At 29.9% G+C, this 70,124-nt stretch overlaps 2 protein-coding genes and 1 pseudogene across 2 annotated transcripts; 2 read left to right on the top strand and 1 right to left on the bottom strand.

Moving 5' to 3' along the window:
- The first annotated feature begins 19,730 nt into the window (after positions 1-19,730).
- Positions 19,731-21,699, top strand: LOC149888965 (uncharacterized; annotated as a pseudogene).
- A 756-nt stretch (positions 21,700-22,455) lies between these two features.
- LOC145189411 (uncharacterized) lies at positions 22,456-48,926 on the top strand. The gene is made up of 36 exons (XM_090089293.1): positions 22,456-22,939; positions 24,371-24,510; positions 26,469-26,589; positions 27,712-27,779; positions 28,043-28,099; positions 31,397-31,609; positions 31,799-31,860; positions 32,261-32,393; positions 32,485-32,561; positions 32,917-33,030; positions 33,181-33,229; positions 33,383-33,496; positions 35,838-35,984; positions 36,567-36,722; positions 36,849-36,980; positions 37,219-37,368; positions 37,504-37,587; positions 38,592-38,710; positions 38,806-38,901; positions 38,986-39,189; positions 39,274-39,423; positions 39,619-39,672; positions 39,744-39,936; positions 40,140-40,208; positions 40,312-40,389; positions 40,490-40,702; positions 40,847-40,928; positions 41,048-41,121; positions 41,281-41,353; positions 42,836-42,919; positions 43,023-43,104; positions 43,394-43,609; positions 43,781-43,875; positions 45,675-45,804; positions 46,483-46,535; positions 48,549-48,926. Exons 1-35 carry the CDS (start codon positions 22,543-22,545, stop codon positions 46,523-46,525), a joined length of 4,269 nt encoding a protein of 1,422 aa, XP_089945419.1. The 5' UTR covers positions 22,456-22,542; the 3' UTR covers positions 46,526-46,535; positions 48,549-48,926.
- Positions 48,927-52,836: 3,910 nt separating this feature from the next.
- LOC145189112 (serine/threonine-protein kinase RIO3-like) lies at positions 52,837-57,840 on the bottom strand. The gene is made up of 11 exons (XM_090088062.1): positions 57,624-57,840; positions 57,236-57,466; positions 57,014-57,142; positions 56,592-56,690; positions 56,056-56,138; positions 54,477-54,620; positions 54,241-54,368; positions 53,967-54,149; positions 53,688-53,847; positions 53,182-53,451; positions 52,837-53,062 (listed from the first exon to the last, which is right to left on the bottom strand). Exons 2-11 carry the CDS (start codon positions 57,405-57,407, stop codon positions 52,904-52,906), a joined length of 1,527 nt encoding a protein of 508 aa, XP_089944188.1. The 5' UTR covers positions 57,408-57,466; positions 57,624-57,840; the 3' UTR covers positions 52,837-52,903.
- Between the last annotated feature and the right edge of the window lie 12,284 nt (positions 57,841-70,124).

The following is a 70,124-nucleotide window of genomic DNA, read 5'->3' as shown; positions in this document are numbered from 1 at the left end:
CTTTAGCAGGAGGTCAATATAGTTTGTCGCACTCAGTTTGATTGTCACTATCTGTGCTTGAAAAGTCACTTTCCAAATAGCTAATCTCCTTTTTCTTATCTTTATCTCTATGTCTTTGGATTTTTCAGACATCTTAATTTTTTTTTTTTGTGCCCTGTGAGCATTTTCACAAAATTTATTGTCCATGTTCCCGAATTTGACCATATCCCCTCTCAGACAAAGCCTCAAGAATTTTATGTCTTCCTTCTTAGCCTCATCATCCCTATTTTTATCATTTTTTATTAAATCAAATATGTTTGTTTTACTAATAGAGAAGAGAGCACTGCTCTCTTTCAAAAAAGTGTTCACCTTCTTTTTGTAGCTACCCTCTGGTAGTCCGAGTGTTTTTAGCATTTTTAAAGTGTGGTATTCCTTGACTTTTTTGGTGATTCTGGTCTTGATAGTTTGCTCCGTCACAATGAAAACATCATTAAACCCAGCCTGCTCCCATAAATTGACAAACTCTCTCAGAATACAGACACCAGTAACTATCTGCTTAGTATTCTCTCTGCACACTCCATCAGCAAGCCTGGAGCATCTTAAACACGTCTTCCCGGAAGCAACTGGACAACCAATTTTGATGTTGATCTGTGTGGTGCTAAAAAGTTTAAAAAAATAAAAAAAACATTAAAAAATTACCATTAAACGTGTAAAAAATGTAATGCTTTTGTTAATTGCTATCAGGGGCAAAACTCTGTAAAGGAAACCCTAGCAAATAAAATTGTCTCCTCTTCCTTGTAGCTTTTGATGCATCACCAATATCTGTTCTCAGTGAATTAACGTGATAACTTATGTTTAGAGATATTTTCTAAAATTTATTTTATTTAAAAAATCCTCATTAGACGCATTTAGTTGTAGTTGATTGAATCAGGATTGTAGTATACAACTATAGATTATAGTATATTCTATAATATATACAAAAAATAATGAAAAAAATAGTGAAACTGGTAAATAAGTTTTATATACAATTTCGAGCCAATGTTTTAGACGAATTTCTTGGTTGAAAACAACTTTTTAACTTGATCACACGTAATTCGATTAAAAAATTTGTGTGTTTTTTGGATGCAAGACTAAAACATGTGTGTGTTCTTTGTTGGAAAATAATGCCTTTGAGTTATTAAATGCGTTATTTAGTAAATTTTCTACATAAATTTACATAACGCTGCAAATATCAAAATAACAATTTTGACGCCATCTGCTGCTTGTTACGATAAATGACGATATTTTAATGTAAAAACCCGATAATTACGATATTTTTACATAAAGTGCTGAATTTTGATGATATCTTACTTAAATAATACCAAAATACCTATTAATACATTGCCAAGCAAAATATAATACTACAAGACACTTGCAAAACAAAACCTCTTTTAATTTACTTTAAAAACACAACTCTTGGGCAAACTTTTTTAAGCAAAAACAATGATTAAAGTTAAATTGTAAAAACACAAGAAAACAATTTTATTTTTCTTAAAAATATCATAAAAAGCCAAGTACTGAAAATTTTACTTTACTCTTAAGTTTGAATTTAAAGTTTCAAGAAATTAAATCTTTATAAAGAAATGAGTCTAATCCAGATGAATTTATAGTACAATTTCTAAAATTTTTATGTTTTTAGGGTTTAGAGCTCATTTAAATTTTATATTGTGAAACTATTTATTATCTTTAAACTTTTTTATTTTTATAATGAATGATGAATTTGGAGCGAGGCAATTCTTGAACAGTTTATTTTCAAACTTGATAACAGGATTTGGACCATAGGCATACAAGAAGTTTATTGAATATCTTTAAATAAGAGAGAGTGCCAATCCTTTCAAACACCCAATCAATGCTGTCAACCTCCAAGAGGAGATCATTTAGGATTTAACACTTAGCATTCCAAATTAATTTGTGTAATATTCCTGTAGCTCCAGCGTACATTTTCCTCTAAAAATTATAGATTTTGAATTAAATTTATAAAAAATTGCAAAAAGATATTTTCCGAAGGGATATTTAAATAATTTAATTTAATTAGGAAAATAACAAACTTTGTCATAAATGCATCTTAGGTTTTCAAGGAAAAGTGTCACAATAATTATTTTTCATTTCTTTGTCCTTTTTTGTTCCTCTGTGAGCACACCACACAGTTTCTCCTCGATCCTATCTGCAAAACACACAGCTTACTACCAAGTCGCTGTGGTAGTATACTTGAGGTAATATACTTCGGACGAAATATATTACCTCAAAGTATATGATCTACTTCAAGATATGTTCAGCTAATTGTTCTATCAGGGGAATTTCAAGCTTCAAATGGTTTATAGGCTTTTCATTATTTTTTAATTTTATAGTTTTGTATAAGATGTATGCGTTGATAAAACCCAGTTCCATTTCCTAGGAAAACATTTTTTCATTTACTACAAAGACTTTCCAAGGAAGCAGTATGTGGATGCATATTGGTCTGCATAGTCCACCCGCCAACATATTTTGTGTAGCTCAGTGCCAAAGTTAGTTTCTCTGTTACCAGTTGGACGCCAACTTTTTCTGCTGGAAAACAGTGACATCATAGCGTCAGTGGAGTTACTAAGAATAGTTTTAGCCGTTTATCCTTCCAGGTTAAAAGCATCGTTCCTCTTACAGAAAAACTTTTATTTTTTGAAAATTCAGTTTTTTTGATGCTAATTGAATAGTTCCAGCTACATTATTGGATTACGTTTGAAATATTTTTATAAACTTGAATTGCTTTTAAAGATAGTCGTTACCACCAAAAATATTTTGATTTTGGTCGTAAACAATAGATAAAATCGTAAAAACCTGGCACTTCACGAGATTGATTAAGTATAGTTGAGTTTTTTTTAACAATCTTGACACTGAAAAACGAACTTACCATTCGTTTCGAATAATCGTAAGAAACCGAAATTGATTGTCAATTGATTTCGATTTATCAAAGTCACTGCTCCCAGATAGGGGGTTTAGGTTGAAGGTGAAGGTACCTGGATTTTTTCTTCACAGAACTATCAGGTGGATATAGTAGATAAACGCTAAACAAAAATTAAAATCGTAGCCGCTCCTAAATTAAGAAATGGATGGTTTTTTTATTTTTAATAGTGATAATATTTTTACCGTCATAACCTTGTTGTCTATGGTGCTACAGATAGCTTAAATAGACCCTATGGAGCAGAAGTAATCTTACAATTTAAAATTATAATGATAATGTATAAATATAGGTCTGGCGGAACAGGCGCAGTTTAGGGATCTTCAGTCTTCCTCACTTTTAAAAATCTTGGGGCCTTTGGTATTTAAAGTCCCCCCTCCCCCACCCTTTAAATTTTAAGTTTTTTTTTTCAAAATGTTTAATCTTGATAGTAGCAAATGACGCCAAATGTAAAAAAAGATAATAAATCAACAAGAAACCACTGCAAAATTAATATTATTTTTAAATAATTACAGTTTTATGTTAACAGTTGTGTTACCATTTAACAACATTTTAACCTAAAGGGTTAAGATTACATTTAAGCGAATAAAATTATTTTAATAAAAGTTTAATAAAAATATTTTTATCACCATTCCCCCCCCCCCTCCCCTCCCCCCCCCATATTATTTCTTTCCGCCACTCCTGTATAAATGTATTATTTTTGTAAAATTTTGGAATCAAATTTTGATATTAAATTTAAAATGCTAAGAAAAAAAATATTTTTAATGAATTTAAATACAAACAAAAGCTGCAAATATTTTTAATAGTTTAAAGATATATCATTATAGTTGTTTCATCAAAAATTCTCATATCTTTAACATAAATTTAAAAAATGAGAAAAAAAAAAGAGATTAAAAAACGTTTATAACGATATTATAGTAGGTTGATAGTCTTATTAATGTTCTTGTGAACAGCTTCTAAGATTTGTTCTGACATCAGACCGAGAGACATCAGATGGCGCTCCAAATAATCATTCAAGTGATATTTAATGATTTGGTACTTCCATCCGAGTGTTCAACATAATTGTTCATTTAGTTCATGGAGTCTATGAAAATTCTAATTTTGTAACCATAAGACGGATCTAATGTCATTCCAAAACAACTCTCAGTCACTAAAAATAAATTTATACATCTGATTAAGATCCTTAATTATGTTAATAACATTGTATTTACTAATATTTACCTGCTTTAAATTTTCTAAGTGTGTTAATACACTCATGATACTTCAGCGGCGCTACAGTTATCATCTCATCTAATGACATTAGAAATTTTTGACAATTAGGTCCATCTAGTCCTCCACCATTGTAGCGATGCTGAGTAACAGTTTTTTTTTCTATGAACTTAGTTAAGGTCTTCTCTGAAAAAGTAGTACTCTGGACACCTGTGTGATAGTATGCTCAAATGCAGCTCTGGTGGAGGTATAACATCCAATACCAGGTTATCGGGACGCTCATCAAAAAGACATGGGTTGATGACATTAAAGAAGCTCTGCATCAACTTGTGTGGTTTCCCTGCATCAAAAAATCATTGATACTAATGGGATAAAGTACCAAAAGTTCTAAGTTCTCCTAATTTGTCCTTTGCACCAATTAAATAAGCACAGGCATATTTCCCACCATGGGCAGATAATCCTAGCATGATACTGATCATCTTAAGATCTAGCGATGCTGAGTAACAGTTTTTTTTCCAAGTACTTAGTTAAGGTCTTCTCTGAAAAAATAGTACTCTGGACACCTGTGTGATAGTATGCTCATATACATATGTATAACATAATAATTCTAAAAAATAAATGTATTCTCATTATATTTTGAAATTTATTAGGCTATCTGCAGTGCCATAGACAACAAAGTTTCAGTACATAACTACTTACTGTTAAAACAAAAAACAAAAAAAAAACGTAAAATATCAATTTAGGAGCGGATACAATTTTAATTTTTGGCTAGGATTATTTGAGTATGTCTTTCTAATATTTCTGCCAAATAAGATCCCAGGTACCTTAACCTTTAACCTAAGCCCTCTATCTGGGAGCAGTGAAGTGCAAACATTTATTAGGTAATTCAGTGAAATATAATTTGTCTGAAAGAACTCTTTGATTAAAGGTATGCGTTTGGTTCAAACAACCCTAAATTTAACGAGAATAGCAAACGAGCAATTACGATAAAATCGTTTGAAATGCGTCTTCTTGTTAAATTTGTTATAATATGAGTTTTAGCAAACAAGCATTTTTAACAAACTGAACAAACTTATTTAATTTTTCCAAAGTTTTAGAGAGGTTTAGCAAGCAATAGTGGAATTTTCTGAAATTTTTACGAACTTTTTTTGCTTTTACTCTTGTGAATCTTTCATAACTTGTTTTTATTTTTTTCTCAAACCTTCTGATTTCAATAAAACCATGACAACCATTACAGAACCATGCGTGTTTATCACTTATTACTAAGACTCCAAGTACCTTTTATCATGATTGTATACCTTTAATAATGACTGATGACTGCTAAACATGGCACGAGCTAGAAATCCGATCTTGTGGAGCTTTTTTATTATGAAGTTAGATAACATTCTTGCTGAATGCATCAACTGCAATCATCAACTAAAAACAACTGGACTTCATCGTCATTTTATAAATGCGCACCCGAAGAACTGTGTTGTCTTCTAAGAAGAACAACTACCAAAGAAAAAAACAGAATGAAGGCCTACTTTAGCTTGAAAAAACTAATAATGAAGATGATGAAGTTAAAGGTGCTGGGGTTGGCCAAACTCGTGTTCATAAAATATCTATTAAAAAACGAAAATTTACTGGCAAAAAAATCTCAAACTACATAAAATGGAAGCCATCAAACATAGGCTAGCTTCGATTTGATTAGAAAGTGATGAAATGGTACGCACGTTATAGCTTGCCATTTACTGCAGCTACCTCAGATGCATTCAAAGATTTTATGGGATACTGTGCCAAAGGCAAAGTATTTGAAATAACTTGATATAAATGTTGTGTTTTGAGAAAAAACTGGAATTACAGATTATAAAAAATCTAAATACCATTTCTTTTCGTAATTAATTGCTCTTGATTTCTCCTTATGAAGGGTCTCACACTAGAGAAGCAATTTCTGGAAAAACGGACCGGAAACAATTTCTGGAAAAATAAATTTAATTTGGCTTACTTAAAGTTTATCAACATTTGGAAACATTTATGTTAAATTAACGAACTTTGATAAATTTACTTAGTTACTTCTAGTCAAATTTACGGTGTCCGAGGCATTAATCCGCTAGCAATGGTGACAAAGGTTCTCGATAACGCCAAGAACTTGAAGAATGCTTCGAAAAATACATAAGTGATTGACGTCCAATATCGTGTTTTGACTATAGCCTTCAGTTGGCAATCAATGGTGCTATTGATGATGTTCCAGAAATGAAAAAGGTCGTTGCTTCATTTAAAAGGCTGGACAAAAAGTACACTAATCAGTCTTATAAGGAGCTAGAATCAAAGCGAAGTAAAGAATTACAACGAGCGTGAAGACCAATCTGATGGCGAAACTCCAATTGTTTATCGAAAATTATTCAATCTATTGTTACACGGTGGAACAGTACTTGTATGTTGATTGAATCCATTTTGAATCTTCGTGATGCACTTGAAAGAATCAGAGAATTTCTAGGTAAAATTTATTTTAAACGTTTTTTTAAAAAGTCAATTAAGTTTTATTAAACCTTAAAAAGAATAATGCATTTAATTTGATTTTAATAAACGTAAAAAGTTGTTAATTTAGCTTAACAAACTTTTACGGACTTTAACAAATGTTAAAAAACAATTTTGCTATCAATTTTTTTTTTTTTTTTTTTATTTGTTTACAGAACAAAGTATGCTGATGAAATTTTTAAAGAGGAAGACATTGACACATTGGATGAAGTACTACCAACATTAATCTCCTGGAAAAGCACTTAGGAGTTCCTTTCTTCTGATGAAGTCCCTACAATTCAGTATCTTGTCATCTCATTTTGAAAATTACCAAAACTGAAGATGCAATGACTCTTCTTGGTGCCGGTCCAGCCAAAAATTTTCTCACAAAACTCATTGACAACTTGAACAAAAGATTTCTAAAGTGTGGAGTCAAGAACTTTGGTTATGCTGATGCTCACATGCTTCATCCTTACTTTAAAGGTAAATTAAACTTTCCGAATCATAACAAATGTTTATAAATCATAACAAAAGTAAATGTTTTTTTAATATTTAGGCGGGATTTTAAAACTGGATCATATGAATACATTCCAAGAAGTTGAGCAAAAGTTGATATACGAGCATCCAAACCACCATGAATAGCTTGCAAATATCCAATTACTACAACCAGAGGCAGTTCAGGATGACGAATCATCTTTGGAGAATCACGTGATGATAACTATTTTCCAAATAATGAAAAATCAAAAATTGAGACAGAGTGGGAGACGTTTTCTAAAATGCTCAAGAACAAGAAAAATAAGGCTAGAAAACCTCTTTTTTTTTTTTTCTTCTGGCGTGAGAATTAACAGACACTGTCAATTCTGGCTAGAAAATGGCTTTGTATTCTGCTGTCTTCGGCCAGTAGTTTTTAGTTGCGGTGGCAACATTGTGATTGCTAAATGAACCAAACTAATGCCAGAAAACGTGGACATACTGGTGTATATCCAGCAAACTTTCGATAAAGTTAAAATTACAAACTGGAAGCTTCGTTCTAAACATCAACTTGATCAAAAACTGGCAACGTCAAGTCAAATTTCAAATCAGTGACAGTCCGGTGCAGAGGATGACGATATCTTGGGAGTTGAGTTCTTACCTATCACACCATCACCAAGAGATGCAGCTGCAATTCAACCGCTAGCAACAGGTCTAGCTACAAATCCTTGTCCGGGTTGTTCTGTAATTCAATCAAGACTAACTGGCCCAACTGGCTCAGCTGATGCCAATCTTTGTTGAAGTTCAAAAACACTTCACGTCGTTACCATTCAAGTAAATTCTTACGAGAAACTTAAAACGTTCTACTAACTGAAATCTTCTTCATGATATCAAGCTTTTTAATTTAAATTTATGAATACTAATTTGACTTAAAATAAGTAAATTTCATTTGGAAGATTTATTTCAGTTAAATAAATTTTAGATCGTTACTCACATTAAAGTTCGAAATAAACATAAAGCTTGTTAAGTTCGACTAAGTTCATTTAGTTTTTAAAAAGTTTGTTAAAAATCCGTTAAAGTTTCGTTTGTGATTGAAAGCGTTTGAAAAAAATTTTGACGTTTGCGAATAATTTTCGTTTGGAATAAAATTTCTGAAATGAAAAATACGATCGGGATCGTTCGAAATAAAAAACGTAGCAAACGCAGATTCCTTTCTTTGATGCTATAATTTTTTTTGGCTTTGTTACCGACTGGCATTCTGGAAAAACTCATTTATGTTTGCAAAGCGTAGCTCATTAAAAATATTTAAAGGTTCAGGGAGATTGGAGAGTTTTTTTTGGGGCCCTTTATTTTATAATAAAAAAGGATGGGAAAAAATTGTGTCTTTCGAATTTGAAAACAAGTTGGCATTTTGAGCATTTATTAGTTTTTTCACATTGAGCTTTTATTATTTTCATGGAATAAATTTCGTTACATACCAGTGTATTCTTTCTTGGAACACCCTTCCGTTCACCCTAAAAACAGATTTTATCCTTGTGTCCAAGAATCTCTTCTTAAAGTCCTCTCCATCATTTTTACCTAAAATGCTACGCCTAACTTCGTTCTTTACCTCTACAACATTTTTTCTTTATGTACATTTTATAGTTTTTTATATGCGTATATTTGTATATGTGAATACATGTGTTAGCTATTTGACCTATATTTTACCTCTTTTAAAATTCTGCTTATGAGCGATACTTAAAAACATTTGTAAAGTTCAACTTTTATTACGTGATGAGCGTATTTTTAATGCTTTTCTTTTGTCTTTTCTGTATCTTATTTAGGTCATAGCGTTTTATTATTAAACTACTATTTGCAATAACCAGTGTTTTTTGCAACATTGTTCTTAACACGAAATATATTGATACTGATATTGATTATAGGGTAAACAGACTAATATAAAAATGTTTTACAAAATCAAATTTGATATATGTTTAGAACCATCAATTTTTCAAATGTTAACTAAAAGACCTATTTCTGGCCACACAAACTTTATTCTGACCGCTTCTTACTTAATTCTGGCCACCGGTTAGATTTAGGCAAAATTTCATTTTTAATTATGTGCTTTAATCAGAAAAAAATATGTACTGAAAGAAAAACTACATTATATAAGCAAGAAACTAAATCATCAATATTCATATTGAAATAAAAACAAAAAAATAAAAACAAATAAAAGAATTGTAAACTGTTCACATTTTTTGTTATTTTTTTGCAGTTTTGGAGCTGTTTTTTGTATTATTTATTCCTCCTGTTTTTTTCTTTTCTTTAATTTATTGCTTTTTCCTGTTGTTTTTTTTTTTGTTTTTATTAATTTTTTTTAAACTTCTCCTTTAGAAATAATAATACCTCTTTATTCAAAAAGTTTATCTTTTAGAAAACGCAGATTAATTACGATAGAAAATTAAATGGTATTTAATGACGCAATAATTATAATATTTCAAAAGAGAGGTGTAAAGTGAGAACTAGTTATAACTTATAATACTCTTCTAATCAATAAAATAAATTGTCCTCAAATCCCTGACGTTCTCCGGTTAAAATTGTATTTCTGGATGAGTTTCCATTTTAGATTCTTGATCAAGCAAGTTTTCTTTGTCTGTAATTTGTGGTTTGTTAAGTTGTGGGAGAAGCTCTGCATGAATGATATTCTTTTTGTCAGTATTTTTAGTTTTTGGATGATGGGGTTTACTATCTCCTCCTAACTGTGTTAAATCCCTGATTGATACAGTAGATTCTTGTCCTTTTGGAAATTTGATGCGGGCGTACTTTGGTTCTGCTTCTATTTGATCGGCTACATCAACTAGGGGATAGTATTTGTTAAATTAAAAGTGTTTCTTTACAAATACTTTCCCTTGTTCTAGTAGCCATGTTGGGATAGATTGTCCGTTTGTAGACCTCTTCGGAAAATTGAAGAACCTTTTGTGTAGCGTTGCATTTATTGCAGTACTGAGTAAAAAACGTATTGAATGTAAGGCATCTTGTAACACGATTTCCCAGTTTTCGACTAGTAGATTTTTCGAATAAACAAAGTTTTGAATAACTTGTCTGTTTTCTTTGGGATTATAAAGCGTCCTTCTGCTCGTTGCAACGCCTCAAGTATGAAGGAAAGTATGTTGTTCCTTTGATGTTTGGGAGCTGCCTCTGTGAGAATAAACATAAGCAGGCATGCCAAACATTGAGAACAGGTTCTTGAAACACATTTTTACCGAAGAAGTATCAGGACAAAAAAAAGCAAATGAGAATCGTGAGTACTCATCGATAATTGTAAAAATGTAAAGATTTTTAGTTGATTTTTAGTAGCGCTCTTTAAAAAACACCTAACGGTAGTGTTTAGATTACAGTAAGAGGAATAAGAATTTACTTCGAATAACCAATATTTCGAAAAATTGAAAATCTTCTTTAAATGCCCTATTTCAAGTTATTATCAAATTTTAGCAGAAGTAGAGAGTAAATATGAAGAGGACCTTTTGGACAAGATGCTACTTAAGTCATTTCCTTGTAAAATAACAAAATCTTTAAAAACTTTTGAAAAAATTTCCATTTTCCAATGCTTTTTTGTTTTTAAAATAAAAAAATCTTTAATATATATAGAAAAAAACGTCCATTTTTGATTGCTATTTTGTTTCTAAAGAGTGTTTGTTAAACATCTTCGATACGAGGCTAAGTGATTGTCGGATTTGACGACATTATTGTCAAAAAAAGACCTCTAGTAATTTTGGCCTTTCGGGAGGCAAATCGTTTGACTCTTCAACTATCGCCTCTTCTACCTCAGCACAATCATAATTAAAGTGGAATTCAGATTTTCTCGATCTGTGATAGCAATTGTGTCACTTGTATAAACCTTAAAATCTATATTTATGCAATCGTCAGCAGCAAAGTCTACTAAATCACCTAAATTTACTAAACCACGTAATCTAAGCTTGTTGACGTTCTCTTCAAGCAATTTTTATGGATCATGTTTAGCAGTTATAGTTGCAACCTGTATTTCCTACAAGATGCTTGTCTTTCTATAACAATTCTTTACAGTGTTTATCAATACAGCGTCCCATGAACTGACCATCATGCTCATAGCTTCAAGAATAATGATTTTTGGGGTCACTTTACCAGAATCGATGTATTTGCTCTGACACTCCACGATATTCGTGTAATAAAAAGCCTTCAATACTATTCAATGCCCTTATGACTCCCTCGTCAATTGATTGAGTTTTGGAGTTTGTTTTGGGGTGGTAAAATAACCTCAGCATTGAACTTTACGTCAAACCTTCTTACATAATCAGTAAAGATTTTAGAGCCAACCCAGGATTTATTTTGGGACTTGTACTAGCAAGGAGGGCTTTTGACATCTTTGAAACATCGTGGTTTTTCTGCCTTTCCAATTATGAGCATAGGCAGCCTTTCATCAATCCCATTTCCTGCTATTAGGCTTGTTAAACAAACTTTGCTAATTTTTCCTCCTGCATAACATTTTCCTTTTAGATGAATGGTTTTCGCCGGGTGTTGTTGATAAAATAAACCTAACGTCAGCGTCGTAAATATCCCTCAGTTCATACCTGGACAGGATCGTGGGCAAATGGGTCTGCTCTAAACCTGCTGTCATTTCTTCAGTGCACGACTTTTCCTCGCCAGAAATTGTTTGAAAAACAACATGATGTCTATTTTTCCACCGATCTAGCCACCCTTCAGAAGCCTTAAAATCTGTTATGTTGAGTTCTTTTGCATATTCTAAAGCTTTGAGAGCAAGATGTTATTCTTTGATTGTTAAGATTTCGTGTAGATGCCATGTTAAAATTTCTACTGCACAACATTCAAATGTGTTCGATTTTTGTTACAATTTGATTAAGTTATTTTTTTTTTAGTATTTTGATAACGTTCAATAATGTTTTATTTTGAAATGCAAACCAATGGCATCTTCAATCGAGAAAACTTTGAATAACATACGGGGTTTTCGTCAAATGGAACAAAAAAATCACTTCAAATAAACAAAGTTTGTTTATTCAAAATGAGTTTTGTTCCCTCTGTCACTGCTTTAATGTTGCAATCTTTTGCAAGAGTTCGGGCATTCATAGCAGTTGGTAATACGAAGTTTGTTAATATTCTCAGCTTTTTTTCAGATTTCAGATTCTGAAGATAAAAAAAAAATTTTCTAGAGTATTAAACCAGTGAGTCCTTTCTTTGCTTGACGTTGAAGAGTTTTGAATTTGCGTCGAATCTTTCAGGAGGCAGACATTTTCCCATAAGAATTACTTTTACTTTTTAACTTTTTTTTTTTTTTTTATTGTAATATTATAGATAAATTAAAATATAACATCTCTTAACTCCAAAGGTTTTATCTATTAAAATATGCAGATTAATGCAATAGAAAATGAAATAGCAGTTAACAATTATAATATTTCTCAAGAGAGATATAAAGTGATAACTAGTTATAATTTATAATAGCATGTTTGTTATCCAGTGCTTTTTGAGATGTAAGCAAAAAATACTTTTATTTCAATCCAGTTTTCCTTATTTTTAATTATATGATTGGTATAAATTTTGATTATATAATTGGTATAAGATTTGAGTGGGGTATGTTAAAACACCAGAATCTGGATCTCCTGGAAATGATTGATTTGTAAATAGAAAGTTTGATAGACACTTGAACTTGTTGCTTTTAATTTGTTAAAAAATCAGTTGCAAAGTCAATCATTTTGTTTTCTTCTGTCAAACCCGTAGAAAACATCATGGAGCATCAAAACATTTTCTTTATTTAACTTTCTTAATAATATAAAAAATACTGTGTGCTAGTAAAATTGTGTTGTCTGTTATCATTAGTATTATATACTACAAGTTTCAGCTTTCCAATTACTTTTTTTCTTGTTTTATTGACAAAACAGTATAAGTTTGTAAAAATATCACATGCAAAATTTATTAACCCAGAGGAAAGGAAAGAGAAGAATTCTCCTGAAAAGTTTCAAATCTTTCGTGACTTTTTTAGAATGTTACAGAAATGTGTTTATTTTACATCTAGAACCAATAATCATTGTCTAAATACTCGTGGATTTCGTGACCAGATGACTGTAAAATAAAATGGGACCTAAAAAGAAAGAATATAGTAATGATCTTCGAACTTAATTAATTCAGCACCATCAGAACGATGAATGCCAACGGGAATTGTTGCTGAAATATTACTTTCTCGAGGTACAGTACGTTACATAATTATGAAATACAAACAGACAATATGTGTTGATAATTTATTCGGACGTGGTCGAAAAAGAAAAACCAAAGCAAAGTTAAGTCTAACAGATGTACATTTGCCAATGCTGTAAAGATCGAGGTCGAGACTTGAAATAGACTTCATGAAGCTGAGTTTTTTGGTCGTGCAGCATAAAAGAAACCATTAGTCAACATGGTCAATTACGCCAAAACAATGAAGTACGCCAAAACAATGTTGAACAAGCCGATTATGTTTCGGGAAACTGTCATTTGGTCCGATGAAGCGTAATTCAATCTTTTTGGGTCGAATGGGTGATGATATGGAGAACATTTATAGAAGAGTTTGATCCACATTGTTCTGTGGCTACGGTCAAGCATAGTGGGGTTGTTTCACGCGAAATAGAACTGTTAAGTTACTTATTTTGGAATATACAATGGATTGATTTTGTTATTGTGATATCATAGAGACGTACTTGTTAATCGATCCAAAAACTTAATTTTGGAAAAGAATTATTCTTTGCCCATGAAAATGATCCTTAGCATACATAAGGTTTAGTCAAGGATTAGCTCAAGCGAAACAATAATCAAACATTAGCTTGGTCTTCATCCTCGCTATATCTCTTTCCTATATAACATCTCTAAGGTGAGATCGAAAGAAGGATAAAGAGATATAATCTTTGAGCTTGGGGACTTATTGAAGAACAAATGGAAAAACATGGAGTTTTCTGTTCTTGAGAAACTTGTCAATTCAGTACCAAATAGATTACAAGAATGCATTAAAATCAAACGTTACCCAACAAGATACTAGATTTGATGAAATTCCTGTTTCGCGACGGCCGATAATTTTTTTCTTTCCTCCAGGTCAGTAATTTTTGTATATGGTATTTGAACAAACTTGTATTGCTTTTTCAATAAAACAAGAACAAAAGCAATTGAAAAGCTGAAACCTGTAACATACATACTAATGATAACAGATCACACAATGATACTAACACTCAGTAATTTTCTCTTATAACTCATGTATGAGAGAAAATAAAAACTAGTTAGGGAAGGGTGGGCCAATAATTTTAGGGCTCACTGTTTTTAGATGCAAAATCAGAACATTATTATGCGATAATACATTTAATCAAAGAGATAATCATATGTTAATGCCTAACTAAAAAACTGTTATAAATACAAGATAAATCTTCATAATGTAGATTATGATGTGGCTTGAGATTTTGCTCCAGTCGAACATCGTGGCAAATAGTAAATTCTGCCTATCTTATTTTTGGCCAAAACCCCTTAAAGCGCTTGAATAGCAGCACCTCCGGTCCAGTTGTACTTCCCTCAAATGTCTTTGAAGATTTCTACACATATCTCCTAAAGTATATGATGTCCTCAAGTATATGATATCTCAAGTATATGATGTCTGCACGCTAACCAAAGCAGCTTTTTTCTCTTTTTTTTTTCAAGAATAGTGCATGCTCTATTGATGTGGGCTGTTTTTGCTGTAGCCATGTCGAATGACATGGCAGAGATCTTTTCTGTGAATCACCAATCCTTTAAAATATTTGCAACCACCTCTGAAACAAGCTTCCCTGTTCCTTGTTTAACTTTTGGCGAACCCAAAAGCTTCTTAACACCTACCCAGAAACAATGATAGCGACACGGTCTTTCTTCTCTGGACTACCATCTGTTACAGGAAGTAGTTTCCCATCAAAATGGACTACCAGTGGATCATCAACTTGGAAAGCTTTCTTTGATATCAGCTGCTTTTTTGGATCTTTGCACGCTACTCCTTGACAAAGCAATATCCTTTGCTTCTCCATCACCAAATCTTGTCACAGCAAGGATATGGACTGTCTGTCAGTGACTTTTTTCAGTGCAATAAAGAGCAGAGGCTATAAATGTTGAATCAACATTAATAGCTTTCAAGCGACGTCGTTTAGGCAGAATTGATGTCGATTTCATTGGCACTGGAAAGAATTGGTTGTCATCTTCCTTCTCTGAACAATCACTACTGCTTGGTACTGAAAGGTCAGCATGGTTATGGATTACAGCAACATCTTTTCCCTTTTCTTAAGCAAGTCTTTCAGAAACTTATTCTTCAGTTTATGAGCTCACTGTTTCTTCTTTGCTAATTTTTTGTCTTCAGTTCCCATTACCATTTTGCGTTCAGTTCACTGGTCATGTAAGAAAAGCGTTAGACCGTTAGAACGTTAAATAATAAACCGTTCAATCCCAAAGGCTAAAAAACAGTCTATTTTTTAGCCTTTGGGATATGCCCTTTATCTGGGATATGCCCTATATCTAGGATATGCCCTTTATCTGGGATAAAAGGGCATATCCCAACGGCTAAAAAGTAGACCTTTTTTAGCCGTTGGGATATGCCCTTTAAAAGTAGACCTTTTTAGCCCTTGGGATTTGCCCTTTATCCCAGATTCTCAACAGTCTTTGCACAACATCAGAAGTAGCATCATTCTTGGGCACTTTATTAATTTTGTGTAAATGAAAGTGAACATTAAAACCATATGTCGCTTTTTGAAGAACTCATTCTGAAAAACTTCAGATTCTTTCACCAATTAAATGAACAATAGTTTTCGACCAAGTTGTCAAAACTAAATGAATGATATGTACACACACAAAATTACACACGCACACTTATATACAATATATATAAAAGTCATTAACAATTTCCACGGCCAAAAATTTCTTTAGCAACTTATTCTAGTATGACTTTCAATTAATTCAATTTACAAATGCATTAATGTGTGAATGGAATTATGAAAACTTTTTAAATATCAAACGTCGAGTTTGCAGAATCAAGAAATTAACGGGTGGTTATTAAAAATCCGGACTAACTTTTAAATGCCACAAGCTAGACGATTTTTTTTCATACTTACATCCATTTTAAAGCTCATTTAATTTTCTTTAAGTTAATTTACTTGTTTTTAAGTAGTTATTAAATATAAAGAAAAAATGGTCTCCAAGCAAGAAGAGGTAAGAAAACGGATTTACGAGTTTTACTTGAATAGTAAATCGCAAGGTAAAAAGTTCACCGTAGATCACTTCAATGCGGAACTAATTCCAAAAAGCACTATCAATGATATAATCAAATGGTCTGAGGACAATACTAAACATGGTACACCTGACCGACAAGAGGACCAGAAAAAGCGAATAAAGACCGGCATTGATCGTTTCTGACAGATATTTCCGAGCCATTTTTCGTCCCCAGCAGCCTTGCAGTCAACAAAGCCATCTACGAAGAGGATTGTATCAAGAGGTGATCAGTAACGTTTTTCAACGCTCATCATACCGATGCACAGTGAATCGTCTAATACAAGTTCGCTGGACAAAAACATTTTTTTCACCAATTCAATTGTTCTAGTCAAGAATTGTTGAAATAAATAATACTTTATTGTTTTATTGAATAATTACATAGGGTTTAATATCTTAAGTCTTTTTTTTGGGGGGGGGGGGGGGGGAGGGATGGGGCAAACCTCCACGGTCACAACCCTCTCCCCCCCTCTTCTTCCTCATCGCAGCGACAACTGTAATGATAAAAATTGAAGTACAAAATAAAAATATACTTAAAAAACAAGGACACATAGAATTATACAACAAAAGTTTCATTCAGTTATCAGAAAACTCATCGTTTGACTCCTCCGAACACTCAACACTTAATCAAACATTTAATGATTCTTCGGAAAAATTACAATTTGCTTTTTTTGGAAGCGGGACAATCAAATTCAAAAGCTTCTCTGGCAATTTTTTGCTTCTTTTTGCTGGTAGTTTTCTAAGTGAGTAGATAACAGAGTCAGATGTTATTAAGAGCATATTCAGCAAATATATATTTTGCTAGTATGATGCTATCGAAATCTTCTGCAATCTTTGTTTCATGCTTCTTGAGATTTTTCCGAGAGCTGGCCAATTGGAAGAATACACAACTTTATAGCTTCAATACTATGCATTAAAAATTTGTGCACTGTAACAGGCATGCAATACCACGAATACAAATCTACATATAAAGTTCTAGTTTCAGAACAAAATTTTTCAAATTTAATGCAATCAATTTCGTGGCCAGAAGATAGCGTTCTTAATAAAACACTAAACTTTTTAATTAGTTCAGCGTCTAATCCTGTAATCTCTCCGCTCTTTTCTGGATTTAGAAAAAACCTGCGAGTTTTGGTTTGTCTACAATAAGTCCCATTTGTTTTTTTAACTTTTGTTTGATTTTTTCCGAACGTTGTTTTATACGACACTTTTCCTCATTGCTTCTAGCTTGCCACTTTTTTATGTTTAAGCGGTAGCTAATGTGTAGCAAGCATTCAAAGGTATGGATTCAACCATGCATATTAGACAAACCAAAATTGTAATTTTCTTTTTTATCAACCATGTTTTTTACTTCAACATTCATCATTTTAGGAGTAACACCACAGATATAACATTTTTGTGTTGAACGCGTGTTAGCTAAAGCATTGCATACTTTTGCGTCTGACATCGTAAGTAACAGATTGTGTTTCACAATAAATTTAAATTCACTAACAGTACACAGTGTTTGAACAAGTTCATATACTTTTTACAAAACTTTGTTAGTTTCTATTATAGTAAATTCATGCGTTTCTTTTAAAAAGATGAATTTAATTGGTTGGCAATAAAGTGTTGCCTAAAATTGACTTTGTGTTGTTATTAACCGTTCAGTTGTTTTATTCAATATGGCTTGAAGTTTAATTTCAGCCCGCGTTTCTTAGACAGAAGTCAAGCTTTCTGGTGGGTAACACAACTTTACATAAATTATTGTAAGACAGAAATACTTTCATGTCCCGCTTCCAGAGACCACTTTCATGTTTGTTTGTAAAAGTGACTAGTGCACTTGAAATCTACATAATGAGCTAATGCCTCATCTCCACTCAGTTGTCTGCCGCCACAAATCACATCAATAGATTTTCTTCGTTTTAGTGTTTCTTTACTTTTTCTAATAGAAGTAGCTACGCCCATTTAACCCGATAAACGATGTGCTATTTTAGCAGCTGTAGTTAGTTCACTGGCACTCCGCAATTGCACTAAATCTACAACTCTACGTCTTTTGGTTTTTATAGACGAATCTTCAAAGATTTTTTTGGGCCGACTTTGAGGCCGACTTCTTTCAGATGTTGTGGAAGCACTGGACCGATCCAAACTTATCTTAAACTCTAAAATATTGCCCTCTAACCAACTTTTATTTTTGTTTAAAAAGTTATCCATAGCCCAAATATCTTGGATTGGGCGACACTCCAGCACGGCTGGCGGGTTGTCAACTTTTTTAACAATATTAATGCCACGGGCCTTATAGCAGTCGGTCATGGTTTTAGCGTAATGTGATAACGCTAGATCCGGCCAAAATACATAATTGCCATCGCACAGTGAATCATCTAATACAAGCTAGGTGGACCAAAGTCATTTCAAGGAATCAATCAGTAGATAATCCCATGAACACTCCCTAGAGAAAAGTTCAGAGTATAAATTCGTGCACTTGTTTTTAAGTATTGAATTGTTGGCGCTTCAGGGACACTTAAAGAAAAATATATTTTTGTTGTCAAATTTGTTGCAATTTTGCATTGTAGGAATAATTTATAGAAAACTTATTGTAAATAAAAATTACGACTGTTGCGGTGAATTTTACTTTAGAGTGTATGTACTTTGTATTTTATCAAAAAACACTACATAAAAATTGTAATTTATTTTTCGTTTTTTAGTTTTCAAAGCACGTAACTAAGTTTTTCCACATATATCCAGGCTAATTTTTTTACATAGAGTAACCACAACCCTAAGGTGTTTAGATATAAAAATTTAGCTGCTCAAGACTGCTTGTTTAAATTTTGTAGAATTTTTTCAGACCAGTGTATTCTATTACAAAATTGGAATTATTTGAAGAATGACGAAAACATAAAAAGGTGACAATTGATTTGCACAAAAAAAAAGTACAATTAAAAATTCACGGTTTGTAGATTTGGGGTCCTAATATCAATGAAATACCCTATGAAAATCCTTTTAAGGGGTGATAGTGCATGCCTATGGGAGCCCAAAATAAAGGGTTTTGAAATTCCTCATTAACATCCAAAGCATAATTTTGGTCAAGAAGTTTACAAGCTTTTGCATACCATAATGCGATCTATTTAAGTGCTTAAAATGCTACAAGACATGCTTTGTTTAAACAATATATATAATATAAAATGTAGTGCATAAAAACAAAACTTTTTTATTTTAAAAGCTTTTATCCAAATATGCATCTTATTGCTGTTCCGATGTATCATGAGAAATTCTCAAGTTCGAACTTTGCACCTCGGTTAAAAAATACCGGCCAATAATTTTTTCGGGAAATGGCAGTAATTATTCAAAGAAGAAAGCAAAATGTAAACACAGTGAGCACTTTTTAAATAAATTTAAAGATGCCTACATTTGCAAAAACTCATGAAGATTGCAGAAAATCTGTTTGTGTTATATGCATGAAAAAGGGTGATCAAGAGTTGACTGAAAACTATAAGTTGAAAATTCTTCAACTGATTCAAACAGACATAGATTTCAGTGATGAAAGAGTTCCTTTGGCTACTTGTGTTTCATGCAGATCTCAAATTGGAAAACTTTGTGCTGGAAAAATCAATCATGTGCCTAAACTTTTGACTTCAAGTCAATTTCTATCAAACCTACAACCAGAGTTTCGTCAGTTTGTGAGTGCCTTTTATGACAAGTTGCCAAGATCAAAGGAAAGGAGAAGCATCCGTTTGACAAAGTCAAAGAATCCGAGGAAAAAATTCTAAAGCAAACTTCTCAGAGTTCTGAAAAGCGCTGCACAAAGTGCTTGTCAATTGTTGGCCGAGGACTTCCTCACACCTGCACCATTGGAACTCGCCATCAAAACCTGAGAAGAATGGCCACAGATGATCCCGTAGGTGCAGAGCAAGTGGCTGCAGCAGTCTTAGCATCCAAAAGCGCATCTCCAAACAGTACTATTAGCCTCAGTCAGCCTTGTGGAAAACTTTTGCCATTGAGGAGAGGTAATTACTTTTATGTCTAGTTAATTATCATAGTATCATTATGCTAAATTAAAGGCACTCAAAATGTTGATTCACAAACATTTAATTTATGACCTGTAATAATTAATTATGAGAAAAAGAAACCAGAATGCTTTTATATTAAAATGCTAATTGCAACTGCTTTTATTGAAAATACATCTCTTAATTACCCTGCTTCAATTTTATTTCATCAACTTTACTTTAAATCATTCTCATTGCAAGAATAAATATTTTTTTTCGTAATGGATGTTATTTTATTGTTTTTAAAGGTCCGTCATCGGCTTAGCAGCTATTCAAAGAACCACTCACAACAGAAAATATGGTTCAAATTCAGCAAAATACAGGACTTTCAAACAATGGCATGCGAAAACTAGGTTCAGCACTAAATTAAATCAGCCCAATTAGATTGGTGGAGCCAAGTTTTCCTTTGAAGTTTTCTCAAGCCGGCCAGAAACTTAATGATCAGTTCATGGTCAGCAACATCAGATTGGCAGAGAATGGTCAAACTTGTCAAGTTTTGCACTGCCAGAGCCTCAGCAATCTCAGTGATGTTTTCAGATCATCACGAAAACTATCAGAATCTTCCATTTTAAAACTCGGGATTGATGGTGGTGGATCATTTCTGAAAGTGAGCTTCACTCAAATTGTGTTGGAAGAAGATGAGACTCCTCCACACAGCCCAGTACAGAAGACAATCAAGCTGATGGCACCAGCATCAAACAAAAACTTGACAAGTTTGTCCTTGAGACTATTCCACCAATGGAGCTCCACTTATTACTTGGAGTTGTGAACCACATCTTTAAAAATCTTTGCGACGTGTGGCCAAGGGCCAAGGAATGGCCTCCATCACTTCATATCCCTATCCAGCCTTACCATGGGGGGCATTTCAATGGGAACGATTGCATGAAGCTTCTGAGAGGTCTGGAAAAGCTTCAACAGCTTTCAGGAAAAGAAGGTTTCAGTCCAGCTCTTGGCTTCATTCAAACACTCACACTATTCAAGACAGTGGTCACTTCCTGCTTTGGAAAAAGCCAAGACCCTGACTATGAATCTAAGATTGAACAGTTCAAACTTAGCTACACCAACCTTCCTATTTCTGTGACTCCCAAAGTGCATGCAGTGTTTTACCACGTCCCACAGTTCATCAAGGTGAAAAAAATTGGACTCGGCCTCTTCAGTGAGCAGGCAACAGAAGCTCTACATTCCAACTTCAAATCTCACTGGGAGAGATTTAAGAGAGATCCATTGCACCCAGATTATTCCAGTCACCTTTTAAAATGTGTCATTGACTACAACAACAAGAGAATTTAATTTTTTTTAGAAAAGAAAATTTTCTTCAGAACATGCCTTTTCTCTGTAATCCATTAATGTAAATCCAAGGTTGTAATAGAACTTGAAAACAAACACACTTAGAAAATAAATTAGTTAAAGAATATTGGTTTGAATTTTACAGGCTAATATGTTGTGTTTTGTAAAAAAAATGCAAAAAAAATTTTTTTCAACAAACTTTTTGGGCTATTCATAGCCTAAATGTATGGGTATTTCGTAGTAAAACATTCAAAGCTAAATAAGTCTGTTGGATTTTAATCCAGGATTTTCAAATCACTCATTTTGTGTTCCCTATGACATGCACTATCACCCTTTAAAAGGGTTTCCATAGGGTATTTCATTGATATTAGGACTCCAAATCTACAAACCGTGAATTACAAGCATATCCGCTAAATTTGCAGAAAAGTGGAATGCAGCTAATAGAACTATTTTGAAAGTCAAAGTGTATGAGGGTCAATTTTCCCTTGTATACATCGCTAACCGTTAAAGTTACTGCCGAACGAATTTAAAAAAATTTCTTCGGTTAATTCGATAAATATCATTGGTTGTGCTTCCTTTTTTTTTACCTTTTATCGATGATTAGTTTTTATATTCAGAATTTATATTTAGTTTATTTGAAAATAAATATTAAACTAGTAATTTTTACTTATGAAATGAACTTATATCTTTCTTATGTATCATTTGTTTATTTTAGGCATACTGTCTGAGTTAGAATGTGTTCCTAATAATATCCTTAACAAAGCCCGGTTACCAACTTATAACATAGCTTAACAGAATTTTTTTTAATTTTTAGCTCCCTTTACTATTTTTATTACACTTTGTCCAATGTCAAATCCATTTTTTCAAGCATCTATTCCAGACATTTTTGGTAAAACGAGTATCCAAAACGCAATTAAAAGTGATAGTTTATTGTCAAAGTTTGAGAAAGAAAATGGAAGTGCTTCAAACCCTTTTCTTGTTAATGACCAAAGTATTGGTTATGGTGATTTATCAAATCTGAATTACAGCAACTCAAATGAAAAAAAATTTTTGAACCCATTTTTGGAAAAGAATGATGGTAGTGACACTGTTCAAAATGCTGAAAGTTTTGAAAAAAAGATTAACAATAAGCAACAATCTAACCCTTTTTTGGCGAACTCATTAATAGATATTCAATCAAAGAAAATATCAAATCCTTCTTCTATTCATGTTTCTCTTAGTCTTACTGCAATACCAGCCAAAGGTTAGTGTAAATTACATATACTTAAATTTTTGAAAAGTCTGTTCATTTATTTTAGTCTGCAAATTTCAAGTAAATGTATCTTATATAATTATTTAAAATGCTGTATTAAATGCATAGTACAAAAAAAAAAAAAAAAAAAAAAAAAAAGAAATTTAAAGCTAGATATTTCTTAATCTTACTGGTCTAATAGCTTAAAAGCTCTCGTAAAGCAAATTATATTAATTGTTTGGGCTATATCAGAACTTATGAATTTGAATTTTTATAACCAAATATCAATGCAAAAACATATAGTTTGGAATTATTAAGCAATTCCTGTGCTGCAATTATAAAAGCCAACATTTAAAGTTGTTTATGATGGTATAGCAGTTAGGCAAGCTTGTTAACCATTTGTAATTTAGGCAGGAAGTGGCAGATTAGAATTTGCATTCATAATTTTTAGTACTTATGTCTGGACCATTCTAAATGTTTTGAGTATTATTTTGGTTGTTGAGTATCTTCCCTGCTCTTAAAATGAATTTGTTGAAATTTATCAAAACCTCTATTCAAATCATGAAATTGAAAAATATACAAAAATAACTTTTATGTAAAAGGTATAATTATGTTGTTCAACTTCATCTTGCTTTCTCTTCTGGGATATTGATCCTTGTTTAATTTCAGTTTAATATTATTAAAACAACTGAAAGAAATAAATTTTATCCATATGAAGCCCATAAGTTAAGAATTTAAAAAGAAGAAATAAATTTGGAAATTTTAATATGAAAGAAATTTTGATGCTGTTTTTCAAAAAGTTACAGATCTTCTTTTTTTAATTTTGTTGGATTTGATTGAGTTTGAACAATTTTTGTTATTTCTGCCACTATCATTCTTTTCCACCATTATTATTCTTTATTTATTATTCTTTATATCATTAATATATATCATTATTATTCTTTATATATCATTCTTTTCCACCATTATTATTCTTTACTTATTATTTTTTTTATATAGTTTGTAAATAATCCATATCCCAATTTTGTTTTTTATTTTGAATTTTTCATACTTTTATCAGATTGTTTATGACAGTTTCTTCTTTGCAGCATCTGAAAAATATAAATCAATATAAATGTATCAGCTAAACTAGATCAGATTATTCTAAAATCTCTTTAAAATAAACCTGCCAGTTGTTAAAATATTTAGTATTTGTGAAAAAGTAGTTCTACTACCAAAATAAGTCCAAAACATCCCATAATGCACACGTGATTTATCAAGATTTGTTTGTTAAAAGTAAAGTTCTTTTTTTGCAAACATTTTATTTCATGTATGCTTTTAGTTTTGGTATTAATTCTTAAATAATACTTCTTAAATGTAACTAGTTTGACATGTATAAATAAAAATTCAACAATTGAAGTTTTTCTATATGTTAGTGTTTCTTTATTTTTTTAAATTTGACAGTTGATCCATTAAGTAGTGGTCCTGTTGCACCTCTTCAAAACAAGTCTTCTATGGAACCAGCATTAACTGATGGTACTGTTGGTTCAGAGAAAGTATATGTGGCAAAAAGATCTGTCAAAACTCTCATTAACAACACAGCAGTATGTTTATCATATATTGTTACTGTTATTATTATTATTATTATTATTATTTTTGTTATTATTTTTATTATTATTATTTTTTTTATTATTGTTATTATTATTATTTTTATTATTATTTTTATCATTATTATTATTATTTTTATTATTATTATTATTATTATTATTATTATTATTATTATTATTATTATTATTATTATTTTTATTATTATTATTTTTATTATTATTATTTTTAATATTATTATTATTATTATTATTATTATTATTATTTTATTATTATTGTTATTATTATTATTATTATCATCATCATCATCATCATTATTATTACTATTATCATTATTATTATTAGAATAGTTAATCAGGAATTTTTGTCAATAGTTTTTAGTTCTGTATGATGATTTAATGCCTTCTAAAATATCTTCAAAGAGCATTAAATGTAATATTAAAAATCCAAACCTACTTTAAAAGCTTGTTTTTATACACATAGCATGGTTCTCATTATTTCCAACCAGACAGGTTTTGTTCATATAGTATTATACATGTAATCCTTGCCTTTAATTCTAAATATATAGAAATCTAACAAACACAAATCAAACCACAATCCTCCAATAATAGTGATTCATTATATTTTTTTAACAGAGTATGTAATTAGGATGTCCATATTTACATGAAGAAAAAAAAACATCCAATTTCAGCACACTAATTTAGTTAAGTCTCAAAAAAGTTGCTTAATCAAATAATATTTAGGGGTTGCTTAATGGCACCACAATTTGTACAATATTTGGTATTTAATTAAGGTATAATTATAGTTTTATAGCTTTTTGAGTTTGAATTTTTTAAGTTGATAAAGATTTTAAAATAAAAGATCTGCTGTTACCAAAACAAGAAGCAGTAGACTGCTTTTTCCTTGTTAATTTATGAGATTTATCACATGCTTCTTTTTGTGTACCTTTTGACTTGTCTTTCTTTTCTATCTGTTTAGAAATTTTGCATTAAATCATTAAATTAACTTTCCCAGTTAATATTCCTTTTACTATAAGGTACAAGTTTGAAGTTGACTCAACCACATAGAAATAATAATGATCATAGCTGAACATGGCTGAGATATTTTGAAATGTAAATGTAACACACATCTTTAAGTAAAGATACTGATAGTTAACCACCATCTGCTTTACTATCAACCTCAATGCTATCGCCATATTGCTTTGTAGGAAAAAAGCTTGTTATTCTACTCTCCTCTTTTTTATATATTTTGTACTTCAATGCTAGAATTCTAAAGTTTTTCTTAGGAAAAAAAAGTTATATGATTGACTGATATATATTTTTTAGATATTCATTAAATGGTTGATAAGTTTATATCACATAGATATATTAATGCTTTATCAAAAGACTCATGTTATTTAATGCTCTATCAAGAGACATAGTTTTTAATAGGGTCAATTATTTGCTGCTAAACTATAGTGAAAGGATGCTGACCATATGATTAATTTTCAACAATAATGTATCACATATAAATACATATTATCTCAATCATATTTATCATCCTATCACATGGTGTGGAATAATAAGAAAAAATTGATTATTGGACTTTGTAGTTGCTACTATCATAAATGCCTTTTAGCTATCATCAAAAACCATTTCAAAAAGCTTTTCAATAAATGTGTTTTTTTTTTGTTTTTTTTTTTTCGGGGTTTTAAAATATTTTATATATTTTAATTAAGTTCATCAATTGTCTTGACATTAAATGATCATCAGAAAAACTTGGTAATGTATTAAAATGCAAGTTTATGAGGCTTTAATCCAAAAAATGCTCTAACTTTTATTGAGGGGGGCACATGCAGCGTCTACTTAAATTTTATTAAGTTAGATTTTCTAAACAAAATGAATATTTGGCCTTAATGTTTTCATTGAGTTTGATCAGTGAAATTATGTTTTAAAAAGTTTTAACTTTTTTTTTATAGCAAATGCAGAACTTTCAATTGTCATTACAAAAGCTTGTTGAGAAGTTACGTTTAGTGAAGTGTGTTAGTTCTGCTTCAAAATTTGAAGTTCTTGATGCCATTGATAAAGCTATAAGAAAAGGTATTACATTATTTTTCATATGTATGTTTGTATTTTATTCTATTAAGACACAAATACATCAGTTGACTATTGGTGAAAAGTTAGTTCAAAGTTAAGTCTCTCAACCGTTACTTTTCTTTTACATTTTCTTTTACGTGTTTTCATTACAAACATTACTTTATTATAAATGAAGTTCAAATATGGTATTTTGATCATTTACAAATTATCTTGATATTTTACAAACTAAATATTTTTTGATTCAGATTTAACAAACTTTGTTAATTCAATTAAAGCAGATGATACATTTTACCTGGATTTTACCACCAATGTTCATCATTAAAGCTTACATATGTTTTTTTATCATGACATAACAGAAACTGTTTATTTTAAATAAAGTTAATTTTTGTTTTACAAAAATGCCAGCATTTCAATTTAATTTGATGTACTTTATAGTATTTTAGTTATCTCAGTTATTTGGCAAAATAAACAAGCATTAAGTGTTTAAAGTTTAATAGAGTATGTTAGTCCTTCTCAATCATATAAATACTGAATTAATTGATTTTAATGATAATTGATGTTACTTAATATTTAGAGTATCAGTCAGACAGTCAGTTAATTAACTTTCCTGGCATATTTAGTATTTTTAACAATAAAGTGTTTTGTCTCATGAGTCATTTTAGAAAATTTTAAGTTCAGATCTCTAGTGAAAATATTAACATGAGCTGCATTACTTTTTTAATTGCTCTTGTTCCATTATTTATAAAGATATATTGCATCATTAATAAAAAGTTACAGTAAAATGGTAATAAATTAGGTTTTGTAGAGACTGTTCAAATATTTAATACATGTGATTGCATATGAATAAATAATTTTTAGATCAAGCAAAACTTTTCATAGTTTAACTACCTCATCAATTTTGACTTTTAAAACATTTACCATTAGCCATTCATATAATGTCTGGTTTGTTCCAACTGAAATAAATGAAATCATTATTTTGTGTTACACTGTTTTGTTTTGTGTTTTATTATTTTAAGTATTTTTCATAACTTTTCATGTTCTTTTTCTAAAAACTTGATTAGGTATTTAACAAGTATGGTATGTTTTAGAAAGTTCATATATTAAGTTGTTTTTTTTTATATAAAGGTCTTCAAGATGTAAATAAGCGTTGCAAGGCCTTTAAAGGTTGCTGTCGTGATATGTGCCCTGAGAAGGTTAGTTGCTAATATTCATTATTATTGTTGCTTTTTTGGTCTTTAACTCATGTTAAAAATACGAACAATTTTTAAAAATACGAACACTTTTGGTCTTTAACTCATGTTAAAAATACGAACACTTTTTAAAAATACGAACAAAAAAAACATGCAAAAACATGTAAACGTTTTTACATGTTTTTTTTTGTTCGTATTTTTAAAAAGTTGTTGTTGTTGTTCTTTCGAATACTTCCAAAATGTTTACAATTAGTTTTTCATAATAGGAGCGCTACTTACGAGAAGAAAGAAGGCAAGGAAGTCCATTTGAGACTGAATTCTTAGTTAGTATAATTTTTATGATAGTAATAAACTGGTTATTAAGTCTGAATGAAGTCTTAACAACTATGGCTAATTATAATAAGCACAACTGATTGTGATAACAAAATGATTTTTTTAGGAAAAAGTATTTGGGGCTCACTAGAATATCTTCTGATGAGCCCCACATTTTTAATTCACTGTGCCTGCAGTTGGTTATGATAATAAAAAAGAATGCACTTCAATTAAAGCAATTGTTGTTATAATTAATTTATAATTAATATTAAGATATAACTACAAATAATAATATCTAAAAACTAAAAAAAAGAACATTTCTTTAACACTTTGTCACAAGAAATTCGTAAAGATTACCATTACAGTAGTTTTTATCTTCTATAGCTAGAGTGTTTCTTCCCTAAACAACAAGAGCAAGTTTGAAACTTTTTAAGTTAGAATAATATAAAGAAAGAAAGAAGAAGAATAACAACCAAAAAAAATTTAATTTTTACCTTATTCGAAGGGTAAACTTTTTCAAGCATCAAAAAAGTATTCATGAATGAAGACATGCTTTAGGTTTAAGGAAAAAAAAAAAAGAATGAAAAGGTACTTCATATACAGCTAATAAATGGAAATTAATTAGTATTATCATTTTCTTGTTTCCCTAACAAAGAAGGAAATTATATTAACTCTAGTAAAGAAAATCTTAGGTGTGCTATTTCTGTGATCACCACTTTATAAATAGATTTGTAGTAAAAGAAGTGGTAAATTTGTGAGCACTAAATTATTATGAAGTAAAGTTGTAACTCAAACAACTTTTATTGATTAGCTATGAATCTGTTTTCTATACACCCTTCTATGGTTTTCTATACACCCTTGATGGTTGAATGGTTATGAAAATGTATCTGGTGAAATCTGATCATGTGCTTATTTGAACCACATTCTTCACATAACTTTGAAGATTGTGCATGGATAATTCAGTATATATGATGGAAGTGGAGATTAACTTATAATACTTTTTCTATAGTTCCACTGTGCTATATTTTCTCCTATATGGTTGATGGTTGAATGGTTTTGAAAATGTATCTGGTGAAATCTGATCATGTGCTTATTTGAACCACATTCTTTGCATAATTTTGAAGATTGTGCATGGATAATTCAGTAAATGTGATGGAAGTGGAGATAAACTTATAATACCTTTTCTATAGTTCCACTGTGCTATATTCTCTCCAATATACATATATATACAGCACCACAAAGTCAAAGAACAGAAGGGTTTCAAGGTTCAGAATTGCACATAGCCATTATTTTATAATTTAAAAATTTAATAGTTCCTTAGTCAATAAATTAAAACTAATTTAAATTTAATTAGTCTATTATTGATGTAATAATTTGATTGTAATTTTTTTGCTATATATCTATAGGACAGTCTTAGTATTGTGTGAAATGTAGCTTTTTTATATATAACTCCTACACAAAAGTAATCTTGTGTGACTAAGCAAGTTCTTACAATGACTATATAATCAGTTGAAATGACAGCTCATAAAATCATCATTTTACAAACCAAAATTTTCATAGCATTAAATGTAAGTGCTCATTAATATCTTCAAGGTCTGCCAAAATTGTGTGTTGGTTGCATCATTTACCAGTCCAAAAATATGAAAATAGTCTGTGATTGTGAACTCTTAAGGATAGCCACCAGTTCTAAATGCAAGAAATAATCATAATTTGGTGTCAATAATAAGATAATAAAGAACCATCAAACTTTACTGCAAAGGTGGAAGCATTAAAGTTATGCTTTACCAAGCCAGTTGAAAGGTATCATTCAAAAAACCACAAAGAAATGACAGAAAAAGCATACTTTTTTGGGAAGTCAAATTTGGATAGTTTAAAATGGTGAAGAGTAATCATCAGAGACAAGATAAACATTGAAGTTGTTAGCCATTAACCAAACCTGTCTGGATATAATATCTGCTGAAAATTATCATTCTGTTACTTAGCTTGTAGGCTTACATAAGTGACAATAGAATTGATTATTAAAATACTTTTGATAGCTGTCTCAAACAAGATTGCTTCATTGACATGTTTACAAGCAATCTTTAGCCCTATAATTGACTTTCTACAAGAATTAGGTCTTCCTAGCAATTCTCGATTTAATGCACCTTGTTACATGAAAAAATGTAACAATTCTTAGTTTTAAGCTTAAAGCATTTTTAAGTAATTTTTATAATTATTATTATTTTTAAATTCTTTTACATTTTTATTTTTTTATTTTTTTCATTTGTTTAATTTGAGTTTGAATTTTTAGGTTTGTAACTTATTTAAAATAAATGTTTTTACTTTATGAAATTTTTCAATGAATTAATTGTTAACTTATAATTCTTGCTTTCATATTCCTACTTTAACTTGACTTTGTGTTAATACTATATTATATACTTCTACACTTACATATATTTAAATGCCTCTATCCATACTTTTCCATATTTATTTATATGTTTATACAGAGTTGTATACTTATGAATATTTTATTACTGCTATACTTGTATATAATTCTACATCAAGCAAGAAAGTAAATAGTACACATTGTTATTTTATTACACTTCATATTTAAGATCGCAGCTCAATAATTTATCTTAAATTCAAATATTCAGATAGTATAAGTTTGGTGTAAACCATATTGTTGGTTAGAAACCACAACTCAGTTCCATGACATAGCTCACCTCCTAACAGTTTACACCATTGTGTTGTTCTTTATACTACATAGAAGTCAATTTAAAGCAATTTTTTCTTTTTCAAAATTTCTTGGTCATTATAGTTGGAGATCTTTTGGTTACCCCTATCTGATTTTTACTCTTTCTTAATCTTTTGAATGGCTGTGGCCAGAAAACCTAAGTTTTAATATTTTTTTGGTATGATTTTCCAGAGTTTACCAAGTTCACAACCTTTTTATCTTTAATTTTCATTAAAATATAATATTGTTTTGAGATTACTGTTTGATTTCTATTCATAGCTATTTGATTATTTATAGCTTCAATTCTTAACCAAACTTAACAAAACTTAACTTAAAAAAAAAATTTATTATTGATGTTATTAATTTAAAAAATAATTTCTTGTGATAAAAAAATCATTTTTGAACTTAACTCAGAAAAATTCTATTATATATATATATATATATATATATATATATATATATATATATATATATATATATATATATATATATATATATATATATATATATATATATTTGTACTCACTTTATAATCAGTCTATAAAGTAAAACTCAGATATAACCAACTTTAAATAGGTTTGTAATTACTTTATAGGTTGATTGTGTTGCAATTGATCATCAGAAAGCTGTAAAAGAATACAGCCGCTCTTCTGCAGATCAAGAAGAACCATTACCACATGAACTGCGACCAGCATCTGTACTGAGAATGACAATGAATTATTTAGTCCGCAATATTATGGATGAAAAATATGTTGTAAGATATGATTGGTTTGACTTTATATGGAACAGACTTAGAGCCATTCGGAAGGTAATATTTTTGTAAAAAAAATTTTTTAATTCCGAAAAAGTGTTGGCTAAGTTTCGAAAGATCAGGTTTAATTTTTTTTTTTAATTTTTGTGAAGAAATTGTCTGACTTCTTAATGTTATTTCTTATTTAGAAAGTTTAGTAGAGAGAATATTTTACAGAGAAGTAATTTAGTTAAACACCCTTTACAGGACATTACTCAGCAAAATCTTAAAAATTTGGCAAGTATCGAGTTAATGGAAAAATGTGCAAGGTAAAACAATAGTTCTTCACTTTAATGTGATGATGATGGCTTGACTTAACTTCTTGAATATCTGTTTCTACTGAGCTCAAGTATTCTAACTGAGATCAATAAATTAAACAAATCTTGAGTTTCATGATTTTTTAGTTTTGAAAAAAAGTTTTACTTTTTCAAGTGATTACTGAGATGATAAAAATCTTATTTATAAGTGCCATTGCAGATAAACCAACTCAATTCAAATATTCTTAAAAATTTTTTCAAGTAGTCTTTTTCAAGTAGAAAGTACCCTTGTTTTTTTCTCCACAAAGGGTATTTGGTGACATATTATTTTGTAATATGTAATATTGTATTTTTATCTTTTCTAATTTCATAAATTTTTTTATTTTTGAAATAATATTGTATAGTTTTTTAGATTTCATATATTTTGTTCTCATCATCTATGTGAAGAAGATCTGCAGATATTTGATCCAAAAATTAATTTGGAAAACTTAACTAAATGCTTACAAACTTTAAAACATATGTATGAAGATCTATGGAATGAAAAGGTAATTTTAACATTAACATACTTAACAAGATACCACTGCACTCTATTACTGCCATGTGACATGTAGTAAATGCACTTTATTTATTTAAAAGGGGATTTGTTCACCAAATGAAGTTGAATTTCGCTGCTACCAGATTTTGTTGAATCTCAACAATGCTGATACATTGAGGTGATTTTAAATTTGTCTCATTTCAATTTTCAACAAAGTGAATATACAAAAATAAATTATTACCTATAAATAAATTGGAAAAGATGTGAAGTGTTAGGCTCTCTATCCGATTCAAGAAATCATTTTCTGATAAAAGAAATCTTTACCTTATACTACAAATCATCATTATACAACTTAATTTTTTGTGCTGTATTGCAATGTAAAAAGTATTAATATATTAAATTTTAAAGAAATCAAATATTTAAAGTTAAAGTTGTATTCAAGTAGCATGATTTTTAGTATAGAGTGTAACTGAAATTTAAGACCAAAATTAATTTGTTAAATTCATATAAATTGTCCTGCTCTTCTTATATAGAGAAGCTGTTTGTTTCCGTGAAGATGTTCGAAGATCTCATCAAGTAAAGTTTGCTTTGCAGGTCTTCTTATCTGTTCAAGAGAAAAATTATGTTAGATTTTTCAAGCTTTTAAAGTAAGTCCCTTAACTATTTTTATTGTGAGTTTTTTAAGTTCAATAGTGAAAAACTTTTAAATTCTCTTTCTTATTTTAAGTTTTTATTTGAATGAAGGTTATAGTTATTAAAATTTTTGAAAATTTTTGATGATAAATTCAAATTTTAAGGTTATCATCGTTTCTAAATGCCTCCCTCCTCCATTCATATTTCAATCAGGTTTGTGTAATCTTTATCTGAATGTAGAGTAGTGTTTAAAATTCAAATTAATACTGTGTGATCTATTCTGTGGCTGCACTAAACTAATTGGTCAACTTATTTTTTACAACTATCAAAGATTTTTTTATAAACTTAAGAGTTAATTTGTTATAGATGAGAGAAGTGGCATTGAACACAATGACACATGCATTTTGTCGTGGTAAGAAAGATACTCCATACTTATTGGCTCGATTGCAGCATTTGTTATGCTTCAATGATATCAATGAAGTAAGTGAGATAACACGTGTTATAGAATTGTTTTTTCTTTTATCTTTATCTGGATTTTTGTTATAATAGGTAGTTTTTATTTGGTAAGCTATATGTTTAAAGTTTTGTTGAAATTTTAGCTAGCCAGGTAATAGTTTTTATTTACATCTAAATAATTTACTTTCAAAAAGTCCTGCGTGTGGTGGTGGTAGGTCAAAGAATTGATAGAATTATCCTAATGTTATGATAATACAGTTATATAAACTCATAAGCCTATTATGCTCAGACACTTCTCATAAATAAATAAAAAAATTAATAATCCATCGTTGTTGTTGTAGAAGAGGACTATTGATTAAATCCTCAATTTCCTGATCATCCAAATAGAATTTTTTTCTTTGTTCTAATTCTGGTTCTACAGACTTCTTTCTGAAAAAAGAATGTTTCTTAACTATTTACTTTCTACACTCATTGTTTTTTCCAAATGAACTTCCTAACACTTGTCATCCCTCTTTAGAATGTGATTTCAAGAATATGTTGGCAACCTCATTTTCATGCAACCTCATTCTCATAATTAACAGAAAAAGCATTTGAGCTAACCATGTTGTTTAATTGTTTAATAAATATTTTTCGCTGATTCTTATTGGCTAGTTTCAAATCCAAAAGTTATTTCAAATCCAAAAATAACTATTAGAAATTATTTTGAAAGTAAAACCATAAATATAACAAATGAAATATTTTAATAAATTCAATAATTAAGAAGATGAGAATTTAAAAAATAAATTTAGAATTAAAAAAACAAAACAACAACAACAAATAAACCATTAATATGACAGATATGAGAAAAGAGTATTCACCAAATACCTCTAGTGTGTTTTGATACTCATCAACAACATCCTTGTATTAGTTCTTGGATAACTTTTTTCAGCTTTTTAGTATACAAACCTTATTGAAAAAAAAATACTGAAATTTAAGTAAAATGTGCTAGATAAAAAAAAGCTTAATTTCAACAATAATTGCAGGTGAAGGTTCATGAAACATTCACCTTTATAGAATTAAGTATGATAAATGGTGGACTAAAATTGGATGTTTAGTGCAAGCTTTGAAAAATCCTCCACTGAGCTGCTTATGCTGTTATTAAAATGCTTTTTATTTTCTAACATTTTGAATTTTTAAAAAGTGGTATAGTTCTAGCAAACCAGAGGGTACACCTGTTGTCTACAGTTATTCAATTAATGTCTTTTTACAAAATCAACATAAATTCTTGCCTTGTTCACTTCATGAATTTTTTTTTTCCTGTAATGAAATTTATAGATATATGTGGAAATGAAGGCCATAGCCAAACAATCTACATGATATTTCTGTTTTGTTACGTTCCTTTCAAGATATGCCTGCATGTATAATTGAACTTAATAATATTTAAAGGTAGTATAACACAAGGGATGCTGAAAGTATATATTTTATTTCAGAAAACAAAGTCAATTCTATAAAAAACCATTTTACCTACAAGAGTATAAAACAGAGTTGAGGGTGACATTAGTTGTCATGCATATATGAATTTTACCTACATGAATATAAAACAGAATTGAAGGTGATATCATGCATATATGAATTTTTCAGAATCACCAGAGTTTTATTAAGATCATGAAATTGAATTGACTCTAACTAAGCATAACTAACAATGAAGATATCTAACCCAGTTGTTGCATTAAATGGGTTAATTGATGGCAGAATGACAATGCAGTAGGTGCATTCCTAAAATTTTTGAGAGCTGTTGTGTTTTTATTTAGCAAATCTGTGTTTTCCTTCAAAATGAAATTGAAAAATTAAACTTATATGTTGAATTACTTTTAGATATTGACTTGAGTCAATATGTGTGAAATAAAGAAAATAAAAATGTTTCTTGAACTTTGAAAAAAAATTTCTTAAACTTTATAATTGTTCTTATTCTTCCATTCTAACTACCATCATAATTTTTGAACTAAATCATCTGCAATGAATCTCAAAAAAATGATTATTAAAATTTATTTCAGTGGAAAATTTTGTTTTCCTTTTAACAAAAAGTGGAATTTTTGTAGTAAAAAGTTTTTCATATTCATGAACATACATTTTATCCTATATTAGGTTTGTCCTAACATTAGGTTTAGGCACAACTAATATAGGATAAAATTTGAAAGTTTTAATTTTTTTTACATAGTTCTACAATATTTACTTTCTAGAATGTTTATTTTACCAAATTTTATTTATTTTTTTTTTGTAATGCTAATTTTTTTGATGCACTTTTCTTCAATTACTGACATTAAGACTTAAAATAATGATGTTTAAACTTAAAATAATGATGTTTAAATGATTTTTGTTATTTTAGTTAAAGGTATTTTGTTCGCACTTTGGGCTTTCTGTTGACAGCACCAATGTATATTTAAACCAAGGTTCTCTGGTTAGCCCTGATGAGCAATTCATTCAAAGAAAATCTAGAATTATAACAGAAAAGTGCATTACGTCAATATCTGAGGTATACATTTTGAATTGTGCTGGGAAAATTGTAATGTTAAAAGTGTTTGTTGTTGCTAAAAGAGGGTTCTTCTCAATTTTTTTTATACAGTTCTTTAGATCTCCAGGGAATGATGCCTAACTGTTAAGTATATCATACATACATATCATGCATATATATCATTCATACTTATCATGCATACATATCATACATGCATATCATACATACATATCATTCATGCAAATCACTCATACGTTTCATACATATAAATCCTTTATACATGTTATACATCCATACACACACATCCTATATAAACATATCATAAAGTACTTTAGTTTCATTGCAAAGAGCAAAATAAAATGAATATTTATTGACTGCTAGATAAAAGATGTTTTTATATGAAAACATTACTGAGAATATCATTTTTTTGTAATTAAACTTTAAAACTTACGCAATTTTATATTTTATATATATTTACATATATATATATATATATATATATATATATATATATATATATATATATATATATATATATATATATATATATATATATATATATATATATATATATCAAAGTCTAATTTGTATTTCAACAACAAGGTTATTAATGGTGGAGATCTACCTAAAGAAGGTGTTTATATTCCCACTAACAGTTTTTCAGAGGATGGGTACTATATCGGAAGTTATCACATCTTATCAGATGATCATGATAGTGAGGAGGAAGTTAATGATCTAGACAATGAAAATGAAGAAAATGTAAGTTTCTTTAAACATAGCTATTAAGAGTGGAAAATTTTATTTTTTAAAACACAGGTATTTTACCACTATATTATAGTACAATGTTTTGTTACCACATTATATAGTTCTGAAAATTGATTACAGGACCAAAAATTCAGTGAAAATAAAAATGTCATGCTTCATGGTTACCTCAGAGATGAAGAAAATGTACGTGAAGAAGATTCCCAAAGTTCAAAAACACAAAAAGTTGAATATAATGATGAATCTGAACATATGGTATGAGTTAAACTTCTATAAATTTTTTTAGTAAAGAAATTTAAATTAACTAAAATTTTAGACTTTGAAAGTATTTTTCTTTTAATCTATTTAATGAAAATATTTTATTTATTTTCTTTACAATGAAGAATCTGTTTTTTCTCTAAAATGAAGACTTTTTTTAAAACTGTTTAAAAATAAATTTTATTTAAATGATTTATTTAATATTTCTTTTTAATTTTCTTAAAATAAAATATAGAGCAGTAGTATAAAGGAACAGCTTGGTAAAGGACTTTCACATGTTGCTGATCCAGATTTTATTCTCACAGAAGATGATTATTTGCAAGAAATAGAGGATAATGAGGGAAAAGAAGCTAACAGCTCTCATCATTTAATGATACTTCGAGAAGTATTTTTATATATCTTTACCTATGTATGATATCTATGGATTTATGTTTCCATGCATTCATCTTGAAGTCTCAGATCAAGTTATTGGATGCGAGTTATTGGAGTGATGTTTGTGTTAAACAAATTTTAATCTTAGGATTATAAGAAATTTCGTGACACCATGCTTGAAAATTTTCTTACTGATGAAATTCTCATAATTGCATCTGAATTCTTAAATGAGGTAAATAGTTTTTTTGTTTGATTGTTTATTCTGAAGCTCTTATTTTCTCTTTTATTTTATTTTTCTTTTATAAGAATCACCATTTTATCAAATTCTATCGACTATCTTTAATCTTTTTTTACGTAGTTTCAAAACAGGTTTAAGTCATCAAAATATAAGTTCTTGTCTTATGACAAATTCAATCACTTGTAAAATTATTGCTAAATAAGTTTGTTCTATCTGGTCAGAAATAATTAATTTAAGTATGAAATATCTAATATCTTATGTGAGTGATTTGTATACTAAAAAATGTGATGTAAGTTGGAAAGAAAAGGGTTTTTCAAACAGTTGTTTGATATTTTTAATGTCAATACCTTTTAGAATTAGCTTAGTTTGAACCCTTTATATTGTAATAGGTTGCATAACAATATTAAAGTACTTTTTTAAATTTTTTTGTGTTATATTGTAGCAAGTTACAGGAGTCTGCTAAGTTAGCTAAAGATTTGTGTGTAGTTGTGATGTTATCAGTTACTCTTGAATATCATTGTAAATATTTATATCATGCATGTTAATGACATGGCATGCATTGCAGAAAGCATAGGAAAAAACAATCCATATTATTATTAAATGTATCCCAATATTTATTATTGAATTGAAAATTAAAAATTTTTGTTAAGGTGCCAAAATTAAATTGAAAAAAATTGTATCTTGATATCTTAAAATGTTGGTGTCAGCAGTTGGAAAAATAAATATTTGTATTTCCTTCAACAACCAGCATTAATTCTTATATAAGCAGCATATTAACATTTGCCAACTGGAGTTTGAATAAGTGTTAGTTTGCAATCTTTTTGAAAAGTATATTCTAGAAACTTGAATTATAAAAAAAAAAAATGTGTTTTATAGAATATCCTCATAAATGTTTTTCGTTCTTCTTTCTTTTTCACAATAAATCATATAAACAGTAACCAATAATTCTATTAAAAGTTTTATTTTGAATTTTCTTTTGTAGTTTTGTTTCTTTCCAGTTCAAAGAGTTTATGTCTCAAGCATTGGGAGCTAGCAACCAAATGTTAGCTTTCAGCTGTATCGAAGAGTCTCGTGCTATCGCAATAGAAGTTATTGAAGAGGAAAAAGAAGATGAAAGGTTGTATTTTTGGCTTCATTTTTGTTTCATAAAGTATGATTTTTAAAATTTTTAAATATTGTACAATATTTTTAAGTCAAAAAATTTTTTTTTAGATTTCAGATGTTAAATGAAGCATCAAACATTATTGATTGTTTGATAGATGATTGTGTTTATGAAGTATTGAAAGATTGTTGTATTCAGGTACTGAGGTATGACTATGCAAATTTTTGTTTTAGTTTTTATTTAAGTTTTTATTCCATTACCATTACTGTTAAAACTACTGTTTTTTGTAGTGAAACAACATACCACGAGGAAAATGTTCTAAAATCGGAACTGTTGAATGTACAACAGCAATCTATTATTGATAATGTTGTTAGAGAAATGGTTCTTAAGATAGCACAAAAAATTATTAATGAAATGATTGCTGAAAGAAAAAAAAAACTCCTATACAACTTTGATTGCTTCCAGGAAAGAAAGTTAAAAATCTATTTTAAGAGGTGCAAGTATTTATCATCTAACAGTGATTTAGTAAAATATTTAGCATCTGCTGTACAATAATTTAGCATCTTGTTTAATTTCAGGTGGATGGTAGCCTATAAATCATGTACTTACTTAAAAACAACTCTGTGTGATTTTCCACCTGCTGCTCCACTCTTTGAATCAGCTGAAAATCTTATGAAAAAGCTACATCTACCAATCAAAAATATTTATTCACAAGATAAATTTCTAAGGTGAATAAGTCTTGAATAATCTAATTCAATTTTTTGGAAATTTTTTATATAAAAAATCATTTTTAAAACAATGTAAAGACACAAGTGATGAAAACTTTATAACTAACTTAATTGTTTATCAGACACTAAAATTAAATGGTGTTCTTTTGTCTTTTATCATATGCTTTGTGTTATTACTTATGTTCTTTTTAACAGAATTTCAGATGACATATCTCTTCCCAGTTTTAAAGAAGAAATGGAAAATAGGATGTAGGTATCTCTTTTTTCAACTAAATGTTACAGTTTATTTTTTGCTTTAAGTTTGACTATTTTTTTTGTAGAAAAGTTTTGCAAAAACCTCTTGACCTTCATCAAATTGTAAAAAATAAAATGGAACAGAATTTTTTTCCCAATGACACTGTTTGGAAACTTGGAATCATCAACCTCCCAAATCAACAATCAAAACAAAATGTCCATACTGTATCATCAAATATGTTAAAAGAAAAATTTCGTAATATTTCAAAGTGTAGCAAGGTATTCTTTTATATTATTCTTATTTTCCAGACAATTAAAAAAATTTTTTTTTTTTTTTTTTTTTTCTCATTTAGAAAATTGTAAATTCTAAAATAGTACTACACATATTAAAATCTTTCAAAGATTTTTTGAAAGATTTTAAATGATAACTATAAAACCTAGAACATCTCCAGTATACTTGGTTAAAATAAATTTATTTCTAGATTGCTCCTAATATTCTTTATGAGTCATATATCAAGCATCAATCCCTCCAAACTCTTGTTATTGTAGAGGTTATTATTAATTTTTTTTTTTTTTTTTTTTTTTTTCTCTCCTATTAGGAAAATCTTTTTATTACTTTATCTTAAATTTTATTGAATATATATATATTTTTAGTCTATTTTAAAAAATGAAGATGACAGAGTGCGTGATTTTTCAGGATTAATCTATTTCATTGAGCTCACTACAAATGAGGTTTTTAAATAAAGTTTTATTTTCTTACCATTTAATATTTTTTCAACATTTTTTTTGTCATAATTTTGCAATTATTTCAAGGTAAATTTTTTTTTTTGAGATTCGAGAAGAACTTCAGAGTGCCAAAGATTTGTTTCATCGCCATCTTAAGCTATATAAAAAACCAACAGTATTGGCAGTGATTACCAGCAGCGTTTCTTTATCCTATATTGAAGATCAGCTTGAACTCAATCATTTGAACCAGTTGGGTTATAAATGTCATTTTGTACTTATAAATGAAGAATTGAGATTAGCTAGCAACATTGATTGTGTGGTACGAGTTATTTTTCCATTTTCAAATTTTGCAGATGAATTTTTTTATATATAAGGCTTAAATTTCAATATTTTTTTAACAATTTGAATGAGAGAAACATTACCTCGTAAAACTTATTTTAATACTAGTATTATATTTATTTAGTTAACATCATTGATAGAATGGCTCTTAGTAAATTGCAGTTGGAATGTTGTTACCAAATCACTCTCAGCTTTCCTCGAAGACTGTAAGAGATTGCTTTAATAATTTTTTAGTATGCTGGAGCTTATTTACATGCAAAAAATTGAATTTTACCCTTGAATTTGATTTTAATTTTGTTAAACCCTTCAATTTTTTCATATTTAGATTTAAATTTATTCTTCTTTAAAGTGTTTCACAAACACATTTTCTACTGTCAGCAAACACATTTGTCATATCCAGTATGATATTTTGTTTTTTAAAGTTTACAAAAATTTTTTAGCTGTTTCAATTACTGTTGAAAATTCTTTTATGTGGGTTTTTGTTAGTTCTAGCAGATCTCCTTTACACATGGGAGTGCATGTTTAACTTATGATATTTTTGAACTTTTGATGCTCTAGATGCCTAATGATGTTATTCAATTTTTTAACAACACACTTGAGTCAATGTTGGAAAGTATAAGGATTTCATCAGGTAAGTTTTAAAAATATAAAGATAATTAAAATAATATTACAGCTGTTTTTCTACTAATCATAATTTATTATTACATTTTTTTATGTTAAAAGGTAAGTTTTAAAATTGACAATAAAAGTATGAAGTAACAATATTTAATCAAAGCTAAATTATCAGTAAGCAACAAAAGTAAAACAAGAAATGACAGAACATTTTGTAGGCTAAACTTAAAATTTTTTTTCATGTCTAGTGGTTTTCTTCATTAATTCAAACTAATCATGGGTGCTGATTTTATGCCACAATATTGAGGGTTCATTAAATTCTGTGAAGTATTAGTATAGAGATACTGTTCAAATTAAAATTTTGAATCAGTTTGAAACTTCGAAATATTTAAAGATGTTATTTTTCTGTATACTGTAATGGAAATTCACTTTAAGTGGGTGTTTTAATAAGGCAACATTTAGCTTCATGAGATTCAAGTAATAAAACTTTTTTCAAAAGTTTTGTCAATTTTTGGATTTGTCAACTTATTCACAGATAAAGATCTAAGATCAGGTTTCCTATCAAGTTTATTTCTGTGTTTTGTTTTTTGATGTTGAAATATTAGTTCATTATTTTAATAATAAAGACAAGCAATGTTTTGAAATTTTCACATTCAATATACTCCACAAGTTTACAAGTTTTTAGGATCAAAAACTCTTGATCAAAATCAAAAAGTCTTTAAATTAGGTTATTGTTTTACACAGCTAATCAACTTCTGATTGCTGCAAAAAGTGTAGATGACTTTTTTATAATATTTAACATAATCTATTACATAATTTATAATTTTTTAAACCTTTATGAAGTAAAGTGTCCAACATGATGAACTTTAATCATTCCATAAAATCATCACAGAACACTTTGAAATTTCAATAGGTGGTGGGAAATTCTTATTTAGTTTTTTTTATTACTATGAAGCTACAGTCTAATGCCTTTCATGAGCCTGTTTAGGAACCGCTTCTGTAAAAGAATAATACAGACTTAAAAAGTTGAATAATTTTTTGGTTTCAATATGATTGTGAAATGTTATATAACGAATGTAAAGCTTTTATAAAAGTTTGGTCTCTGCAATTTTTTTTTTTTTTTTTTTTGCTACTTTTTATAGCACAACTTTACATTATTATTATTTTAATTAAGCAGGCATTTATTTCATCTTATTATATGTTTTACTATGGTAAAACGATTTTCTTTATCATATAAATTTATAATTATTTCTCATAATTTCCAGAATGTTGAATGTGTTGCAAAAAGGGGTAAAATAGTGATAACAGACTTTAATTGATGAGTTATAAAGACTTTATAATAATATATGACTTTATAATAATATATGACTTTATAATAGTATATGACTTTGTAATTATATGATCCTCATCAATGATTTTTCTCACCATGTTTCTTTCAAATCTGAAAAAAAAAAATACTGCTTATTTGATCATAAAAAGTTTTTTTAACAATTACTTTCAGCTGTTCAACAAGATAACTTTATCAGCCAAGCGCAGGATCTTGTTTCTGCTATGCGTCTTCCATTGCTAAGTGCTGTGAAAATAAGTAAAGTTTTTTTTTTAGTATGAGTACTTTAAGTTTTTGGTTTGGGCTAACATTTTAGTTTTTTAAATATACCTTACTAAATTGCTAACAATAAATCTTCAAGATGACTGGGAAGCATCATACTTGTTGCTGGTAGAATATGTCTCAAAGGTTGCTGGGAATAATAAAACAATACTGCTCCAAAGGTTATTTTAACTTTATGATCATTTTATCTACCTGTAGCTAAAGAAGCTTTTCTTTCTTTTAAAAGCAAAAGTTTTAAAACCATATTTTTTATTTTATTGTTATGTTATATGTGTTTAACTATGGTATTTTATTTTGTTAAATAAAAATTTAATTTTTAACATATTTGATGGACAATGGTAGCAGTTTTTATGAAAAATAACTGTAGATGACTTTAAGAATTTGTTTAAATAGTAGCATTACAGCTTCTATAGAGCTTTTGTATCATGTGTAATTTGTTTTCATATCTAGGCTGGAAATGTTAATAGATAGTAGAGCAAATATGAAACGGGCCATGCACACAAATGAAGACTTTCCTTGGTGTGTGGTTTTAGAGGAATGTATAATTCACCGGTTAAGTTCCATTTATTACACAAACGATTTCTTGATGCTAGGATATTTTCATAAAGAGTTATTCAGAAGCACTGGATCTGATAATATTCTAGTATCCCACTCAAGACAAAATCAGTAAGGTTTTTGAAATTTTATCTGTTGTATTTTGATAACTTAATGTAATTTGATAACTAGTGACATGTGACAAAGTTATTAGGAAATAATTTTTTTTTATTGCAGCATTTATTTTTATGGTATCTAATTTCGGTTTAATTTATAATCAATCAAAAATGCTTTAAATAATAGAAAAATTCGAAAAGTTGCAGCAGAAGCCTTTAAAAGAGAACTATCTATCAAAAACACAATCGAAGATATTAATGCAGCATTGGATCCCATTCAAAGTAATTTTTTAATTCCTAAACTCAAATTTAAAACTTGTCTTTTACATTCCAAATATTTTATCTTAAAGTTAAGGTATTCAAAATACCAAGCACATGATTCTTGAAAGAATATTTTGATCAACCATTTAATAGATAACGCAAGAACACAGTTTTTTTTGAGTGGATCAAAGATCAAGTAATGGTATACAAGCAAATTTTTTCCCTAGGTTTTGGGTGACCTTTATTTTGCTCCATAATCTTTAAGTCAACATATTTGTACAAACACATTCATGTAAACAAGACAATTCTAATATGTTTAGAGTCTTTAAAATGTTTACATAATTTGATTATCTGACTTTTAATCAAAGCATCACTCAGCTCGTTTAAACTTTAAAGTTGGGATTTAAATGAGAAATTTTTTACATTTGGACCTTTTTTGCTTTTTGATAACAAGATCAAGAACACTTGACTGTGGATATTTTAAATATTAAAAAATTGGACCAAAGTTTTTATAATAAATTTCCATGCAAAATTTTACTAGCATGGTTATCTTATGGTTTCACTGATTTATTGTAACTGGATAGTAAAAGATTTTATTCTAATACTGGTATAGGTTTTAATATTGCTACCATTTTCACCAAGTGAATACCAAGCTTTATATTAAATCTTACATGTGAACTTGCTATAACAATTTTATATTTCAGCAACTTATTTATTTTATTAGGTTTAACTATAAAAAATTATATTTTTATTCTCAAATTTTGCTTAGACTGTAGTAGCTTAGTTACAACTATACAAAAGAAAAGTGCTAAAAACTGAATAAATCTGTTGTTTTATAAATCTGATAAATTTAAGAATATTAGATTATCTTTTTGGTCTTTTCTACCTCTGTTAAGCTACTCAAACCTAAGTATAAAAAGACTTTGATATGTACACTTGATATAGTAAAGGCTCAGGGAATGTGATACCAATTTTTATTCCATAGGAATAAAAATTGGTATCACATCCCCTGAGCCTTTTTAATTTTTTTTGGTTGTGTTTCTTTTAATACATGATGCACTTTATTGGCCAAATGAGGAAAGTAGGAGACTGTAAAATTTTAATCAAAAAATTATGTTTATATTTTTAAAAATTGCTGTATTGGTTTTATGGAAATATCTGTTAAGTAATATCTTAAAACAGTACTTCTATATTTTTTTTAATGTATTGTTAAGCTGAAACAAGGCTTTTTTCAGCAAAAATTTAGTTCAGAAACTGGTTTGAGAACTTGAGAACTAGCAAAAGGGGATTTTTAATAGGTTTTGAAGTCGATTTATCATAAACATCTGCTATAATAAAAAGGTGCAAAAATTGACCGCAGTATCTCACTGATAACACTGAATAAAGCTGATAAGCTTTTAGATAGTACTGCTATAATTGTTTCAGTTATTAAGTACAGTGACCAAAAAAAAAAGATTGGGGTGAAAAAAAAAATAAAGGAGAGAGATAAAGTAAGAACGTGTGTAACCATGTAAACAAGCAGTAAGCATTTAAACGGAAAGTTTAAGTTTAACATGTAAAAAGTTTTACAAACGAAAATATTTCCCATTAGCATCTCCATTGACACAAATGCTTATTGTCATGACTTCAAGCTGAGTATTTAGGATATGTTTTTCAAGAAAAGATGGCCGCATCCGATCTTTTAAAGCATAAAATCTTAACTAAAAGCAAATTTTTTTTTTTCTTTAAGGTGAATTTTATTCCCTGCACATCATTTTAGATTTTTATCTATGTTTTATATATGTAAATCACTTTGTTATTAATCAATTTTTTGTAATTAGATACTTTGCGAAAGCGTAAATCTATTGAATTAACTTCCAATAACATGATACAGAACAGTTCAGTGGATATACTTAATGATTCATCGGCTCTCTTAAAAGATGTTTTTGATCATAAGAATGAATGTTTAAGGTATGTTTTGTTTACTTGCTTTGAGTCGTTTGCGTGAAATTTTTGACGAAATCTCCATAGAAAAAATCATGTTAACTCGATTTAAAGCATTTAATACTGTTAAGATATTGTCAATTGACACCCTAGCATACATAGATTGCCTTCTAGGCTGCAAATTTATTTTGCTGTTTCCCATTCCATTACTTCTCTCCCTTCTTTCCCCTAAAAATTTAGAAGATTCTCCCCTGAAAATTTTTTAAATTTTTGAAAAAAACGTAGTTTTAAAAAGTACTTCAAAAAATATTTAGGAAGGCTTTTATCAGATCTTAAATGTAGATCAGATGTTAAATATAGCAAATCAGATGTTAAATACAGCAATGCTGTCAAAAACCAGACTTCAAAATTATAATCAGCTCTAAATAGAGTTAACACCTGATAAAAATTTATATGGTACTATCATTTTGTTGCATAATTATGTGTTTTTCAATCGTGTAAATTGATAATTTACATAAATAAAGAGGATTTTTTTTTTATTGATATAAAGTATTGATGCAATTAATAAAATCACGTTTTGCGAGATTTTATATTGAATTTTATATTATTTGACTAGTGGGGTCATAATGAAAAGTTGTTTAAAATGGTCTCTCTTTTTTTCTTTTTCTTTTTTTCTTTTTCTTTTTTTTTTTTTTTTTGATATAGAAAGCGCCGACTTCTCTCATATTATTTGAACGATGAAATATAGTGATAAAAAGGTAAGTAAATATTATTTTTATGATAATCTTTGATGTAAATTAAGGGTCAGCGTCTCGTTATATTCTGAGATCGAGATCGATAGTTTATTGAACTGAAACAGCACTAACAGTAACAGAAATAGTACTCACCGATATATTTCGAGACTTTTTGAGACTTTCCGATGCTAAAAAATGGTATCGGCAATATTTTAAAAAAGATGCCTTGCAACTTTTTAGTTAAAACATTTTTAAATACATAAATATTAACGAATTGGAGCATTAATAAAACTTTTTAACGGTTGGTTCGCCAATAAAATGGTTAATAATTTCGGTTGTCTTAAAACAGGAGAGTAACTTGTTTTGTTAAAATATAAGAGTAGTTGGTTTTATTAACCAAACAAAATAAAAACCTTGGAATTCCCTTGAGACCACCAGCAATTGAAGCGGATAACCTTTCCCATACTCATCTTCTTTTTGAAGCCCACTTTTCCATCCTGCAATTTTTACGGTAGACTTTGGGTCATGATAATGATAATTGTTATTTACATAATCTTTTTTTTTGTTAGTTCCGAACCAGTTCTTACAGGAGCCCTTATAATTTATATTGCGGTTGTAACAATTGGGCTTATTATAAAATAATTACAAATAAATGTAAAAAATAACTGAACTACCCGGGATAAAAATTAAAAGACATAAAATAAACAAAATTTTAATTCCACGACAATTTATTTCTTAAAAAAAAAACAACAAAAAAAATGACAAATTTTACAATTCTGAAATTAAATTCCATTTCAATGAATCATTCTTCTTAACTGAGTGTTTTTAGATACGTAATACTTTTTTGTCTTTCCTTCTGGCGCCGAAATGAACAAATTCTTTGAAGTTCCAACCTTTGAACATGCCACGTAGAGCATGAGAAAAGCACGGAGTTTCTAGGTCCCAGATCCCAGCAACTTTTAAGGACTGTCCTTGAGCCTTTTAAGGTCCTTAAAATATGTTGGAATATGTTGTGGGAACTATTTTTTAAATACTGAGAACTAAAATATTGACATTATTTGTTAATAAAAATATTTTTTTCATAAACTTCCTAAGAATTTTTTGTGAGAGCTATTCTTTAAATGTTGAGAACTAAAATATTTTAAGGTGATTTTTAATGGAAGTTTTCTTCTAAAAACTTTTTTTAAACATTGAGAACTAAAGTATTTTAAGAAGATTTTTTAACTTTTTGTACGTATCAAAATTGAAAAAATTTCCAAACTAATTTGAAATTTACAGAACACATCTTTGGTGAACATTTACTTTTTAAAATTCCCTGTTTCTGACTTCCAATATAAAATCTAAGTTGACTAATTATAATAAACAACTTTTACTAAAGCATATTCCATGATGTTTTAAGGCAAATTTAGGGTTGATCCCAAACACATGCTTAACCTTATTTAGGGATCACTCAAGCTTCAGGTGACCACCCTGATAGTTTTCTTTTCCCTAACTAATCATAGTAAACAACTTTTGCTAAAACAGTTTCTCTATGATGCTTCATAATAAAATTCAGGGTGACTCCCTCGTGCAGCCTGAACCCCATTAGTACACCCTAGGGTTAGGTGACCACCCTGATATCTTTTATTTCCCTTACTAGTCAGAACAAACAACTTTTACTAAAAGCATTTCCCTTTATGATGTAAGGATTGTATAAGTCTATTTGGACTTTCTTTGGTATGATGGCAAATTCAGGGTAGTCCTTCCCACAGCCTGAACCCCTTAAAATTAAGGGTTGAAACATAGCCTATGATGCTCGTTAGGTAAAATAACGGGACTATGCAATATTTCAGGCCAATTGGACCAATTGCACGGATTTGTATTGCGTACATACATAAATTGTTTCATTTTTATCTATAAGATAATTGGGGTTGTAATATCATCTGTCGCTCACTGATGCCCTCAATTTTTAACTTAATTACAGATCAAAAACTTTAATTTAATCTCATAATAATGATTTTTTTCTTAGCCGTTTTTACAAAAATATTTTTATTTTAGGTTGATGGAGGCAGTTTTTATTGGAAATTTCTGATTCTGAACTCGAAGAATTTGTATTTTCCATCGGAACATTTGAAGCTTCAGTATAAACAAGCATTTCAAAACTTGTAAAAACGGGGTTGCTCAAACAGCTTCTTGCACTTCAAGCAAAGTGTAAAAACATCCTTATTGCTATGACTGAGAGTTTTGTTTATTTATTACTGTTACATTTTAAATACGAGTCAGTTAATTGATATTTAAATCCTGGTATCGTTCTCGTTTGTTTTTGTATCAGAACCAATGTCATAATCTGATAGTTGTTAATTTCTCGTTTGTCATCCCAGATGATGTTTGTGTTCGTTGCATAAAATTTAATGAAATAGAGCAAAGTTATTTTTATCTTTTATTTTACTTATTTCCAGTCCTATCATTTTTTCCTGGGTCGATTGTGTCTTTGTTCCAGGATCAATTGCAATTAATGACCAGGAACCTTGAAAAATTCTGAAGTATTAAATAGTTTGTCAGCTAACTTGATTAAAAGAGAAATTCTCAATGGCTTGGAAAAGTTTGACTGTCAACGGGATGGTGATTCTCCAAGTGCATTGTTTTTTTAAGTTAATTTAAAATCGTTTGCTCTCAATTGACGCCTTAAGCAATCTGAAATTTTCATTTGTTAGAAGTACTGGTTTTTGGTTTTTGATGGCTACAACCAAATACCAATTTAAATAAAGGGGCGTCTATCATATTCAGAATAATACTATACATTATGTTTCATCCGAAAACGAAATTTCATCCGAAACGATGAAATTATCATTTTTCTATAACTTTTAACTTTGAGATTTACTTTTAAAAATTTTTTTTTTTTAATTTTACAGTTAATTGATTTTTTTTCTTTGAAAAATAATTTTTCGTCAGATAAAAAGTTTTCCCTATTGGGTTTAATTCTCACAGTCGAAAAGAAACTTAACTCTGTAACTGTGGATAATTTCGTCACTTTTTATCTTTGAACATAATTTTTACATTTAACATTACAACCATTTCTAGTTTGCAATAAATGCATAAATCTCAAAATAGCTTCCCAAAGGCGAAGTAAACTTTCAACTAGAGCTTGACAGCGACTCACAGAAATCATTTACAATTTATTTAAGAAACAATACTTAGAAGTTTTTGCGAATGTGACAAAGATTCAAAATACAGACTTTCGCCTTCATAGCGAGAAGACGTGTTTCTGTTAAACTTAAACTTGCACAAAAAATTGACTCAATTTAATGAAAGGGTTTAACATTCAAATTCGCGATTTAAATATTTAAAAAGAACTACAAGTAAAGAATTTTGAAGCTCTTGAGACCTTAGTGCACAATTTACTGAAGCGAAATAAACTTTTTAAGAAGTGTGTTACTCAATTAAATACGGAGAAGTAAATAATCAAACTTCCAAAGGTTTGTTTAGTGATCTTTTTACTTCTAGTAAACTATAAATAAATTGACTAGGAAGCAACTTTTCTTAATGCTCTCTTTGTAGAAGCCTAGAAAAGAACGAATAGAAAAAAGTTTGTTAATTTTTGGTGTCGACGAGTCAAAAGAATCAGATGTACAAAATAATAAATAAATTTATATTAATTCTCGAGCAACAAGAAAGCAAAAAATTGTTAATCGCAGAGAGAAAGAAACTAAATAACACCTCTGACACCCTTTTGATTCATTGTCATTAATATAATGGTAATGAAAACACTAAGACTTATTCACAAAAAAAATCTACAACGGTTTCTATTACAGTACTTATTATTAGCTTATTCAATGCAATGCTTATATATATGCTTATATATTTCTTAATAACAACGCCACTTCCTTTAATAATAAACTAAATGATTTTAAAGTAATAATATGCACAAAGAAATATAAACTTATGGCTAATGCTGAAACTTGGTTCAACAACAACTCCAATTCAAGCATTGATGGTTTAACCTAATATAGAAAAGATCGTTTAGATGGCCGGAAAACTTTGATTTGTTGGATATTTAGAAAAAGGCTTTCGAGCAAAAACCCTAGATCAACTTCCCAATAGCATAAAGTTGTCACTGCTATCACAAATGGCCTTAGAGATATATGGTGGTAGTATACACCATCCGAGGATCTCTTGATGCAAATTTTGAAACCTTTAATTTTCGTCCATGGAAAAAAATTGTTTTTAAGTCTTTTAGTTCAGTACAGTTCTAACAATTTCATCTGCAACCTTAAAGTGAATTTAAAATCTGAACCAGTGTAAGAAAGTCAATAAAACTTGATGACAATATACCTAATGGGTGCAACAACATGTGGAAAATAATTTAGCCTGATCGCATCTAAATTTAAGATTTACGGCATTTGTATAATAACTTTTTGCATTTTTTCCAAGTATCTTCAACAAACTTCTGTGTTAAAAATGCAACCTTGATGTCAGTGTCACAGTAATGGCAATTCAATAACTCTATAGCGATATACCAATAATTCAAGAAAAAAAAAAACTCCCTTAACATTACCATATTAATGTTAAAAGCCAAAAATGAATTTAAACAAAAATGCTTTATTTTAGGTGCTAAATCTTCATCTTTAACAAACTTCCTTTTTCCATGTTTAAAACTCTAAATAATTATTTTGATACAACACCAAGTGTAGTTTCAATTTCACTAAAGGTGAAAAAATCAGTCAACTGTTGTCCTACTATTTGAAATTTTCTGTAAAAGTTGGGCTCAATCACTTGGGTGTTTGTTGTTTAGTTATCAGTTCTCAACAGTTTTTTTATTCTGTTATTTGATAGTCCAGTGTTTATTTGAATATTGATGAGGTGCTGGGCAATCAATGCTGAAAAGTTGGATGGCACCATGGCACGGCTAGGAATTGTAAAAAAATATTTTTTCAATAAATAATAACTTTGTTTTGTTTTTTGTTTTTCTTTTTTTGTAAAAATTAGAATTTCAGTATCTTGATCTAATTTTTAAATCCAACTAAAAAATGTTTTATTTTGTTTTTTTGCCAAGTTGAAGAAATCAGTTTATTTTGACAGACAAAACAGTGATGCGCAGTGAGTATCTGATCACGAGTTTCTGTTTGAACACAGGCAGATTTGAAGCCAAAAAAAAAGGCTGGTAAGGCATATCTTTTCCATTCTCTTTTCTGCGTATTGCAGTTTTGCAGGACTCGAAAATCCTCTGTAGTATGCGCGAATTAAATGCATCAACTTTCGTGTTGTACAAATGGCTAATTTGTTCTACTTGAAAAGCTGTTATCATAGCTCTTAGTCTGTTTGAGATTTTTGAAAATCAATCCTTCCACCTTCCACATTAAAGGATAAAAATATATACATAGCAACATTTATATAATTATTAAAAAAAAAAAAAAAAAAAACGTTTAACGTTAAAAAATATTTAGTAAAACTCTTGAAATTATATTAAATTTTTTTCGAGTGTACTGCAATTTAGATACTAAAATATTGGAAATTTGAACTTTATAAAAAATTTGTAAAAATTGTAAGAAATTCGAATAGAAATATTTTTATCATTTTTATGCATCAAGTGAGTATTTAAATTCATAATTTGAAAAAATAGAAAATTGCTTTGAAAATACACATGATAAATTGAATAGTGTGCAATTATATAGTTTTTAAAATAGATAACTTGATTTCATAAAACGATCTTTTGTCCTAGAGTAGTCCCCCAGCGTTTATATACTATTGTGTGCAGTTTATAACGAATTTCAATGTAAAAAGAGCAAAAATTTTAATATCTAAAAGAAAGCAGATTAATTACCACATTTTTAACCATTTTAGTTTTGAGTTATCTGGACCAAAACCATCAGTCAAACTTAAAGACATTATAACTAAAGTTGTTAGTATACACCTGTAGGACCTTTTTTCAATGACGTTAGCACTCATTGAACAAGTCACCATGACATTAGCACTCATTAAACAAATATATTGGAGACTTCATGCATTAAAAGTTGCACAAAATATAAGCCAATATTGCAATTGCCATAAATCCTTGTAGTTGCACCCATTAAGTGAATTGTCGTCAGGTTTTATTGATTTCCTTTCGATGACTCAGATATTAAAGTCTTTTTTAGGTGACACATGAAGTTGTTAAAATTGCACTGTATTTAAAGATTCAGAAGCAACTTTTTTCGGTGGACGAATGCATTTTCATGTTGAAAAAAAAAATAAAACTTAGTCCAGGCCTCAAGTCAAATAGCTCTTCCATCAAGAATTGTGGTGCTGCACAAAATCATTGTAAAAAAAGATTTCTAAATAATTTTTTATTCAAACATTAAATGTAATCTTTTAACGAATTAAATATATAATATGTTACATAAAAGTATTAAACTAATAAATAAAAAAACAAAGTATCATGACGTAAGCTGAAAATCTTCTTTGTTGATTGTCGTTTTTATTTCAATAGGACTTTCTTCGCGAATAATTTGACTGAAATCATGTTCAAAAGAATAGTTCTTTGAGTCTATACCAAAAGTAATCAAGTCTTTGTTCTTCTCGAACAACTGCTGATGCTAAAGCCAAAAGAATATGTGATATTAACAACATATTCGTAATAGACTAAACAAGATTAAAGTAAAGATTAAAGCAAAGAAAGATTAAAGCAAAGAAAGATTGCAAGGCTCTCTTTTACCTCTTTTTCTATTTTGTCGATGCGGCTGTAATCTTTTCCACTGACATATTGGAAAAGTTCTGCCTCTGTAAATACATCAATTCCACTCTTACTGAAAAATTGAACAATATTACGACAATCTCTCATCAAGAAATGAAATGCATCAGGATGAATTGGTTCAATCGATTGACTGACATCAATAAAAAAACATTTGGAATCATGCCAAAGAATATTGTATTCACTGAGATCAGCATGTATCAGACCACATTTTTGATATAAATCTTTCATAGCCTAAATAATATACACTGAAATATACACTGCATAGCTCTGAAGGATGACATTTACTCCAGCTTTTAATAGCATGATCAGTTTGCAAAAAATCATGAAAAATAAGATATGATTTTCTACTTAAAGTTACATTAGTTTATTACAAATTTAATATAGAAATCATGAAGGAAAAAAAACTTTTCATTAAAACATTAATTTAAAAGCACTAAGAGCTCAAACTTAACAATATGAACACCTACATTTCTAACTTCTAGATAGGCACCTTCCATTTGAATTTTACTCAGACAAGCATCTTTTAACTTTGGAGCTGGTACTTGATCCTTACCTATAAACTCCATAATAAGAATGTGCTTACGTAAACCCATTACACGAGGGCAGCTGATACCTGCTTCTATCATTCTGAAGAAGAATAAATAACTTAGAACAATGAAATATTTTTTTTAGAATGCACATTAAGAGCCTTATCGAATCTGCATTTCCCCAAACATTTTTATAAACAATCAGTAATAAAAATTTACCGTGTTAAGTTTCGAAATTCTTTTTCAGCCCATAACTTGATTATTCTTCTTGGATTCTGTTTCATGTACCTGTCTTTAAAGCGATAATCATCTTTAATGTATTTTTGTCTTGTTTTGAATTCATTTAATGTGGTTTTAAAAACTTTCAAAGCACATTCTCGAGGCAGCACAACATCACCAAGTCTACAGAAAACAAACAATTATCATGTTAAAGTTAACTATTAACTGTGCCAGAAAAAACCTGTTTAAAAGAAAAGTTTAAAAAAGTTCTTACTTCCCACCATTTGCATGAAAAACTACAGCTTCCTTGCCAGTGCTAATGATACCATTTAATTGTTCTAAAGTTTCATTATTCACCATTTTATAGATTATCAGGCGGGTATTTTCATCTAAGGCTTTCTCCTAAATCAGCAAATATGATATTTTACTTTAACTCAGTAGAAATATTTGTATAAGATTTTTTATAAAAATTATTCAAAAACCTATCAACATATATCATTCTTCATTTACATGAGTTGAGTGCTCATTCTTGTCATGTACTCGCATCTCATTGCGCTCTTCTTTAACAGAATGAACTTTCAATTTATTGTATACATGGTTAGGTAGGCGAATATCTTTACCTCCAACATCACCTGAGTTAAAACTCATTGGAAACTAAAAATGAAACAAAATTGAAAATTTAAATAAAGATATTGAGAAATATTTCCTTTGAAAATCCAAAGTTTACAGAAAACATTTTTTTTTAAACAGTATATGTTGCACTCAGGACTGGCATTAAAAAAAAACCCACCCAAAAAGAACTATCCAAAAGAACCCATTTTAAAAAATCCTGTAAAAAGTGTTTTTTGGAGGGATTTTTTTATTTAATGTCTATTTTTAGTTTTGCATATCTTCTTTTCAATTAAAAACAAATTTATTTTTTTTTGGCATTTATTATTATTTAATAACAATATTTGAAATATAATTTATTGAAATAAGAGGAATAGATTACTGAAATCTAATCATTAATTTTCTATATCAGCTCTTTATCATGAAGAAAAAAATAAAAACAATTAAATGAAACCATGCTTAATTGCTGTAAAAGAAATCCTTTTTTTTTAAATAACTATAAACAAATAAAAAAATTACACAATATTTAATAAAGGCAGTATTATATTTGTGCAAAGGTTTACGCAACTCCATCAATATTATTTTTTTGATTAACATAACCACAGAGAGCTTACTCATTTTTCTAATCACTGTGAAATTGAAGTTAGATTTAGATTTTTAACTAATCTTAAATCACTTATTCATTCCTCCTCTACCTTTTTACTTATCATTTGCTTACAATAGTTGCATGCCACTTTGTTCTTGTCATTTTATAGATTAGTAACTTCATTCCATTCTAATCCACCTTTTCTACCACTATTTAGCGGCACTTTGCTGTTAAACATTAGATAACCTAATACCTATATTCAACTTTAAATCATATACACTGGAAGAGTAAAATTTAATTTATAGCAAAATAAGAAAGTAATAAAATGGTTCAGCACAATAAAAAAACTAATATAAATGGATTGAACAATGTAAACTTGATCAAAATATTAATAGCAGCTTCTTTTAGTTCTAACAAAATACATAAAAGCGATAGAACTTTAGAACTTAAAAATTTTTTAAATTTATATTTAAAATTTATAATCATACATTTACAAACTTAAAGATGGCACTTCATCTGCCAGTACAAAATGCATTTTATGAGCATAAAAGCCAAAAGGTTTAACATACATGGGTTACTTACTTACTATACTTGATATGAAAAAGTGACAACCCTCCCTATTTATCTAGTCTTGGGAATTAGGACCAGCACTGGCTTAAGTTAGAATATATCCTGAATGGCATTACTATGGTTGTTTTTGTATTATTGAACAAAAATCATAGTCAATATACAATTAGATTTAACTTTATTTGTTAACATGCAGTGTAAAATAATAAAAAGTAGCATCTAAAAAACAAAAAAATCCCCCCCCCCCAAAAAAAAAAAAAAAAAAATTTTTCCAGCCCTGGCTGCACTATATACAAGAATAATAAAAAGAAACATTTAGTCAGCTACTTGTTCAATACTTTGTGCATTTTTTCTTTCAGATATAAGTATGTCATGCTTTGTTATGATACCATCACCAGGATTTCTTTGTACTTTAAACAGAAAAACTTTAAATAAGAAACAATTTATTTTAAAAAACATAAAATAAACTCATAAAATAAACCAATTCTGACATTACTCTATTCTTAAACCTTAAAAATGGAAGAATAGGCTCCAATTTATTTATTTTTTTTCACAGAATCTTTGAAAGAGCTGAAATCCCTAATCTTATAACTTTGTAGAAACAAAATTTGAAACTATGTAAAAAAAGATGTAAATCAATTTTAATTCTATTGAACAAATTTTATATAAGTTTAGCATAAATATTCTACCAGTTCTGGAGGTGTATTTTTATCCTCCTTCAAAAATTATCTTTTTTCAAAGTTGAGTGTTAAAGGAGTAATTTTTCTTCCCTTTTAAATAAATTTTATATAAAAATTAGATTTTACAAAAATCAACTGGACAAGTTTATAAAAGCAAATACTTTGTTATTTTTGTAAAATTACCTTTTACTTCTTTTTCATCTTCTGAATAACTGCTCTCTGATGAATCATATTCTTCTTCATATGGATGAACAGATTTAAAATTTTTGAATGACATGGACACTGTAAAAATATATTTAGATTATTTTATTTAAAAATAAAATACAAAAATTAGTCTGAAAACATTACAAAAAAAAAAAGGTCACATTGCTTAAACAATTAAGACTATTAATGAAGAGACAAAAAAAACATGAGAATTATTTCTTTTAAAATACTATTACTTTTTCACACAGAAATGAATAATATCTAAGAATATCTGATTCTAAATACAAAAGAAACAATTCTTCTAAAAATTAATAAACGTATTTTTAATGAAAAAGGTTATTTTGTAAAAAGAAATCAGCTTTTTTATTTTTGAAGAAGAAATTTATCAAACTAAAATTCACCTTTGCTGGTTCCATTTAGGTGTTTTTCAATACTTTTTATATACAAATCATTTTCACGATCAAATTCTAACTGCAACATTTGTGCTAATAGAAGATCATCAGCTGTTTCTAAGTTATCGCTTAAGTCATCTAAAAATGAGAAACTTCAATTGAAAAACAATTTTAAAAAATATAATCTATAAAAATATTTGACATTTTTTAGAGCTGTAACTGAAAAAATACCTGGACTAACACACTCTGTTGTTTGCTTTTCCTGTAATCTTGATATTATTTTTTCTTCATCGCTGTGTAACTGCAGTGCATATTGCTCATCCATTACTTGTGAGAAAGTGGTTTTCTCGATATTTGTTTTACCCCAGGGACAAGATTTAGGTGAATTGACTTTAGTGGACATTTTGGGTTTGATATTTTATGGTTCAAATATTTCAAAAGACAACTTCAAATTAATCGAGCCTTTCAAAAGTAAAAAAAAACACTAAAACAGTAAAAACAATAATATAGAAAGCTTCTAATAAATATGATAGAACTTACATATTAACTGGCTACATATATGTCATAATTTATTACTGTTTGAAATATAATAAAACGAATTATGTTAAGCGATGTTTACCTTTAGCCACCGTGTTTTAACAAGTATAACTTTTAAAGATTTGTTTTGATTTTATATTACTTCACCAGATACGCAATAAAGCAACGACCACATAATTTTTCTTCATAAAGACGATTTTGGTGGTGAAATAACCTTACCCCCTCACCTTTAGATCACACAAGATTGCGCAATAGCCAATATCTCTTCTACAAATTTCAAAAATCTCTGGAGTAACTGCAAGATTGGGCACTTCCGATAGAAGCTTTTATATTTGATATTTCAATAGTATTGAGCTATGAAAAAAATACCGGACCATCATACTAATATATGTACTAGGCACCGCCGATTCGGTTCGTAAAATCCGCAAAAAGCCAATCCGACTTATTTTGCGGATTAAAATAGTCAGTTCGTAAAAATTTTTCGGATTAATAATCCGAAAACTAATTTACGAACCACTAGCGAATTTTTTTTTTGCGGATTCACTTCGCTGTTCGGATTATCAATCCGAAAAATTTTTACGAACCACTAGCGGATTTTTTTTTTTGCGGATTCTCTTTGCTGTTCGGATTATTAATCCGAAAAATTTTTACAAATCAATTTAACTTTAATTCGTTTAGCGAATTATACGAATCGCGTTCCGTTCGCGTCACCATTAAATGGTGTGGTCCAAAAAAATTACGTTTTTATTATGTGCGCGTCCTATAAATAGTGGATTTCTTTTTTATTTTCAATCAGTTCTATTTGGAAATCTTAACATACAACAATTCGTTCAACAGATCAAGTCTACTATTCTTCACCTACATTTATTACGGTAAGCCAATATTATATTAATTTGATTTAAAAGTTAAGAATATTTCAAACTGAATTTTTGCGGTTTTTTTTTTTTTTTTTTTTTTGTGGATCGAATTCCTTTGCGAATTATTTCGCTTTGCGGATTGCTTCAATTAGTGGATTGGTCCGATAAAATTTATATTGTAATATTTCTTCTACTTAAATATTAACAGAAATAAAAATAGAAATAGAGATAAAAACTAGTTTAAAAAACTGTTACGCTCATTTCAATAATTAAGGCAAATAATTAGTTCTTTTATTGAAAATTTTATGCATGCCTCTAAAATATCATTTATTGTTAAGACGAATATTAAGGAAAATTTTCAAATAACTTAATAAATAATTAGTTCTTTTTCGGAAACTGTTTGTATGCATCAAAAACTATCACGTTTTATTAAGGCAAATATTAAGGAAATATTGAGGCAAATATTTCAATAAAAAGTCAGTAAATCGAAAATGTGATTTGATCCGTGTTTTCGAATTTTTAATCCGAAAAGTAATCCTTATTAACAATCTGATCCGTTTTTGTGGATTTTAAATTCAATAAATAATCTGAAATATTCGTCCGATCCGATATGGCAAACTCAATCCGATTCGTTTCTTTTTTTTTTTTTATTTCACTTTTTTTTTCTTTTCAGATGCCTAAGCTGTCTAATATTTGGGAATTCTTCAACAATGTGGAGGAAAACAAGGCAAAATGCAAGGCCTGTGGCAAAATATACTTAATCAATAAAAGCACCACAAGTCCTTTAAGGAACCATTTGAAAAGAGTCCACTTGAATTTATATAAACAATTAGAAAGGAAAGACAAGCAAAAATCAACAATACCAGACATTTTTGATGAGCTTGCCTCTGAAGACTCAGATTTTGAACAAACACAAGAAAGAGAAAAAAAGAGGAGATGTCCACAAACACAAAAAGATACACCAGTATCGCCACAGCCTGGACCAAGTGGAACTTGTGGCACTTCCAACACACAGACACTGCAAGGCAGAAAACAGGCTACCAAACCTGAATGGGAAGTTACTGACATCAATCAAATAAGAACTGTTGTTGACATTACTAAATGGGTGATTGAGGACACTCAACCATTTTCTATTGTAGAAACTGACGCATTCACCCGGATGATGAGAACTGCAACCAACGGTCAATTCAGAACCATTACAGCAAAGAATATATCTACAAAATACATTCCTCTCCTTTTTAAATTCATCAAGGAACAAGTAAAAAAACATTTTCAATACAGACAAGTCAATTCTTGATGGAGTGGCCTTTACATCCGACGTGTGGACCACTGATCACACCAATTTGTCTTTCATGAGCCTTACACTCCACTATATAGATTCAAAGTTCCAATTAAAGCTCTTCTTGGTAGAAATGTCCTACTTCCCCGAACAACATACTGCCGACAATATTGCCAAGAAGCTCAATGAATCTATCAACAAACTGGAACTTGATTTTGGAGTCAAAACCTGGATAACAGTCGACGGTGCAGCTAATGTCCAAGCAGGTGTTAGGAAATCAATTGGGGTTCAAAGTGCAATTTGGTGTGTCGACCACCGTCTAAATCTAGTTGTCAGTGGTGCTGTCGATGATAAAAGATGTCCAAAATGGTCAATTCTCAACCACAAAATAACAAAATTAGTAGGTCACTTCAACCAGTCCTCTCAAAAAGCTATGACTTTAGTTAATGCTGCCAAAGCCTTAAAAAACTCCAGAACGAAGTTAGTACAGAGATGCCCCACAAGATGGAACTCTGACCTCCATCAAATGGAGTCTGTGGTGGATCTTCTTCCGGCGATGCATTCTTTAAAGAATCCGAACCCTACTGTTTCTGGAGGTTGTAAGTTGACAGATCTTTTACCAACAGATGATGAAGTGGAATCTATTCAATCTGTCATCCGGCTTCTGAGAGGCTTTTCAGAATTCTCTGAGAAATGCAGCAGTGAAAAGAATGTTAGCATCTGTTCCGTTATTAATTGCCTATACAACATCAGAGGAAGATTAGCAAGGGAGATGATCAAGCCAAAAACTGAGGTGTCATCAGAGCTTGCTCACTACTTCAATGAAGATCTAAACAAAAGATTCGAAGGGGAGTTGATGAATATTGAATTCTCTATAGCTCATTTTTTAGATCCTAACAGCAAGGGCATGTGCTTTGTGGATGAGGGGGAAAAATTTGAAGTAGTCAAAACTGCAGTAAAAAAAGCTATGGAAGAACTGTCAAAAAAAGAAGTTTTGGCTAGCCAAAGCACTCCTTCCCCTTCAATGTTGGATGATGAAGATGATGACGACTTTGATTTCACTGAACAACTGAGGAAGAAAGTGTTTGGTGCAGGTTACATTAATCCTGGAGGTGAAACAAGCACCAAGAAAGCCATTTCTACTGAAATTGAGGGGTATTTGAATTCAAAACCAGTTCCAGCAAATACAAATGTACTGGAATTCTGGAAACAAAACCAGTATATTTACCCAATAATGTCAAGGCTGGCCAGAAAAAACCTCTGTATACCTGCTGCATCATCAACATCTGAAAGAGTTTTCTCAACAGCAGGGTATATATACAGCTCTAGAAGAACCAATCTTTCAATCTCAAAGGTTGAGATGTTGGTATATATGAAAGAAAACACTAAGCAACTCAGTAAAATTCAAGACATTGTGTGGCCAGGAAATGAATTTGGAAAATGATTAACTTTCAGTGTGATTTTGACTTTTTTTTATTTCTTAACAAGGAAATCATTTCGTTTCATTGTATATTTGAATATTATAAATAAATAAAAATGAATCTTAATTCGAAAGCTTTTTTTATTCTGAATCCGTATAAATCCGTAAAAATAATATCGGTTCGGATTCCAATTCGAAAAAAATTTTTCGAATTGCAATCCGATCCGAAAGTATCGAATCGGATTGCAATCCGAAAAAATAATCCGAAAAAATTTTAACGAATTATTTTCCGATAAATTATTTTCGGATCAAATCAATCCGTAAGTAGTTTGAACCGTTTAGCATAGATAATTCGGTGCACAATCCGCAAACCGATAAACAGTAACGAATCGGCGGTCTCTAATATGTACCGGATTTAGACTATCGAAAAGGCATTATTTTACTTCCGATTTTCGATAGCAATCGGATTAAGTAAAAGCTATAGGACTAAAACGACTTTCGGACTTCAACTATTGGACCGTCATAAATAAGTATTTCCGTTTTTCTTATTTTTACATGTTAGTTAATTTTTGTGAATAAGTTCGGATTTAAAATCTTTGAGACGTTTGAGGCTTCTTGATTTGTTTTTTTTTGCAAACTCGAGGGGGGGGGGGGAGGGGGCAGAAGATTCATCTGAGTGTTTTGATATAGCGAATGAACAATTTTTTTCCGCTGTAATACATTTCGTACCTTGTATAATGTACTAATCTAGGGTAGTCACATGTCTATATATCATATCACATGTTTTTTTTTTACTTATTTTTGGCATTCCATGTGAAGTGGAACAACCCATCCGACATCACCGTTTCGGATTTTGATGAAAATTGGCTCACATGTTGGGCATATGGACAGAAGAAAATATGTAAACTTTTTTGACTTAGGTCAATTATTTCCTGAGATATGACCTTTCAAAGTTTTGACTTTTTCACTTGACCTTGGTTGTTTAAAATGTCGTAACGTTTTTGCTATTATACTTAGGAAGTTGATTTTGGTGGCAAACAGAAGCTCTTGCATAGACGAACAACTTTGCGTCTATACAAAAAAGAGATAAGTTCAATAGAAAAAAAGTTATTGGTCATTTGGTCATTTGACCTTTGACCCTGGCCGATGGCAAAGGTCAAAGGTTATAATTTTTTTTTACATATTGCTAACATTCTGTGACGTAATTTTTTCAATTCTAGACACAGAACTGGAACTATAATCTTGTACTTGAAGTTCATTTGTGGATAATGTTTTAAAGCAATAAAGTTTTTGGGTACCAGGAATCGTTTTAGCATTCGAAAATCTTCCCTTCATTATTTTGGATTCGATTTGCCAATCATTTGCAGTGAGGTATTCAAAGAAAATTCCATGGATATTTTCTTTAGCAAAAGTATATAGTTGATAAGTGGTCATTACTTGGTCATGGTATGACTACTATATATTGCCGATTCTGGCGCATTGATACTTTTCTATACTTAAGGAAATTCAAGATGGTGTTGTTATTTCTAGACATGCATTGATATTTTTCAAGATGTGTATTTTTATCGTTTAAAAAAATATGGTTATATATTTTTTTTTATTGCGACTATCATGCTATTAATCTATAGAAGTAGTTTATCATAGTCTATAAATTAAAGCATGGTTTTAGTTTGTAGTGACCATAAGCCAAGGTGGGAATTCCGTCTTCCAAGATGACTCTTTTATCATCGTTAGCGCTGAGTGCGACTTTGTTAATTTCTTCGGTGTAGACATCGTGATGATGCGATCGGATAACGTTCATGGTGGCAAGCTTTTCTATCTTATTCATTAAGCAGTCTTTATAATCTTGATGAGTGATGTGTTTATCAACAACTTTCTTTTTAACCCCTTTGCATTTTTTCTCTTCTTTTTCATAGGTTTTGTAAGAGTATAGCTTAGGACGAAGTCCAACAAACTCTTTAATTAGTTTTCCACCAGCTTCATCTTTGAACATGCCGATAATCTTATTATTTAGACCTACCTTAAATCCAACGTTTTCAATAGCAGGATGATCTTTAGAAAAGTTGCTAGTGTCAAATTTGGTTTCAAGATCATCGACAATGCCTTGATAAAAATCATCTGTTTTAATTTCGTAAATGAGCGAGTCAGTGTCAGTCATGAGTAATTTTGCGCGGTCTCCGTATTTTGGTTTCATATATTCATAGTGATGCTCAAACATGAGAGTTTTGCTTATGTCTAGAACGCTTAGTCCTAAGTAAACAGGCTTATCGTAAAAGAGTTTTGTTCTTTTCATATGAACTGCAGTAAGGCTTTCATCAAAAATGGTATTTCTATCATAATTTACCTTTCTTGACAATTTTAGAACTTCTTTTCTTGTGGTGACCAGTTTAATATCAACATGCTTTCGAATATTCTCCATGGTCTTCCCAAAGACAGAGTTGTTCATCAATTTAAAAAATTCTTTTTCAAATTCGTTTTTAGCTTTTGCTCTTAATCCAGTGTTGAGGTTGATGTATTGTTTCATAAAAGTCTCTTCTTCAAAGGTAACACCACGATGAATTTTAGTAATGATCAATCCAAGTCGTTCATAGAGTTTTAGATTTTCGTGATGAATAACATATTTTTCTTTGTTGTTTAAATTAGGAACGAGCTTGTCCACTTTGTTAATTTTTAGTCTTTCAGGAGCTAAAGGATAGTCGTTGTGTGAATCGTGTAGTATTTCAGGATAATTCAAGTCCACTTCTAATATGCAAGACATGGATTTCCAATTTAAAAGTTCCTCTTCAGTCATCCATCTAAATCCTCTAACAGGAAGAGGTTTGCTCATAGCCCATCCATATAAATTATTAGCGTCTAAATACTGAATGAATTTCGATGGTTGTGAAGGATCATAATCACTCATGTATTTGTTGTTTGCAGTTGCATGACGTTTGCTGATCATGCAAATTCCACCGCGTATCCCTTTTTCTATCATATTAAGCATATCAATATCAGACAGAAGCTCTAACTGAATTCCAGTGAGTTTCAACATACCATCCCAACCTAAACCAGGAGAGGTGTAATACCAAGCAGGATCAAGTTTGTAATAGCTGCAACACACGTCTCTGAAATTTTCAAAGATATCAGCAAGTATCAGCACGTCAGACATGTTGTACAGCTTGTGATAATCTTTAAACGTTTTACATCCAAATACGTTCCAAACGTTTTGAGCATGCGCATAGTCTTCACAGCTTATCCCCTCATCATTCAGTTTGGAATAAAAAGCTTCAATAGGTGGCAATTGTGTTTCGGAGAACTTTTCAATCGAGTCTACCCAGTCATAAGGGTAAACACCTTTTTTTCTTAATAAATTAAACTTCTCTCCAGAGTAATATTGAGCAACGTTTTTGCACTGGTCATCAGTTAGATTTTTAGCTAGATCTTCTAACTTGAAGGGCATGAATCTGATGCTGTCGATGAACCTTAACTCTTTCCATACTTCCTTTAGTTTACCTTTCTTATCAGTAAATTCTCTCACTTTGATTTTTTTCGAGAAGCTGATGTATTTTTCTTCATTGCTGGGTATACAAGTGATCTTTCCTTTTTTTCCACCTAATTTCTTGATAAACAAATGGCTGTCATAACCAGACAAATTATGTAAAATGATAGGTATGAATTTTGGAATTTTATAATCCAAGTTGCATTTCTTATGAGCAGCACCACGGTACTTTCCAGTCAAATGACAATGATCCCACACTTTGTCACCGTTAAGGTCTTTATCGCAAATATGACATAGAGTTGCATCCTTAAAATTCATTTCATCCTTATCAGTAACCACTTTCTTTTTTACTATATCAATCTTATCTAAAATCTTTATAAGATCAGCTTCAAGCATGGTTATAAACTTTTGACCCACATCATCATCATCGCTTTTTGCCGTGTACATGACAGGTTCTCCTTTGTAAAGGTTATCGTCAAAGCATTTGATGTAATAGTAGAAGGAGCTTGGTACGTGCTTTTGGTATTGTTTGGTATATGACTCTTTATTATTATATTCAGTGTTGCCATCGATAGGTTTGATGAAACTTTCAAAGTCGGCATAGACAACGTAAGGAACTCTCATAGACTTGTTATAGTTTTTAAACTGAACGGTTGTTCCTTCTTTAGGAAGTTCAATTCTTACTGCATCATTGTCATAACAATAAGGTTGATGATGTTGAAGATTTTCTTCCTGGTCATAGCCTTGCAAGCAATTTCTACAATAATACATTTTGTGCTGATGTTTTGATGTTTGTGTAGACAATAACCGACTCAAACTTTTAATCACGCAATAATGGTCAGTGTCTTCGTCTGAAATATGCAACAAATCAACACAGTGTTTTCGATCTTTAAATTTAGATATTTGCAAAGGATAAAGTTTTTCATTTTCATATCCAAAGACGTTTACTCTGATGTCAGGATTTCTTTTTTCAAACTTTTTAATTTTAGAAGTCTTAACAGGAAACTCTATTCCATCCCAATTCAGCTCTTCTGATTTTAAAATAAGATCATTGTCAATTCTTTCGTTGTCTCTATTTTTAAGATTCAACGCTCGAGTAACAGACCATTTAAAACATTGATTGTCGTCGTTTTCCATGTTGATGATCGCCTTTTTGTCTTTCAGCTCTTTAGGAAGCTCAATATAGGAAGAACCGCTGAGAGGTTCATAATCAGTAAAGTTGATATCCATTCTTAAAATCTTAGATAGAATCGAATTGGATCCTAAAGCATTGTATTTAACACTACTTTCCAATACTTTTTCTTCCATTTCACCCATGAGTTCTCTTACATCTGTAGTTACTAGAACAATCTCTGATCTTGCTGAAAAGCTTGCTTCACGAGTCACTTCTTCACCAGTCATTATGCTTACAGATTTCATTTTACACGTTAAAACAATTCTTACCTTGGTGTTTCTTTCTCCTTCCATGGTTTGAATGGCAGACTCTCTCACCAAATTAAAAAAGGATGCAATGTCTTGATATCGAGAAGAAGGTCTATAAGAAAATTGTCTTACAGAACCCTCTAGCGAATCTTCAGTCATTTTAAACTTTACTTTAATTGGTTTTACTGCAGGCTGTTTATACTCTGTTTTTAATACAAGTGATTTGATCAACTGTATCTTTTTATCGATTTTGTTCGCTGCTTCGTTTACATTATTCTTGACTACTTCAGGAACGTAAGGGTCTATCCATTCTTTAATATCATTAAACTTAGTTTTAACATAAGATGCTACACTTTTTGCAGCTGCCTTCAGAGTTGAAAATAAACCAGGTCTTGGTGCTGAAACCGGTCTAGGTGTAATAACGTTTGTTGAATCATCGACTGGTGTGTTAAGAATAGAGGGTTCATCTCTTGTTGTCTGATTTTGCAAGAGAGTAGAAGAGTCGAATGAAATCAAGTCGCTAGTCCTTTGTCTAGGAGCTGGCACAGGTCTTTTAACCGCAGGACGAGGAGCTGGCACAGGTCTTTCAGGACTAACAACAAGTCTTACTTTTGCAGGCTTTATTGAAACTTTTGTTGGTTTTACAGAAACTTTTACAGCTGGTCTAACAAACCTCACCACGGTAGCATTAACAGGCAACGACCTTGCCTCAGTCGTTCGTCTACGAAGAGCAGCAGAGACAACTCTAGGAGGATACAAAGCCATTATAAGTTCCCCCTTTCTCATTTTAGAGTATCCCTTTATTCTTTGCCCTTTGGCAATTTCTTTTAATTCTCTCACCGTTTTGTTTTCCATTTTTTATATAGTAAGATTTTTTTATTTATATCGTTTTCAAATTTTTTAAATTCAATAAAGAATTTAAAAACTTCTTGTTCCAGAAATCTCATATTTACATCCATCTACTACTTTCCCATTTCTAGATTCAAAGTAATTCCATCCATGTCCCGTCTTTTTCTGTGACTCGTAAGCAGACTTGTATTCCACCACCTCACCAGTATCAACATGAGTTATTTTCAAACGTAAAGGATTATTTCTAATTAAACCAAGCCTAGCATATTTAGGATCAAGAGGCTTCTTTTCTTTTTTATTATATTTTCTAGGTCTTCCAACAGGTCTCACCTCTTTCGAGTTTTCTAGAATTGCATCTCTACTAATCAAGTTGTTTTCAACCGCAAGCATCATCAACGTTATTAAATCATCTGCTGTTTTACTAACACCGTTTTCTTTTAACAAATTTTTTAAAATCTTTCTTGTATATATCATCTTTTTATTTTGAAAAGATTTTTTTAAATCAAATTCGATTTTTTTAATTTTATGACATGGATTCTAAGAATCTTAAAGTTTTCATACACAATGTCCTTGGAAGTGAGCGAATGATTTAAAATTGCGCTTTTTAGATTTCCAGAAATCTTTTTCTTCTCCTCGAAATCACAATCCAAACCAAGCACATACTTGTCAATCATTCTTAGCTTTTCTTTTTTAGGCAAGTCTTTCCAAGTACTGAGATGGTCTTTGATTTTCTTTTCCATTCGCGAATATTCTGTCTCACCACCCCATACAAGTAGGTAAAGCTTGTCTCTCTCTTCATCACTGTACTCTTTTGGAATATTAAAATTTCCGTTTTCAGTGACGTAAACAGATTCGCAAAACACACCTGTTTTTCTAAATGCAAGAAGCTCAAGATGTCTTTTTTTATTTATGTCAGTCTCTTTGATACTACATTCTAGAAAAAATGGAAAAAACTGTATCATTTTATTCTTCTTTTAACAGATTTAATCCATTTTTGATTTTTTTAGGCCTACCCACAGGTCGATCTTCCTTCACGTCTTTAATCAATATGTTTTTATCAATCAAGTTGTTTTCAATCGCAAGCATTAATAATGACATTTTATTGTTTGACGTTTTGGAAATTCCGTTTTCTTTCAGTAATTTTTTCAAATCCTTTTTCGTATACTTCATTTTTATTTTAAAAAATATTATTTTGAAAACATTTCAATAAGCAATAGTCATTCTGTTTCCATTTGATTGAAGTATGATCAATTTATCGGAAATGACGACAGCAAAGGCCTGAGTGTTTGCAGGAACGTTTGCATTGAATGTCGCTTTTATTTGCATATCTACCACTGAAGTTTTTAACCTCTCAGCCTGCTTGCTTACGTCAAAAACAAAAAGAGGACAAATGTATCTATAATTTAATGCAGTCAAATTGGGCTGAGATATAAGTTCGTTTACCCCATAAAGTCTATTGTCAAACTTAGAAGCGTCTCTATAAGCTCTTGAGAATCTATTGTTATTAAAGTCCAAATTGTAATCAACAGCAGGATACCTTTCACTGTTTAAAGTGATATATATGTTCTTCAAGTCGCAGTGATTAAAGACTGCAGGATTCTCTGTTTGACTTCCAGATTTATTGGTTTGAAATCCAACAATGACATACCTAGGTCTTTCACTAGCAGATTTTGCGCTTAGTCTCCAATTAAAGTTGTTGGATACAGGAACGGAGATGGTGTCGCATTGTCTAGATCTGAACGACAATGGAACATCTACTTTTGATTCAATGATTTTGTAAAGATTGTTGCTAGCTGCTACAGAGGGTGTGACATGAGGCATAAACAAAGATAATTTAGTTAGATTTACTTTTCCTGCAGCTGTTGCTTCTGATCTAAAAATAGCATCACTATCGCTTTTTCTCACAAGAGTAAGTGTATGCTTAAATCCATAGAGCACTTTATCGTAATCGTCGCAAAATCCAAAAATAGGGATGCAAAACGAAAACGTTCCTTTTTCTTCACCTTGCTTTATGATGTAATCTTGTCTTTGCTTAAATCCATTGTTGTTAACAAGATCTGCTAAAGCTGTTGTGTCTCTATGCCACAGCTGATTCATTCCTTCAGAATATTGGAACTCTACTGGATATTTGAGGTATCCAATCATGCTGGTAGCTTGTCCAGGTTCGTAAACGGTCTCCACAGGTTGATTCGACAAAAAATAAGAAATCTGACTGAACATATACATGATACCGTTGTTCACAAGAGCAACGACGTCTGCATCAGCGTAGGAAGTTCCATCTGCTTTTAAAAGTCTTCCTTCAACCAAAAGGTAAGCCTCAGATGGAAGCGCGAACAAATCTTGTTGCTCAACATTGATTGTTATTTCTCCATCCACGTTTATATTCTTATTCACTGATTCGTATTCATGAAACTCGAATCTCTCAATTTCTTCATCCACAATAATCTTTTCTGTAAAATTTAAAACATCGGAATTTGCCATTTTTATACATCAAAGAAAAAAATTTAACTCATGCAATCAAAAGCCCATTTCCTTTTTTTACCAAGTCTTGTATTCTAATCGCATTGTTCTTCGACAATCCTGATCCAAACATAGAATATTCATCTATAACCGGTGCTGCTGCTGTCGCTGCTTTGTTAACAATGCTTGAAATAATTTCTTTGCTTTTAAGACTGAGATCATTCTTTGCAGCTTCACGCGGTTTTGGAGTTCCAGTCTTGGCATACAATTTCTCAATGGTCTTTTTACCTTTATCAATAGCCACATCTTTAGCAGTGGAAATGGCTGTAGAAGCTAGCTCTTTTCCTGCAGATTTAGTAGCCATGATAGCTTCTCTTCCTAGTTCAGTTTTTGCAATTTTATTAGCCAAAGTAGATGCTGCTCTTGAAGCGCTTGAAGATGCTGCTCTTCTCAAGAAATTCTTAAGCGTGTCAATTATCCCACTTCCACCCACAATATGCTTCTTAACATATCTATTTCTATAAACGATCATTTTTTATTTCCAAAGATTTTTTTTATTTCATATCGATGTACGCGATCATAGCCTTGTACTCGTCTTTATTAATTCTATTTTGTCTCAACAGCTCATCGCAAATGGAAACAGCTACATTTCTCGACTCTTTATTTCCAGCATGCCATGCAGCGATACTCAAGTTGAGCTTTTCCACAAGAGCGTTTGGATCGCTTGGAAGAATAATGACACCATGACCTTTTTTTTCTTTAAGATTGCTTTCAATAGGTATGATGATTTGATTGTATTTTTCAATCTCTGAAGCTCT

The sequence above is a fragment of the Hydra viridissima genome, unplaced genomic scaffold (genome assembly GCF_058129835.1).
Source record: "Hydra viridissima isolate aposymbiotic clone 2 unplaced genomic scaffold, HvirCarnegie_v1 scaffold_5, whole genome shotgun sequence".
Taxonomy (NCBI): domain Eukaryota; kingdom Metazoa; phylum Cnidaria; class Hydrozoa; order Anthoathecata; family Hydridae; genus Hydra; species Hydra viridissima.
Note: the sequence above shows the minus strand (reverse complement) of the source record. Positions and strands in the feature narration are given on the sequence as shown.

Excerpts from the sequence above, each read along its gene's own strand:
- LOC145189411 (XM_090089293.1), top strand. The coding sequence starts at position 22,543 with ATGTCAAATCCATTTTTTCAAGCATCTATTCCAGACATTTTTGGTAAA. Across the intron at positions 39,190-39,273 it reads TTAAAAATCTATTTTAAGAG|GTGGATGGTAGCCTATAAAT; the intron begins GTGCAAGTATTT and ends GTTTAATTTCAG. Across the intron at positions 40,390-40,489 it reads TTGAGCTCACTACAAATGAG|ATTCGAGAAGAACTTCAGAG; the intron begins GTTTTTAAATAA and ends TTTTTTTTTGAG.
- LOC145189112 (XM_090088062.1), bottom strand. The coding sequence starts at position 57,407 with ATGTCCACTAAAGTCAATTCACCTAAATCTTGTCCCTGGGGTAAAACA. Across the intron at positions 54,621-56,055 it reads ATGCACAAAGTATTGAACAA|TTTCCAATGAGTTTTAACTC; the intron begins GTAGCTGACTAA and ends TTTCATTTTTAG. Across the intron at positions 53,848-53,966 it reads GAATTTCGAAACTTAACACG|AATGATAGAAGCAGGTATCA; the intron begins GTAAATTTTTAT and ends ATTCTTCTTCAG.